The sequence below is a fragment of the Cornus florida genome, unplaced genomic scaffold (assembly GCF_030987335.1).
Source record: "Cornus florida cultivar Cherokee Brave unplaced genomic scaffold, ASM3098733v1 CherokeeBrave_3.0.0_Hap2_Chr06, whole genome shotgun sequence".
NCBI lineage: Eukaryota > Viridiplantae > Streptophyta > Magnoliopsida > Cornales > Cornaceae > Cornus > Cornus florida.
The window spans coordinates 39,285,528-39,357,616 of record NW_026775576.1 but is presented as its reverse complement, the minus strand read 5'-3'; the positions used below and the strand labels follow the sequence as shown (position 1 = coordinate 39,357,616).

The 72,089-nt window shown below is 35.1% G+C and overlaps 1 protein-coding gene and 1 long non-coding RNA gene across 2 annotated transcripts; both read left to right on the top strand.

Moving 5' to 3' along the window:
- The first annotated feature begins 36,343 nt into the window (after positions 1-36,343).
- Positions 36,344-38,990, top strand: LOC132311347 (uncharacterized). The gene is made up of 2 exons (XR_009482935.1): positions 36,344-37,290; positions 38,425-38,990. It is a non-coding gene; the product is annotated as an uncharacterized LOC132311347 (long non-coding RNA).
- Positions 38,991-47,003: 8,013 nt separating this feature from the next.
- On the top strand, positions 47,004-47,624 carry LOC132313968 (protein FAR1-RELATED SEQUENCE 5-like). Its single transcript, XM_059812900.1, has one exon. It carries the CDS (start codon positions 47,004-47,006, stop codon positions 47,622-47,624), a length of 621 nt encoding a protein of 206 aa, XP_059668883.1.
- Positions 47,625-72,089: the final 24,465 nt, after the last annotated feature.

Genomic DNA, 72,089 nt, shown 5'->3' with positions numbered 1-72,089 from the left:
CACCTTAATTGAAGATCTCTACACCTTGAATAAGCACTATGCTGAAATTGAGAAACACTCTAAAAATCTCCACATTTTCTCAAATTTCATCATACTTCTTCTTCTTCTATCTTCTCTATCCATCTCATTGGTATTCAATTGCGTACACATGACAACACACCAATTTTCAAACTCATCTTTATTAATTGCTTTTCTGGCTCAAAGCAACAAAAATCTCTTCTTCACTCTTCATTGCTCTTTATCGGGCTTATAGCAAATCCCTTCATTCTTCACACCCTTTCCCCATCTTGCCACGTCTCATTGGTGTTCAATTCTGTTTTTGGGCTCATTGAGGTTCTCTACCATCAACTCATGTTCACGAGGTTCTTGTGTTTGTGTCCTATTTTGCAAGAATGAGTTGAATACTATATGTTCATGGATGATGTTGGGTTCATGCTTTCTTGTAGATTTCTAAAAATTTTGATTTGAGTTTCAAGAATTTTGAAAAGGGTAGAAATGATTAGAAATCTCAGATAAATTTTTGTTCTTCATAATAATTTAAAGCCTTTGATTTTATTTATTTATTTTTGCGGAGTTCTATGGTACTCTTGTTGTACCGTATGGTTGATTTTCTCCCTTGTTTCTGTGGTTGATTTTCAATCTTTTACTAAATTATTGTAATGACCCAGTCATTTCCTTCCTTTCCTTTTTCCTCAAAATTTTACGGATAAATTTTTTTCGTTGAAATTTCTTTTCTGAGTTTAGTTTCTCGTCGCTAAGTGTCGTCTCGAATGCTCGGAAATGATTTCTGAGACTTTTCCTTTGGATTGACAACTTCCTTTGAGGACCGAGTCATTTCCACATTTTTTGTTTTTCGACACTATTCACTTTTCGTCCTTTTCCCTGTTTTGTCCTTTTCCCTATTTTGTCTTTTCCCCATTTGTCACTTCATTGGCATAACCTCACTCTTTGTGTTCAGAATTGGTTTTTGACTTCACGTATCTTCATTCTAAGTGATTTTCACGAAATACGTATCTTTACTTTTGCAGTAAAGTACTCTGGTTGCTCCCAATGTCCATAGGGACATGGATGCATAATTTTTCAAAATCTTTTTCTTTTCTTGGGATGTTTTTCGTAAATATTTTTTGAAGATATTTTATTTCAGGGGTATCTAAGAAAATATCTTTTGGAAAATATAGGGGTCATTGTGCAATTAATGAAAGTTATTACAAAATGCGTTGTTTTGAGCCTGGATCCTCGTACGGGATTCATTTTCACATTCCGTCGAATCACATACTCTTAGAATTTATTTCTGGTCATTTTTCTCCAGTTTCAGCGTTTTTGGCCCCGGTTGCTTCCAAACTTGTTCGGAGCATATCTCTCTGTTCGGGACTCGATTTTTGATACCGTTTTTTCCGTTATTCATATTTTTTCATTTTGACTCTTTTTCATTCACGGAGCTTCACCGTTTGAGCGCGTCTGCTCAAATTCCATTTTTTCGGACCCGGCGGGGCCCTTTCGGGGCACTTTTAGGGTTTTTCTATAAATAAGGGACTTAAAGAGAAAAAAAATCAGATTTTCTTCTGTCTTTCCTCTCTCTTGGCCGGCAGCCATGGCTACCAAGGGGCTGCCACCCTTCTTCTTTTTTCCGGCCACTTCCCTCGAGTGAAATGTTGTCGTGCCTTAGTATTTTATGTTCTCCTTGGCGAAGCCTTCGATTCCACTGATTGGAATCTTGTTTTGGCCATTTCTTAAGTTCGAGTTTGAAGTCAAGTTGTGATTTTGATGGGGCATCTTGGGGGTTCATGTAGATCGTGTTGTCCCCGACAAAACCTAGGAGTTTCGTCGGATTCAGAGCGGTTTCATTTTGGTGGCTTTTGAGATTTTCATCTCAAATTGAGGTAGGGGATGTCTTATGTTTATATTATTGTTGCATTGATTGTTTTATAAGCATATACAACTTGTGAGCATGCCTTGTTCAAGTTTTTAGAATTTAATTTATTTATTTTCTTTGTTTAGGATTTAATTCTAATGATAGTATATGGTTTAGAATTAAATTGTGGCATGCTAGTAAATTAGGCCTTGGTGAGTTGTGTAACATATATTAAATTTGGGGCATTTGAATAAGAATTGCAAAATTTATTTAATATTTATCTTTTGTGAAAGATTAAATTACATAGTTGAAACAAGCATGAAATCAACTTGTATTGTAATATTAAAGTAGGCATTGGTGAGTTCCTTAACATATGTTAAATTGAGGGCATTTGGATACGTCTGAAAATCCAGAGAAAAATTAATTAATTAGCTTAATTAATTTTATTTTAAGTGTGTTAGTCACTTAAATTGATATTGGATGTAATAGGTTGATAATTCCTTCAAATGTAGTCCGTTTAATTACCTTGTGAGCATGCTACTAACTTGTTGTAGAATTAGTACTTGTGGGCTCTAAAGATGGTGATTTGACTTATCATGATATGTGATATCATTGTCTTGAATAGCTTTTTTAAATATATCTTGTGTAGGTATATAGCTTGTTAGAATATTACAATTGTTTGCCTTGAAAGCTTGTTGCTAAATTGAAGCCTATTTAGTACTTGTGGCTTAGAATGGTAATGTGGATCAATTGTTGTAAGATATTCTTGCTTTATATATAAATTACATATTGAGGACATTGATGAGTGCTAAAAAGTACGCATTTAAACCCCCTAAGCGAGGGTATTTTAGTCCATTCATCTATCTTTATTTACCCGTTTTAGTACTTATTTGTGTTTTTGTCTATTTCAGGTTAATAATGTTAAAATGGGCTAAAAATAGTTTCTTAAGGCCTTTTTGGAGTCAAACTAAGTCTTAGTGAGGATCCGAAGCAACAGGAAGCTGATTTGGAGCAAAAGGAAGCTAATGCTGAAAAACTGCCAAGTTGGATCGATCCAACTTTTTCTGAGATCGATCATTTTTTCTGAGATCAATCGAAGTTGGATCAATCGAAAATAAAAGTTGGATTGATCGAAATTGTCGTGTGTAATCTAAACCCTTGTATTTCTATTTTTGAGGATTTATATATATATTGTTGTGATTAGTGTTCTAGCCTTGTGAATTTAATGAATCTTGGTATATTTCTATGATTTCTATGGTTTAATTCTTCCTATTGATTCTCTAGTTTATTTACATGTCTACGTGTGATTAAATTAGAAATTATTTCTTACATGATTCATATGGATTAATTCTTTCTATTGATTCTCTATTTGATTACATGTTGTCTTATGTGTGATTATTTTGGAATTGATCTCTACACTAGATTCTCTATGTTGGTTGCATGTTTATGTGTGATTAATTAAGGATCTAGTGATGGCTAGACATGGGCTTTCATTGAATGGGTTTGTCAATTAATTTGATGGATTATTCTTACACTTGATGGGTTGTTCTACAATTTAATTCATGCTTGTAGGTAGGTAGACAATCTATACTTGATTTGATATTTCATGACTTATTATTGCAAATTCCATGATTCTCTAGATTGATGTGTGCTACAATTGTGATTAGTTTGATGGGTCATGCTTAGATTTGATGGGTTGTTCTACACTTAGTTTATTTGTTAGTTAAGTAGAAAATTCATACAATGAATTTGATGGTCCATGCTTAATATTGCAATTGGTAGTCGCATTTTGTTCACAACAATGTATTCCCCATTAATGGAAAGCAGGTGATTAATTACATGAGCTTAGTGGTGATTCCAACACCCTAAGACCTCTCTTCATATCTCTTAAATCCCTATCTCTTACTAGTTTATTTTACTTGCATTTTAATTTCATTGCACCTTAGTTTAATCAATCCAAACCCTCTCTTTGCAATCTTGTGATCCATTAGAGTCGAAGTTAAATTCTAACACGTATAATCCCTTGGGACGATCCCTACTCACTATTGCTACGTTAGTAGTAGTGTTGGTAGTGGTTTTTATAAATTTAAATTCGACATAAAAGGTTTTTCTTGAACCACACATTCACTACATTGTTTTGGCGTATAGGAACGGCTAGTCGTCAAATTTTGGCATCATTGTCAGGGATTAACAGTTTTGTTGGAATTGGACTAGACAATAGTGTTCATTTGATTGCTTCTATTTTTATTTTATTTTTTTTCATTGTATATTTTTTTTCTCTTGTTCTCATTATTATTTGTTCAATTAGGTACTTGACTACAAGGAAGGCAAACCTTGGAACTTGAAGCAATCATTGGACCTTAAAGCCAACATTAAAATTTGAAGTTGCTTAAGGACCGTTGTGGGCAATTCTTTGAGCTCTTGTATTTTAATTGTTTCACTTCTTTGAATGCCTGTGATAGCCCTTGTTGAGGCTCATTATATTGCTTTATCTTTGTCCAAGCATAGGCCCTTATTGAGTCCAATATTTTCTTGCATTTGGATTTTAATTGTGAATGGATGAATTGTTTGATCCAAGTTCGGGGGGAAATTACTTCCCCTCACCTTATGTCCCTCTACCATATTTTGATCTTTATGAGGTTGAGTCCAATTCATTTCAACATGAATCATCTTATTATGGACTTGACTATTCTCATTATCCTCCTTATGATTATTACTCTCCCCTACCATTTTATGATGAACCAACTCCACCACCTTCTAGGTACTCACCCGGATTTGAAGAAAAAGTGTTAACTTTACTTGATGTGCATATTTCACAAACTCCACTTATTAATTCTCATTGTCAAACTTTAACCAATCTTGAAGCTCAAGTTAAGCAAATTGCAAGTACTCTTTCTCGTCAAGAGGAGGAGGAAGAGGTAAATGAAAAAATGGCAAGAACTTTAATGTATATAGATGAGGATGATGAAAGTGAAGAGGAAAATGAAACAAGTGAGCTAATACCTAGCACTCTATCTTGTATAGAGGAGGAAGTGGCAAGTGAGTTAGTGGCTAATCCAATAGAGCATAACATGATTAATGAGGATTTTCTTTGTTTTGATTACGATTTTATCTCGAACATTGCTACTTTAAAGAGTGAAGAGATGTTGACCACTATAGAGGTAGGAGAGGAGGAGGAAAAACTTGTTGAAGAGGGCCTTCCTTCTATTATCTCCAATGACCCTCTTGAGGAATGCCTTTTTGAAAAGTATAAAAATTGTGGTTTTGACTTTAAAAGCTCCAAAAATGAAATAAACTCTCTAATGGACTCCTTAGCTAATTTGGAAGGTGAAGAGATGGTGATTTTTGAAGAGGAGAAAAAAGATGAAGAGAAGGTGTTCCTTAATATTCCAAATGAGTCTTTGAAAGACATTGACTTGCCAATTCACAAAGGAAGTGATTCTTTAAATACACTTCATGAGAACAAAATTGAGGCAAGGCTAACCATGATTGATTTTGTTTTCAAGACCGTGGATGAAAGGAACAATATCATCTCTTTTATTTCTTTTCAAGTCATTCTTTTGGAGGATGATTTCATTGTTGTAAGTGGGACATTAAATGAGAAAAGTGAAAAGAGGGTTAATAAGGATGTTTCATATCCGGTTTTTGATTCTTTTGATTAGTGAGTTGGCCCAACGTCTTGCTAGAGACGTTAAACACTAGTATTCGTAGAGTTTCACAACTCTATTCCTCCCTTATTTCTTTTTGTTTTTCATTTCTTGCGAAGCCTAGATATTTGTTTTGGGTTCATATACATTGCTAGGAACTGTGATAAGGATTGCATGCACTTTCATGTCATAATTGAGCATTTTGCATAAGTTCGATCGATCTTAAAATGAGGTTCGATCGATCGAACTTCATTCCTGCAGCAAACCTGCATCCAAATCACTCTCTGTCCCATCGATCTAAGAAAATCTGCATAGTTTTGTTCTCTATTAGATCGATCAGAAGACCTTCGATCGATCCAAACTCCAAGTTCAATCGATCTTCAGTTCCCACACTTAGAAAAATTTTGAGCCTGCATCAACCTGCATATTTCAGCTCTCTATCAAATCGATCGAGAACATTCCTAAATCGATCTGAAGTTCTTCGATCGATCCAACTTCATCATTGGATCGATCTGCAGTGTTCCAAAACTAAGAAAAATTTTGAACTTAGAAAACCTGCATATTTCACCTCTCTGTCAGATCGATTAAGCATTTTGTCAGATCGATTAAATATGTCTGCAGGTTTTGAAAATTTATTTTTATTTTAACTTTTATTTTTATTTTTGTTTATATTTCAAAAATCCCAAAAATATTTCTTTTATTTTATTTAGTTTATTTTAGTTATTTTATTTTATTTTTCAAAAAAAAAATTAAAAAAATAATAATAATAGTAATAAATTTATATATATATATATATAAATAAAAATAAAAACTCCAAAAATATTTTCTTTTCTTTATTTTGTTTTATCTTTCAAAAATTTAAAAATATTTTCAATTTTTCATTTTTAATTTTCAAAAAAAAAAAATATATATATATATATATATAGTTTTTCAAAGTAGCATTCCGTCTTACTAGAGACGTTAAACTTTGCACCCACATGACACATTGTGTCATTTATCTCTTGTTTCATACATGTTCATTTTTATTTTTATTTCTTTATTTTTCTTACATTTTGTTTCATTGAACCTACTTTCCTAAAAAAATAAAACATAAATAAACAAATAAAAAAGTTTTGCATCTCTTATTTTCTTGCATTGTCATTTCTTGCATGTCTATTTGTTTTATTTTTGTGTGTGTGTACATACTTGTTATGTCATAAAAAAAATAAAAATAAAAATAAAAAATGAAAAACAAAAAGTAGGAAAATTTTGTATATACTTACATTATACATATTGTTTTTCATTTCTTGCATTGTATATTGATGAGCACTGAAAAGTGCGCATTTAAACCCGTTAAGCTTAAGCATTCTAGTACCTTTATCTATCTTATTTTGCCGTTTTAGACTTATTACGTGTTATTTATATTTTCAGGCACTAATCCCAAAATTGAGCTAACTCAGCCAAATAAGAGCTTAATTGAAGCAATCCTGAGATAAACCAAAGGAGGAAGCAAAGTGGAGAAAGCAAGGAGCAAAAAGGAATCAAAGTTGTGCAGCTGAAAAGTTCGATCGATCCAACTTAGAGTTCGATCGATCGAACATCTATGATCGATCACAGTACTTCTCGATAGATCCAACCTTGGCCTTTGCTGAAATTCCAAGTTCGATCGATCCAACATCACCTTCGATCGATCGAACCCTACTTTGTCCTATTCAAATGATTGATCTTATCCACAGCTGTACGCCAACCAACCACTTTTGTCCTTTTCCCCATAAATATCTTTGAAATATCTCAGCCTTGTCCTTATCCGGAGGAGTCAGACCACTTCGATCGATCCAAGATGCAGTTTGATCGATCGAACCCATCTTCGATCGATCCAAGTTAAGGTTCGATCGATCGAACTTCCTCCAGCGAGAAAAAGTTAAAGTCCAGCTCATTTATTCCGTCCTTCACCCAATCATTGGAGAATATGCCTTGCACGACCACAGCTCATCATAGGGTGTATTTGACCTACCTATATAAGGAATATGATACACTTTTTGGGGGGGAGACTAGAGTCTCTTGTCACACATTGAAAATCATCTTGGAGGCTCTTCTTGGAGAGGAGGAAGGAGGGAAGCTAGAGCACCATTGGAGGAGATCTTCACCAACAAGGAGCAGCCATGGAGTTAGCCCTTCAGGGTTGGATCATCACTACCATGAGTGTCTAGACATCCTCTTGGGGCTAGAGTTAGCCCCAAGCATGCTTTCTATACTCTAATCTTGTGTATTATTGAGGGATTAGTGTTGTATGATACATCTTGATATTCATGTATATATAAATCTTGATTATTTCATGGTTTGCATGGTTTAATGCTTCCAATTGACTATTCTATTCTACCCATATGTCTATGTATGCTAGAGTAGGATATTCATGTGCTTATCTCTAGATTTAGTGTTTTTGATGCATGTCTATGTGTATTAATGCTATAGATCTAGAGATTATCAAGATGATATGCTTAATGAATGCTATTTTGGTTCATTTGATGGTTTATGCCTATTCTTGATGGCTTGTGCCTCTCCCCTAGTCTAGATAGCTTTATTTTCATGCTAGTAGTGTAGATTTAGTGTAGTGGTAGTATAATGTTAGATGGGAGGACAATCTACTCTTGATGTTTGATGTTCCATGCTTGTGAGTCCAAATGGCATATTCCTCTAATATTGTGTTGTATGTGGATTGTGAGCTTAATGAAGGATTAATGACTAGTTATGATATGTTGTATCTTTCACATGTGTTTAGACAATTTATTCCTCTCCCAATAGATAAATTGTGGCCTCTCACATGATGTTTAGATAATGCATGTTTAACTAAGTCATCCTTATGGATTGCTTGGACTATGAACTTAATGAAAGGTTCAATGACTTGATTTGATATTTTGTTCTCTTCACATGATGTCTAGACAATATATTCCTCTACCAATAGATGTATTGTGGCCTCACACATGTTGATTGAGACAATTTGCACTTGTTGAGTCACCCTTACCAATTGAATGTCTTTTACACACACAACATTGTTGCAACACATTCATTTCCCTCATTAGTCACTTGATTATGGTTTGGAATAGTATTGTTTGGTGGTGATCTCTACACCCCAAGACCTTTCCTTCTTACTTACTCTTTATCTTATTGCATTTTAATTAATTCTTTTCTAGAAGTAATCAACCAACCCAACTCTCTTTTGCAATCATTTGGTACGCTAGAGTCGAAGTTGAAATTCCAACACGTATAATCCCTTGGGATGATCCCTACTCACTCTTGCTACGTTAGTAGTAGTGTTGGTAGTGGTTTTTATAAATTTAAATTTGACATAAAAGGCTTTTCTTGAACCACACATTCACTACATTCAGTTTGGCGTATTGGAACGGCCGTCGTCAGATTTTGGCGCCGTTGCCGGGGATTAACGGTTTTGTTGGAATTAAACTAGACAATAGTGTTCATTAGATTGCTTCTATTTTTATTTTATTTTCCATTGTATATTTTTTTCTCTTGATTCTCATTATTATTTGTTCAATTAGGTACTTGACTACAAGGAAGGCGAACTTTAGAACTTAAAGCAATCATTGGAGCTTAAAAGCTAAATTTGGAGTTGAAGTGCTAAAGGACCATTGTGAGCAATTCTTGGCACTCTTGTATTTTAATTGTTTCACTTCTTTGTATGCTTGTGATAGCCCTTGTTGAGGCTCATTTTATTGCTAAATTTTTGTCCAAGCATAGGCCCTTGTTGAGGCCAATTTTTTCTTGCATTTGGGTTTTAATTGTGAATGGAGGAATTGTTTGATCCAAGTTTGGGGGGGAATTACATCCCTTCACCTTATGCTCCTCCATCACATTTTAATCCTTATGAGATTAGTCCAATTCATTTCATGCATCATCTTATTATGGACTTGATCACTCATTTAATCCTTCTTGTGACTATTACCCTCCCCCACCATTTTATGATGAATCAATTCCACCACCTTCTAAGTACTCACCCGGATTTAAAGAAAAAGTGTTAGCTTTACTTGATGTGCATATTTCACACTTCACTTATTAATTCTCATTCTCAAACTTTAGCCAACTTAGAAGCTCAAGTTGAGCAAATTGCAAATACTCTTTCTCATCAAGAGGAGGAGGAAGAGGCAAATGAAAAAATGGCAAGAACTTCAATGTATATAGATGAGGATGATGAGAGTGAGGAGAATGAAACAAGTGAGCTAATGCCTAGCACTCTATCTTGTATAGAGGAAGAAGTGGCAAGTGAGTTAGGGGCTAATCCAATAGACCATAATATGATTAATGAGGACTTTCCTTGTTTTGATTATGATTTTATCTATGATATGGCTACTCTAGAGAGTGAGGAGATGTTGACCACACTTGAGGTTGGAGAGAAGGAGGAGGAACTTGTTAAATAGGGCCTTCCTTCTATTATCTCTAATGACCCTCTTGAGGAATGTCTTTTGGAAATGTATAAAAATTGTGGTTTTGACTTTAAAAGCTCTAAAAATGAAATAAACTCTCTAATGGACTCCTTAGCTTACTTCGAAGGTGAGGAAATGGTAATTTATGAGGAGGAGAAGAGGGATGAAGAGAGGGTGTTTCTTATTAATCCAAATGAGTCTTTGAAAGACAATGCCTCACCAATTATCAATATGGATAATCATTTGAATGTGTTTCAAGAACACAACAAAGAGGCAAGCCTAACCATGATTGATTTTGTTTTCAAGACCGTGGATGAAAGGAACAATATCATCTCTTTTATTTCTTTTCAAGTCGTTCTTTTGGAGGATGATTTCATTGTCATAAGTGGGACATTAAATGAGAAAAGTGAAAAGAGGGTCAATAAGGATGTTTCATATCCAGTTTTTGATTCATTTGATTAGTGAGTTGACCTAACGTCTTGCTAGAGACGTTAAACACTAGTATTCGTAGAGTTTCACAACTCTATTCCTCCCTCATTTCTTTTTATTTTTCATTCTTGTGTACATTCTTCCATCTATTTTTCAAATTTTCATTCTTGTTACCATCATTGGGGCTTAGCATAGGATTTTCTGCACTTTCAGTTCAAAATTAGGCATTTGGTGCCAGTTCGATCGATCACAAGAGCACCTTCGATCGATCGAATTGTTCTTCGATCGATCCAACTATGGATTCGATCGATCGAACTCCACTTGAGTCCCAACACTTAGAAAAATTTTGGACCTGCAACCAAATTCCAAAATGCATGCTCTCGGGATTTCCAAATTTTTGAATGTTCGATCGATCGTAAACCATTTCGATTGATCAAACTATCTTTCGATCGATCCAACATGTGGTTCGATCGATCATGAGTCCCAACACTTAGAAAAATTTTGGACCTACATCCAAATTCCAAAATGCTTGCTCTCGGGATCTCCAAAATTTTACATGTTCGATCGATCGAATTTCATCTCGAATCGATCACAGCTATGTTCGATCGATCGAACTTCATCTTCGATCGATCACAACTTTGTCCCTTTGACCCTTTCACTTTTTGACTTTTTCCTATTTCTATTTTCATTTTATTTTATTTTTTTTGTTTTATTTTATTTCATTTAGTTATCTCTCTCTCTTGACTAAAAAAAAAGAAGTTTTTGGAAATTTGTTAAAAACACAAAAATATTTTTGTTAATTTTATTTTATTTTCAAAATTTCCAAAAAGATTTTTATTTTATTTTCATTTTTACTTTTATTTACAAGCTTTATTTTTATTTTTATTTCAAATATTTAAAATTAAAAAAAAAATCAAATCCCAAAAACATTTTTCTTTTATTTTATTTTATTTCCTTTTATCTTATTTCCAAAAATCCAAAAATATTTTATTTAACTTTAATTTTTAATTCTTCTAACTTGTGAAAAAAAAAAAAAAAAAAAAAAAAAAAAAAAAAATGAAAAACAAAAAGTAAGAAAATTTTGTATATACTTGCATTGTACATATTCTTTCCATTTTTTTTTTACATTGTACATGTTCCTTTTCATTTCTTGCATTGCACATATTGTTTTTCATTTCTTACATTGAACATATTCTTTTATTACATTTTGCCTTATTTAATTTTCTTTTTATATTTTGTTCATGCATTTTATTCTTTGTTTTTCTTGCATTTTGTATATACTTGCTTTCATTAAATGAAAAATATAATAAGATTCATCATTGTGCCCTTATGTGTAGTCATGCATACTTTATGCTTTAGTTAGGGCTTGATCTTATATCTCTCTTGCATCATGTGTTACATTGCCTTAGAATGCTTGATTTGATTATTCTTATCCCATTTGATATTTGATGTGAGTTTGCTAGCGTGGTTATTCAAGTAGGTTGTTGATTCCAAGGTTGGGGGAGACGTCTTTCGAATTGGATCATGACCGGGCTTCATGTCTACACCACCATGGTATACTCTTTCCATTTTTTTTTTCCACTGTTCTCATTACACATTGAGGACAATGTGCGGTTTAAGTTTGGGGGTAAGGTGTCTTGTTGCATTCTACTTAAGATTTTAGCTTTAAACGCATGATTGAGATTTGAGATTGATGTTAGCTATGATTTTGATCTTTTGAGGACTATATTGCTTAAAATTTAAAAATTGCTTGACTTGAGAGTCCAATACTCCTTGTATGCCTTGAGGATGCCATTTAGGAGTAAATTTTTCAAAAGATTGATATCTTGCTTGCATTTGTGGTCCACATCATCCTGAATTTGTGATTGTTTTGAGATTCATTCTAGGATTCTACACTAGCACCGGCGCACGCTAGCATTCAATTGTGGGGTACATGCTTTGTTTATTATTGAATTGGTTATATCCCAATTGGGCTAGTAGTGTATTGAAAGCTTTCATTCTTGATAAAGGTGGATAACAACCCCTTTTCATTGAGTAGCCAGGATTCTTGCCTCATTAAGCAGTAAACTTCTCGCGTCGAAAGGTGGAGGGCCCAAACTCTAGGTTAATAATTGAAAAAAAAAAAAAAAAAAAAAAAAAAAAAAAAAAAAGAAAGTTGCAAAAAGCAATAAAAGTGAGAACTTCTCCCAAAAGGCGAGAAGTGGGAAATGATTAGATGGTTGTTGTCTTGATTTGTAGCCTAGTTGATTTGAGTTTGTAAGTCCGTAGGGGTGTCTTAACACCTAATGCCCTAAAGCCATCTGGTTTGGGAGTCATTGACCTAAAGCTCGCTACATGAATCTTCTAGAAAGCTTAAGAGATCAACACATTGCATAATATTTCCATCTTTGATCCTCAATAAAAAAAAATAAAAAAAATAAAATAAAAAAAAAAGAAGAAAAAGAGTGAAAAGAATAAGCGCACCTAAAACAATAAAACTTTAATAAAAGGTCCACTCTCTTATCTTGATGATCGGTACTAGATTTGTGTGCTAGTTTGAGGGTAAGGATGTGATTACTTCTCTAGTTGGCTAAGATAGCAACGCACTTGATGCCGGACCTCTCACATTGATTCTAGACTTGTTTCAATTTTCATGATCATTTTCTTGATATGTGGAGGACCATACTTGCTTGTTTGATGTTGAGATTTTGGGAGATTGCTTGGAAATGTTTGAAAAATTGCATACTTGAGGTAGTTTTCTCTCAATGCTTGTTTGTAATATTGGTGCCTCTTTTTAAAGAATAAGCTTAATGTTTGTGGGTATCATTTCTGGAAACCCTCACGAGACTTTACTCGTCCACTAGGGGTAACCTAGGGGTTTAAAAGGCTTGTTGCATATGCTAAATGCAATCGTGTTCCCTACGAAAATGGTGTTATCATTTTACTTGCTTTCCAGTTTATACTTGTTTAGTTGTTCATTTCATTCCTTTACTTCTTAGTTCATTTCTAGGAACTAACAATATTTAAGTTTGGGGGTGTGATGAGCACTGAAAAGTGCGCATTTAAACCCGTTAAGCTTAAGCATTCTAGTACCTTTATCTATCTTATTTTGCCGTTTTAGACTTATTACGTGTTATTTATATTTTCAGGTACTAATCCCAAAATTGAGCTAACTCAGCCAAATAAGAGCTTAATTGAAGCAATCTTGAGATAAACCAAAGTGGAGAAAGCAAGGAGCAAAAAGGAATCAAAGTTGTGTAGCTGAAAAGTTCGATCGATCCAACTTAGAGTTCGATCGATCGAACATCTATGATCGATCACAGTACTTCTCGATAGATCCAACCTTGGCATTTGCTGAAATTCCAAGTTCGATCGATCCAACATCACCTTCGATCGATCGAATCCTATTTTGTCCTATTCAAATGATTGATTTTATCCACAGCTGTACGCCTACCAACCACTTTTGTCCTTTTCCCCATAAATATCTTCGAAATATCTCAGCCTTGTCCTTATCCGGAGGAGTCAGACCACTTCGATCGATCCAAGATGCAGTTCGATCGATCGAACCCATCTTCGATCGATCCAAGTTAAAGTTCGATCGATCGAACTTCCTCCAGCGAGAAAAAGTTAAAGTCCAGCTCATTTATTCCGTCCTTCACCCAATCATTGGAGAATATGCCTTGCACGACCACAGCTCATCATAGGGTGTATTTGACCTACCTATATAAGGAATATGATACACTTTGTGGGGGGGGAGACTAGAGTCTTTTGTCACACATTGAAAATCATCTTGGAGGCTCTTCTTGGAGAGGAGGAAGGAGGGAAGCTAGAGCACCATTGGAGGAGATCTTCACCAACAAGGAGCAGCCATGGAGTTAGCCCTTGAGGGTTGGATCATCACTACCATGAGTGTCTAGACATCCTCTTGGGGCTAGAGTTATCCCCAAGCATGCTTTCTATACTCTAATCTTGTGTATTATTGAGGGATTAGTGTTGTATGATACATCTTGATATTCATGTATATATAAATCTTGATTATTTCATGGTTTGTATGGTTTAATGCTTCCAATTGACTATTCTATTCTACCCATATGTCTATGTATGCTAGAGTAGGATATTCATGTGCTTATCTCTAGATTTAGTATTTTTGATGCATGTCTATGTGTATTGATGCTATAGATCTAGAGATTATCAAGATGATATGCTTAATGAATGCTATTTTGGTTCATTTGATGGTTTATGCCTATTCTTGATGGCTTGTGCCTCTCCCCTAGTCTAGATAGCTTTATTTTCATGCTAGTAGTGTAGATTTAGTGTAGTGGTAGTATAATGTTAGATGGGAGGACAATCTACTCTTGATGTTTGATGTTCCATGCTTGTGAGTCCAAATGGCATATTCCTCTAATATTGTGTTGTATGTGGATTGTGAGCTTAATGAAGGATTAATGACTAGTTATGATATGTTGTATCTTTCACATGTGTTTAGACAATTTATTCCTCTCCCAATAGATAAATTGTGGCCTCTCACATGATGTTTAGATAATGCATGTTTAACTAAGTCATCCTTATGGATTGCTTGGACTATGAACTTAATGAAAGGTTCAATGACTTGATTTGATATTTTGTTCTCTTCACATGATGTCTAGACAATATATTCCTCTACCAATAGATGTATTGTGGCCTCACACATGTTGATTGAGACAATTTGCACTTGTTGAGTCACCCTTACCAATTGAATGTCTTTTACACACACAACATTGTTGCAACACATTCATTTCCCTCATTAGTCACTTGATTATGGTTTGGAATAGTATTGTTTGGTGGTGATCTCTACACCCCAAGACCTTTCCTTCTTACTTACTCTTTATCTTATTGCATTTTAATTAATTCTTTTCTAGAAGTAATCAACCAACCCAACTCTCTTTTGCAATCATTTGGTACGCTAGAGTCGAAGTTGAAATTCCAACACGTATAATCCCTTGGGATGATCCCTACTCACTCTTGCTACGTTAGTAGTAGTGTTGGTAGTGGTTTTTATAAATTTAAATTTGACATAAAAGGCTTTTCTTGAACCACACATTCACTACATTCAGTTTGGCGTATTGGAACGGCCGTCGTCAGATTTTGGCGCCGTTGCCGGGGATTAACGGTTTTGTTGGAATTAAACTAGACAATAGTGTTCATTAGATTGCTTCTATTTTTATTTTATTTTCCATTGTATATTTTTTTCTCTTGATTCTCATTATTATTTGTTCAATTAGGTACTTGACTACAAGGAAGGCGAACTTTAGAACTTAAAGCAATCATTGGAGCTTAAAAGCTAAATTTGGAGTTGAAGTGCTAAAGGACCATTGTGAGCAATTCTTGGCACTCTTGTATTTTAATTGTTTCACTTCTTTGTATGCTTGTGATAGCCCTTGTTGAGGCTCATTTTATTGCTAAATTTTTGTCCAAGCATAGGCCCTTGTTGAGGCCAATTTTTTCTTGCATTTGGGTTTTAATTGTGAATGGAGGAATTGTTTGATCCAAGTTTGGGGGGGAATTACATCCCTTCACCTTATGCTCCTCCATCACATTTTAATCCTTATGAGATTAGTCCAATTCATTTCATGCATCATCTTATTATGGACTTGATCACTCATTTAATCCTTCTTGTGACTATTACCCTCCCCCACCATTTTATGATGAATCAATTCCACCACCTTCTAAGTACTCACCCGGATTTAAAGAAAAAGTGTTAGCTTTACTTGATGTGCATATTTCACACTTCACTTATTAATTCTCATTCTCAAACTTTAGCCAACTTAGAAGCTCAAGTTGAGCAAATTGCAAATACTCTTTCTCATCAAGAGGAGGAGGAAGAGGCAAATGAAAAAATGGCAAGAACTTCAATGTATATAGATGAGGATGATGAGAGTGAGGAGAATGAAACAAGTGAGCTAATGCCTAGCACTCTATCTTGTATAGAGGAAGAAGTGGCAAGTGAGTTAGGGGCTAATCCAATAGACCATAATATGATTAATGAGGACTTTCCTTGTTTTGATTATGATTTTATCTATGATATGGCTACTCTAGAGAGTGAGGAGATGTTGACCACACTTGAGGTTGGAGAGAAGGAGGAGGAACTTGTTAAATAGGGCCTTCCTTCTATTATCTCTAATGACCCTCTTGAGGAATGTCTTTTGGAAATGTATAAAAATTGTGGTTTTGACTTTAAAAGCTCTAAAAATGAAATAAACTCTCTAATGGACTCCTTAGCTTACTTCGAAGGTGAGGAAATGGTAATTTATGAGGAGGAGAAGAGGGATGAAGAGAGGGTGTTTCTTATTAATCCAAATGAGTCTTTGAAAGACAATGCCTCACCAATTATCAATATGGATAATCATTTGAATGTGTTTCAAGAACACAACAAAGAGGCAAGCCTAACCATGATTGATTTTGTTTTCAAGACCGTGGATGAAAGGAACAATATCATCTCTTTTATTTCTTTTCAAGTCGTTCTTTTGGAGGATGATTTCATTGTCATAAGTGGGACATTAAATGAGAAAAGTGAAAAGAGGGTCAATAAGGATGTTTCATATCCAGTTTTTGATTCATTTGATTAGTGAGTTGACCTAACGTCTTGCTAGAGACGTTAAACACTAGTATTCGTAGAGTTTCACAACTCTATTCCTCCCTCATTTCTTTTTATTTTTCATTCTTGTGTACATTCTTCCATCTATTTTTCAAATTTTCATTCTTGTTACCATCATTGGGGCTTAGCATAGGATTTTCTGCACTTTCAGTTCAAAATTAGGCATTTGGTGCCAGTTCGATCGATCACAAGAGCACCTTCGATCGATCGAATTGTTCTTCGATCGATCCAACTATGGATTCGATCGATCGAACTCCACTTGAGTCCCAACACTTAGAAAAATTTTGGACCTGCAACCAAATTCCAAAATGCATGCTCTCGGGATTTCCAAATTTTTGAATGTTCGATCGATCGTAAACCATTTCGATTGATCAAACTATCTTTCGATCGATCCAACATGTGGTTCGATCGATCATGAGTCCCAACACTTAGAAAAATTTTGGACCTACATCCAAATTCCAAAATGCTTGCTCTCGGGATCTCCAAAATTTTACATGTTCGATCGATCGAATTTCATCTCGAATCGATCACAGCTATGTTCGATCGATCGAACTTCATCTTCGATCGATCACAACTTTGTCCCTTTGACCCTTTCACTTTTTGACTTTTTCCTATTTCTATTTTCATTTTATTTTATTTTTTTTGTTTTATTTTATTTCATTTAGTTATCTCTCTCTCTTGACTAAAAAAAAAGAAGTTTTTGGAAATTTGTTAAAAACACAAAAATATTTTTGTTAATTTTATTTTATTTTCAAAATTTCCAAAAAGATTTTTATTTTATTTTCATTTTTACTTTTATTTACAAGCTTTATTTTTATTTTTATTTCAAATATTTAAAATTAAAAAAAAAATCAAATCCCAAAAACATTTTTCTTTTATTTTATTTTATTTCCTTTTATCTTATTTCCAAAAATCCAAAAATATTTTATTTAACTTTAATTTTTAATTCTTCTAACTTGTGAAAAAAAAAAAAAAAAAAAAAAAAAAAAAAAAAAAAATGAAAAACAAAAAGTAAGAAAATTTTGTATATACTTGCATTGTACATATTCTTTCCATTTTTTTTTTACATTGTACATGTTCCTTTTCATTTCTTGCATTGCACATATTGTTTTTCATTTCTTACATTGAACATATTCTTTTATTACATTTTGCCTTATTTAATTTTCTTTTTATATTTTGTTCATGCATTTTATTCTTTGTTTTTCTTGCATTTTGTATATACTTGCTTTCATTAAATGAAAAATATAATAAGATTCATCATTGTGCCCTTATGTGTAGTCATGCATACTTTATGCTTTAGTTAGGGCTTGATCTTATATCTCTCTTGCATCATGTGTTACATTGCCTTAGAATGCTTGATTTGATTATTCTTATCCCATTTGATATTTGATGTGAGTTTGCTAGCGTGGTTATTCAAGTAGGTTGTTGATTCCAAGGTTGGGGGAGACGTCTTTCGAATTGGATCATGACCGGGCTTCATGTCTACACCACCATGGTATACTCTTTCCATTTTTTTTTTCCACTGTTCTCATTACACATTGAGGACAATGTGCGGTTTAAGTTTGGGGGTAAGGTGTCTTGTTGCATTCTACTTAAGATTTTAGCTTTAAACGCATGATTGAGATTTGAGATTGATGTTAGCTATGATTTTGATCTTTTGAGGACTATATTGCTTAAAATTTAAAAATTGCTTGACTTGAGAGTCCAATACTCCTTGTATGCCTTGAGGATGCCATTTAGGAGTAAATTTTTCAAAAGATTGATATCTTGCTTGCATTTGTGGTCCACATCATCCTGAATTTGTGATTGTTTTGAGATTCATTCTAGGATTCTACACTAGCACCGGCGCACGCTAGCATTCAATTGTGGGGTACATGCTTTGTTTATTATTGAATTGGTTATATCCCAATTGGGCTAGTAGTGTATTGAAAGCTTTCATTCTTGATAAAGGTGGATAACAACCCCTTTTCATTGAGTAGCCAGGATTCTTGCCTCATTAAGCAGTAAACTTCTCGCGTCGAAAGGTGGAGGGCCCAAACTCTAGGTTAATAATTGAAAAAAAAAAAAAAAAAAAAAAAAAAAAAAAAAAAGAAAGTTGCAAAAAGCAATAAAAGTGAGAACTTCTCCCAAAAGGCGAGAAGTGGGAAATGATTAGATGGTTGTTGTCTTGATTTGTAGCCTAGTTGATTTGAGTTTGTAAGTCCGTAGGGGTGTCTTAACACCTAATGCCCTAAAGCCATCTGGTTTGGGAGTCATTGACCTAAAGCTCGCTACATGAATCTTCTAGAAAGCTTAAGAGATCAACACATTGCATAATATTTCCATCTTTGATCCTCAATAAAAAAAAATAAAAAAAATAAAATAAAAAAAAAAGAAGAAAAAGAGTGAAAAGAATAAGCGCACCTAAAACAATAAAACTTTAATAAAAGGTCCACTCTCTTATCTTGATGATCGGTACTAGATTTGTGTGCTAGTTTGAGGGTAAGGATGTGATTACTTCTCTAGTTGGCTAAGATAGCAACGCACTTGATGCCGGACCTCTCACATTGATTCTAGACTTGTTTCAATTTTCATGATCATTTTCTTGATATGTGGAGGACCATACTTGCTTGTTTGATGTTGAGATTTTGGGAGATTGCTTGGAAATGTTTGAAAAATTGCATACTTGAGGTAGTTTTCTCTCAATGCTTGTTTGTAATATTGGTGCCTCTTTTTAAAGAATAAGCTTAATGTTTGTGGGTATCATTTCTGGAAACCCTCACGAGACTTTACTCGTCCACTAGGGGTAACCTAGGGGTTTAAAAGGCTTGTTGCATATGCTAAATGCAATCGTGTTCCCTACGAAAATGGTGTTATCATTTTACTTGCTTTCCAGTTTATACTTGTTTAGTTGTTCATTTCATTCCTTTACTTCTTAGTTCATTTCTAGGAACTAACAATATTTAAGTTTGGGGGTGTGATGAGCACTGAAAAGTGCGCATTTAAACCCGTTAAGCTTAAGCATTCTAGTACCTTTATCTATCTTATTTTGCCGTTTTAGACTTATTACGTGTTATTTATATTTTCAGGTACTAATCCCAAAATTGAGCTAACTCAGCCAAATAAGAGCTTAATTGAAGCAATCTTGAGATAAACCAAAGTGGAGAAAGCAAGGAGCAAAAAGGAATCAAAGTTGTGTAGCTGAAAAGTTCGATCGATCCAACTTAGAGTTCGATCGATCGAACATCTATGATCGATCACAGTACTTCTCGATAGATCCAACCTTGGCATTTGCTGAAATTCCAAGTTCGATCGATCCAACATCACCTTCGATCGATCGAATCCTATTTTGTCCTATTCAAATGATTGATTTTATCCACAGCTGTACGCCTACCAACCACTTTTGTCCTTTTCCCCATAAATATCTTCGAAATATCTCAGCCTTGTCCTTATCCGGAGGAGTCAGACCACTTCGATCGATCCAAGATGCAGTTCGATCGATCGAACCCATCTTCGATCGATCCAAGTTAAAGTTCGATCGATCGAACTTCCTCCAGCGAGAAAAAGTTAAAGTCCAGCTCATTTATTCCGTCCTTCACCCAATCATTGGAGAATATGCCTTGCACGACCACAGCTCATCATAGGGTGTATTTGACCTACCTATATAAGGAATATGATACACTTTGTGGGGGGGGAGACTAGAGTCTTTTGTCACACATTGAAAATCATCTTGGAGGCTCTTCTTGGAGAGGAGGAAGGAGGGAAGCTAGAGCACCATTGGAGGAGATCTTCACCAACAAGGAGCAGCCATGGAGTTAGCCCTTGAGGGTTGGATCATCACTACCATGAGTGTCTAGACATCCTCTTGGGGCTAGAGTTATCCCCAAGCATGCTTTCTATACTCTAATCTTGTGTATTATTGAGGGATTAGTGTTGTATGATACATCTTGATATTCATGTATATATAAATCTTGATTATTTCATGGTTTGTATGGTTTAATGCTTCCAATTGACTATTCTATTCTACCCATATGTCTATGTATGCTAGAGTAGGATATTCATGTGCTTATCTCTAGATTTAGTATTTTTGATGCATGTCTATGTGTATTGATGCTATAGATCTAGAGATTATCAAGATGATATGCTTAATGAATGCTATTTTGGTTCATTTGATGGTTTATGCCTATTCTTGATGGCTTGTGCCTCTCCCCTAGTCTAGATAGCTTTATTTTCATGCTAGTAGTGTAGATTTAGTGTAGTGGTAGTATAATGTTAGATGGGAGGACAATCTACTCTTGATGTTTGATGTTCCATGCTTGTGAGTCCAAATGGCATATTCCTCTAATATTGTGTTGTATGTGGATTGTGAGCTTAATGAAGGATTAATGACTAGTTATGATATGTTGTATCTTTCACATGTGTTTAGACAATTTATTCCTCTCCCAATAGATAAATTGTGGCCTCTCACATGATGTTTAGATAATGCATGTTTAACTAAGTCATCCTTATGGATTGCTTGGACTATGAACTTAATGAAAGGTTCAATGACTTGATTTGATATTTTGTTCTCTTCACATGATGTCTAGACAATATATTCCTCTACCAATAGATGTATTGTGGCCTCACACATGTTGATTGAGACAATTTGCACTTGTTGAGTCACCCTTACCAATTGAATGTCTTTTACACACACAACATTGTTGCAACACATTCATTTCCCTCATTAGTCACTTGATTATGGTTTGGAATAGTATTGTTTGGTGGTGATCTCTACACCCCAAGACCTTTCCTTCTTACTTACTCTTTATCTTATTGCATTTTAATTAATTCTTTTCTAGAAGTAATCAACCAACCCAACTCTCTTTTGCAATCATTTGGTACGCTAGAGTCGAAGTTGAAATTCCAACACGTATAATCCCTTGGGATGATCCCTACTCACTCTTGCTACGTTAGTAGTAGTGTTGGTAGTGGTTTTTATAAATTTAAATTTGACATAAAAGGCTTTTCTTGAACCACACATTCACTACATTCAGTTTGGCGTATTGGAACGGCCGTCTTCATATATATTCTTTCATTACATTTTACCTTCTTTATTTTTCTTTTTATATTTTGTTCATGCATTTTATTCTTTGTTTTTCTTGTATTTAGTATATACTTGTTTTCATTAAATGAAAATACTAAAAAAAAAAAAAGTTTCACCACTGTGCCCTTGTATGTATTCATGCTTTCATGCTTTAATTAGGGCTTGATCTCATATCTCTCTTTCATCTTGTGCTATATTGTCTTAGATTGCATGATTTGATTATTCTTATCACATTTGATATTTGATGTGAGTTTGCTAGTGTGGTTATTCAAATAAGTTGTTAATTCCAAGTTTGAGGGAGACGTCTTTCGAATTGGATCGCTACCGGGCTTCATGTCTACATCACCACGGTATACTCTTTCCATCTTTTCCATTGTTCTCATTGCACATTGAAGATAATGTGCAATTTAAGTTTTGGGGTAAGGTGTCTTTGTTGCATTCTACTTCAATTTGAGACTTAAATACATGATTGAGATTTAAGATTGATGTTAGCAATGATTTTGATCTTTTGAGGACTATATTGCTTAAAATTTAAAAATTGTTTGACTTGAGAGTCCAATACTCCTTGTATACTTTATAGATGCCATTTAGGAGTAAATTTTTCGAAAGATTGATATCTTGCTTACACTTGTGGTCCACATCATCTTGATTTTGTGATTGTTTTGAGATTCATTCTAGGATTCTATACTAGCACAGGTGCACACTAACATTCATTTGTGGGGTACATGTTTCGTTGATTATTGAATTGGTTATATCTCAATTGGGCTAGTAGTGCATTGAAAGCTTTCATTCTTGATAAAGGTGGATAGCAACCCCTTCTCACTAAGTAACCGGGATTCTAGCCTCATCAAGCACTGAATTTCTCGCGCCAAAAGGTGGAGGGCCCAAACTCTAGGTTAATAATTGAACTTGCTTACAACAAAAAAAAAAAAAAAAAAAGCAATAAAAAGTGAGGACTTCTCTCAAATGGTGAGAAGTGGGAAATGATTAGATAGAGATTATTTTGATTTGAAGCCTAATTGATTTGTGTTGTAAGTCCTTAGGGGTGTTTGAACACCTGGTGCACTAAAGCCATCTGGTTTGGGAGTCATTGACTTAACGCTCGACCTCATGAATTGCTAGAAAGCTTAATAGATCAACACATTGCACCATGCTTCCATCTTTGATCCTAAAAATAAAAAAAATAAATAAAAAATCGAGTGAAAAGAATAAGCGCACCTAGATGAATGAAGCTTTAATAAAAGGTCCACTTTTTGTCTTGATGATCGGTACTAGATTTGTGTGCTAGTTTGAGGGTAAGGATGTGATTAATTCTTCAGTTGGCTTAGATAGCAACATATTTGATGCCGCTCCACTCAAAAGGACTCGAGAGTTGTTTTGATTTACATGATCATTTTCTTGATGTGTGGAGAATCATACTTGCTTGCTTAATGTTAAGATTTTGGGAGATTGCTTGGAATTGTTTGAAAAATTGCATACTTGAGGTAGTTTTCTCCCAATGCTTGTTTGCAATATTGGTGCCTCTTTAGAAAGATTGAGCTTAATGTTTGTAGGTGTCATTTCTAGAAACCATCACGAGACTTCACTCGTCCACTAGGGGTTTAAAAGGCTTGTTGCATATGCTAAATGCAATCGTGTTCCCTATGAAAGTGGCGCTATCATTTTATTGCTTTCTAGTTCATACTTGTATAGTTGTTCATTTAATTTCTTTACTTTGTAGTTCATTGCTAGGGACTAGCAATATTTAAGTTTGGGGGTATGATGAGCGCTGAAAAGTGCGCATTTAAACCCCCTAAACGAGGGTATTTTAGTCCATTCATCTATCTTTATTTAACCGTTTTGGTACTTATTTGTGTTTTTGTCTATTTCAGGTCAGTAATGTTAAAATGGGCTAAAAATGGTTTCTTAAGGCCTTTTTGGAGTCAAACTAAGTCTTAGTGAGGATCCGAAGCAAAAGGAAGCTGATTTGGAGCAAAAGGAGGCTAATGCTGAAAAAGTGCCAAGTTGGATCGATCCAACTTTTTCTGAGATCAATCACTTTTTCTGAGATCGATCGGAGTTAGATCGATCGAAAATAAAAGTTGGATCGATCGAACTTTTCTCTGATCGATCGAACTTTTACTGGCAGCGAGCTGTCTTATTCCCGCGCACGCCCAAAACTCCCACCTATCATATAGTACGGGATTAGATATTTTTGGAGCTAAAGTCCTGACTTAGTGACTAAGAAAAGGACCTTCTATATAAAGGGAAGTGACCCATTTTGTAAAAGAGCTTTTTATCATTTTATTTCTACATTGTAATTTTACTTTATCTCTCTAGAAAGTTAGAAATTAGGGTTAGAAGAAAAGGGGGAAGTGGAGGCTCATCTCAAGAACCCATTTCTAGATTCACTCTCTGTCTCTCTCTAGAGCTTCAAAGAAGAAGAAGAAGAAGAGGAAGAAGAAGATGGAGCCATGTTTGGAGCTTACCCTTGAGGGTTTCATAACCACATCTACCTCCTCCATGATTGGCTAGATCTACACTTAGGGCTTGGATGAGCCCTAACTCTTGTGTAATCTAAACCCTTGTATTTCTATTTTTGGGGATTTATATATATATTGTTGTGATTAGTGTTCTAACCTTGTGAATTTAATGAATCTTGGTATATTTCTATGATTTCTATTGTTTAATTCTTCCTATTGATTCTCTAGTTTATTTACATATCTATGTGTGATTAAATTAGGAATCATTTCTTACATGATTCATATGGATTAATTCTTTCTATAGATTCTCTATTTGATTACATGTTGTCTTATGTGTGATTATTTGGGAATTGATCTCTACACTAGATTCTCTATGTTGGTTGCATGTCTATGTTTGATTAATTAAGGATCTAGTGATGGCTAGACATGGATTTTCATTAAATGGGTTTGTCAATTAATTTGATGGATTATTCTTACACTTGATGGGTTATTATACAATTTAATTCATGCTTGTAGGTAGATAGACAATCTATACTTGATTTGATATTTCATGGCTTATTATTGCAAATTCCATGATTCTCTAGATTGATGTGTGCTACAATTATGATTAGTTTGATGGGTTATGCTTAGATTTGATGGGTTGTTTTACACTTAGTTTATTTGTTAGTTAAATAGACAATTCATACAATGAATTTGATGGTCCATGCTTAATATTGCAATTGGTAGTCGCATTTTGTTCACAATAATGTATTTCCCATTAATGAAAAGCAAGTAATTAATTACATGAGCTTAGTGGTGATTCCAACACCCTAAGACCTCTCTTCATATCTCTCAAATCCCTATCTCTTACTAGTTTATTTTACTTGCATTTTAATTTCATTACACCTTAGTTTAATCAATCAAAACCCTCTCTTTGCAATCTTATGATCCACTAGAGTCGAAGTTAAATTCCAACACGTATAATCCCTTGGGACGATCCCTACTCACTCTTGCTACGTTAGTAGTAGTGGTTTTTATAAATTTAAATTTAACATAAAAGACTTTTCTTGAACCACACATTCACTACATTATTTTGGCATATAGGAACGGCTAGTCGTCAGACATGACATGTCATATGCTATTTAGACTTGAATTCTAGGACATAGTTTGTGTGGATTCAACCTTATTTGTGCATGGAATGTGGTAACTTGCATTTGATTTTGTATAAGTTTTGGACTTATTGATTTTGGAAAGCTTGTGAAGACATAATTTATGTGATGGCTAGGGTTTGGCTCTAATACGTGGACAAGTGCCCTCTAAGTCATAAGTGCGCACTAGATGGTACCTTGTGGGTCGTAATTACCTAAAAATACTTGCTTGGTCTAACGACCGCATATCTTAATCTTTCCACTCTTTGATTTCGCATTTAATTTCAAGTTGTTAATCATGGATTACTTGTAACTTGAGAATTGATGCTTACTTTGGGTATTTGAATCCTATTTTGTATACTTGAAACTGTATACTTGCTCCTTGTATTTAGATCTTATTTAATACACTTGAAACTGTATACTGTCTTGTGTATTTAGATCTTATGTATCATACTTGAACTTATATCTTTGGTTGTGTATCTAAACCCTAGTTAGTATACTTACGCATTGTATGTTTGATTTATGCAATTGGACTTCATTATGTATACTTGTGTCATATATGCTTGTCTTATGCGTAATTCATTTAGCTTAGTATACTTGTACCTGTATACTTGATTTATGAGTTTTTCATGTTAATTGTATGTTTGTATATGCATGCTTAGACAATACATAACTTGTTTAACATGATTTAGGGTACTTGAGCATGTATGCTTGTATGTCGTGTATCATGTTTTAATACGGTTTAGTGTACTTGAACCTGTATACTTGTATGTTGTTGTTCATTTCAATTACATGAGTAGCTTAGGATGATCCCTGAGTCTCACTTTGAAATAGACGTTAGGTGGCATGAGCCCTGTTAATATGTTTCACCTTAAAGTGATATAATTATAAAATGTTAGGTCGATGCATGCTCATCTCCTACAAGTAACTTTATATTACTCACCCATGTAGTAGGGACATTTTTTTCAAGTACAGGAATCAAGGTTCGAGATTCTCATATTGCTCGGATGATTTGTAGCCTTGAAGATTTCAATTCTTGTAAAAGTATGAAATGCCATTTTGTAGCCGTATTTGTCTAAATTTGTATTCTTTGATTCGTATATGTAAAGTGTACATAAATATACTTGTTTTAATGTATTTGACATGGATAAGATGAGGCCAAAGGCCAATGACATGTATCTTGTATACCATGCACTTTTGTTTTCAAGGTTTATTATGAAAATATTGAGAAATGCGAAGTCATTGCTTCATAACTTTTGTATAGGGTGTGAGAATTTTATTTCGTTTCTTTCATAGGGTTTCTGTGATCATGTATGAGCTGTGGCCAAGGGCCAAACACCATTTCGTTCTAGGTTTTGCATTTTAGTTCCATTTATTGTATTTTTAGGCATTTTTGGCCGTTAAGAGGTCATATTTTGCATTGGGGTCATTTTGAGGCCGCAGACCATTGGGACGCGTCCTAAATGTCTTTTTATGTTTACGTGCATATCCACATTGCATAAAACTCAATAGTTTCAACTTTGGAACTATTTTTGGGCGATTTTATAAGATTTTATGCAAAAAAAACCTTGCATGGGGGTGTCATTTGAGTTCCTCTTTGTTTTAACATGTTTTAGATGCTTAAACGGGGCTAGGAAATGTTTTCAATCATGTTCGGATCATGTAGGATGTGTGTAGAACCATAGAGATGAACCTAGCACCATTTTCACCATTGCAGCAACTTTCCATAGCAGCAGCAAAGGCGTCGGTCGGCTGATGGAACTCCATCGGTCGGCTGACACATGCTCGAGGGTCCATTCCAGTAGGCTTTTTAGGAAAAACCTTGTTTCGGCTGACCAATGATTGGGGTTTGGCCGACCGACGGTTGAGTTTCGGCCGGCTGATGGCTGCATTTCGGTCGACCGATCCTCCCTGGGACCTTCTCCTTCTAGTTTTCTTGGTCAGCTTTGTTATTTTGACTTCAGAAGGTCATAACTCCTTCATTTCTGATCCAAATCAGCTCATTCTTGAGCCTAACTTCAACGGCATGAAGTTAAATTTCCAATGGTACCAACCAATCATCTAAACTCCAACTGTAGTGGGAGTTATTCCTGTTTTAGTGAGATAGGTTCGTGGTAACTCTTAGACGGAGAAGGCCACTTCGTTTTTATTTTATATCTTTTCCGTTCAGACTCAGAATCAGGCAATTCTTGAATCTAACTTTGTTCATTTTTCGTTGTCTTTCCAATGGTGTGCACAATGGCACCCATTTCAGTGTGAAATGACCATTTTGCCCTTGGTTCATTTCTTTTCGGGTTAGGCATTCTTGCTTCATTTCTTGGCTCATTAGAGTTCCATGGCTTCATAAGGAGTCATTTTGGTGCCTTAGGGATGACGTACATCTCTAGTGGCCATTTTGTTTCTTTTGCTTCTGCATTATGGATCCGTTTTGGGTCATCACAGGACACACTAGGTTTAAAAATCCATGGTCGTCACAATTATGTTCTCCAATATGATGGATTATCAATATTTGATTTGGATGCTTGGTTTTTTGCAATATTGTTTTTTGTATAAAGAAAATAATTTAGCTGGCACACTACATATTAGGTTTTTGATGAAAAGGGTCTGAGGGTTAATGGGTTATTTAATTAGAATTTCAGTTGTTATGAAAGTTAATGCTAATGTAATCTTTGTTTTTCTTTTTTAGCATTTCACAAAGGCCCTCTTGTTCCATTGAGGATAGGGTGACATATGCATATAACCTTATTATGTATTATGAATACCTACGGATAAGGAGTTTATTGTTAAAATGTTTTTTAGGCTGGCATCCACATCTTGAAACTGGGGAATGTTGTTGATTTAGCTAGGTCCATATGGTGGGAGGCTATGCACCTATCTAATGATTGTCTTGCTAAGTTTGAGTCCTTAGACCTTGTTTCAGTGTGTCATTTTTTTTCTATTTTTAGTTTGGAGCTTAACAGATTTTGTGTCTTTATTTTTTTTATTATTTTTTTTTTTTTGCAAGGGTGTGTGCCATTATTTTGTATTGTTCAATATTATTCATAACCTAATAAAAAATTTACAAAGATAGCATCTTTGTACTTTTTATTGCTTGAGACTTGGTATCTATTTTGTGTTTCGTGTACTTTTTTTATTGCTTGAGACTTGGTACGTTTTTCTTTTGTGTTTTATGTCCTTTTTTATTAATCATGTTGTTTATTAAATATTATTATTTTATATGATATATTATGTATAAAGAATTATGTTTGGATTTGTTTCAAAACTTTCTTGTATCGGTGTACTATTTAAAATTAGGGATGGAAAGTGGACCTAGTAAAAATAAAAGAAAGTGGACTGGCGAAGAAGATATGAATCTTATTGGGGCTCTTCTTGATTTACATAACACTAGGAAGTACAATGCTGGTTTTGTTGGAAAATATATGCTTTAAATAATATTTAAGATATAACTAACCTTATACGAATATGCCATGGGATATTTAATAATATGCTAAAAATAATTAATTAAATATTCAACTCGATATTTAATTAAACATGTACATTAAAACAATAAAATAATAATAATAAATAAAGAACCTGGACCAAGGCTAGTATTGGATACTATATATGTCTTTAAGATAATTTACGCCCCGTATAGTGCTGACGGACTCTGTGGCACTTGTCTCCCAAGATACAACAGTCTATATGCACCAGTAGCAGCACTACAAACTCGTGGATACGGCAAACCTCCTCCATATAATACTCTCTTTAACTAAAGAAATACATTTATCTATAATATATAAATGCTGAATTGGATACAATCCGAACCAAATGGCTCAAACCAATCTTAATATGGCTTGATGAAATTGGATTAGGGTCTAAGAGGCTCAGACCACTTGACGTATGGTTTGAACCACTTTTAGGTTGGGTTTAAGTTTGAGAGGGAGAGAGAAGAAAATTAATTGAATGAATTGCAAATGGAAGTCCAAGGGGGTATTTATAGAAATAGAAGTATTTTTTCAGATTGGGTGTGTGTCTTCATCATTTGACACAACCATTTATATATGTTTCTTCATCATTGTACACAACTATTTATATGTGTCTCTTCATTACTGGACACAACTATTTATACATGTTTCTTCATCACTAGATATAACCATTTATATGTGTCTCTTTATCACCAGACACAACCACTCCAATTGGTTGCAATGGTTCATATGGTGTCTGTTCACCACTAGACACATCTACTCTAATAGGTTATGTCTATTCGATTATACCTTTTCAACCAACACACCCATTCACGTATGTATTCTAAACCAATGCATCCTTACAATTTATTAACCATTTCTAAAAAATCCTTAACCACATTAAACATTAAGAATATGGTAAAGAATCGGTATAGGTTACGTTAAATAACCTGAATTTTGGACTTTGCATGCAACCTTTACACTAAGATATTCACGTAGTAGTCTAACGTGATATACATATACACCTAACTATAAATTAGTTACAGACAAGTTTCATTCACACTTGTAATACTAGTTTTCATAATTAGTTTCCAAGAGGTTTAAAACCCGGTCATTTTCAAGCTGTGGAAAAAATACTTGTAAACAATTTACCAAGTTCAGGCTTAAAGGCAAACCCACATATTAAATCAAGAATGATAACTTTGAAAACTCATTTTGACGTTGTCCATGATATGTTAAATGCGAGTGGATTTGGTTATAACGAAATGAAACAGTGTGTGGTAATTGAAAAAGTAGTATGGGATGCCTACTTACAGGTACTTTATTATACATTACGTTATTTAGATAAATCCTTTTACATTATGATGTGCTCAACAATTATTTTTCTATGTTAATTTGCAGAGTCATAAGAATGCTGTAGAATTCAAAGATAAGTCTTTTTCACACTACAAGGAGTTGTGCAAAATATTTGGAAAGGATTGTGCTAACGGTAAGGAAAGTGCAACACTATATGATGTTTTAGAAGCACTGGAAGATGACGAACTTCATAAAGAGAAAGAGGTTGATAATGGTGATGTTGAAAACCCTTTAGATGATATACTTATACCACCAACAGTTGGTAATACTAGTGAAACAAGTTTTAAAAAGAAAAGAAAGAAGAGAAGCCAAAATGGTGAAGAAATAATATTAGAAGTGGTAAAGAGTTCATTAAGTTTTATTGTGTGATACCCCTCGATTCTAGAGCCACGGGTGATCAAGTCCGAGCACAGATCTAAGGGATACCAAACAATTAATATATAAACAAGCAGAAAATAAAAAATAAAAAAACTGAATTAAGAATAAACTAATAATACGCTGAATGAAATCTAAAATAAGAAACCTCAAACTTGTAATAATAAATTAAGTATAATTTAAAACTGTACAACTCGGGAATCCACCTAGTGGACCCCTAATTCCAAATCCTTGAATAAATTTACAAAATCTAAATCCAAAATTAAAATAGAAAGGAAGTCCTATGTAACCGGAAGAGTGAGTGTCTATATCTGCATCAACACGATCAAGCTCTCAGCCTGGTACTATCGAACACCTGAAAAATAAAGGAGTGGGTCAGGCCCACATGCAAGTCCTGATCTACTACGATCCAAACAGGAATTCGATACGCAGATACATCTTAGATAGACTCAACAATATCTAGAGTAGTCCATATATGTATATATTACACACTATAGGACGCTCACTAGTCCAATAGGTATGTCTTAGCCTGAGTAGAGATACCATGCAAATCGCACGTAATGTGGTCATGTGTATCTAGACCTACCAGGGAATAAAACCACTGTCCAGTTATCCATCCTAGGTGATATACGCACCCTAACCATGGTCTTGAGACTCAAGCTCATACCATGGCACCATAACATAAATATATAAAGTCCGTTCAAAGTGTGTCATTCAAAAAGCTTATTGACCTGACACAAAGTTATCAGTAGGACTTAACTTTTGTAGTTAATCCATCTTATTTCAGAATAGGTAGGTCTTAGTATTTTTTTTTTAAACTAAGCCATCCCTAATATGCCACCGTCCCATACCGGTGCATATACATCCATATAAGTAGAGCTTAACGTTTATAGTTAATTCAACTTATTCCAAAATAGGTAGGAGTTAGTATTTTAACTAATCCGTCCTTAGTATGCCACTATCCCATATCGGTGCATACAGCCCTCCAAATAGCATAGTTTACAAATAACACTATGTATTCAACAACCATTCTCCAATATATACATCATTATAATCTAATACATCTATATCAATATTAGGCATTCATTATAAGGCCTAACTATAACATTCCAATAATGTAAACTGCCAAAATAATCTAAGCATTTACATTCTTCAACTTGTCTATAAATCGATGCAGTTCCGTAGCAAGGTGTATATAAATTTGGTCCAACATAAATATAATTAAACATGGGTGTAACTAAGTCATGCCTCCACTGAAAGACTTAGAACCCAAGCTTCAGTCCATTAGATTGACATAACAGGTTCATGTAACTTCCTTCTCCAAACAGTACTATAATTGTGCATTTATGTACTGAATTAAGCATCAGACTATTCCAAACACACATACACATAATTGAATAACAACCTGCTTATAACAGAGCTGCCAAACATGCTTCAAAACCTAAGAACATGTAAAGAAATCAAATCTCTTCCAGACAGTGTTGTAGCAAATGAGATATATAATAGATTTAAGCTATCAGTCAATCCCAACCAAGCATACATGTATATAAATAACATAATGTTCTTAACTCAACTACAGATCATGATTCAAAACTTAAGATCATGCAAAGAAAACAAATTGCACATCAGTCTGCAACACAAGCCAGTTGCTCCCTTAACCACATATAGACCTTTGATCAAACTGATGTTAATTCTGTCCTAGATTCTGAATGTAAGCTTGGTTCTTAATTATTTCATACATCATAAGCAGTGTATTACCTCACTCAACAGCCTTTAAACCATTCCAGAAACCCAGACTCAGCCAAACAGAACATAAAATTTCAGTTTTACGCACCATTAAGAGAAAGAGATGGCTCTAAGTTTCACAGAGCCTTCTCCACTTTAGGAGAGCCGGCTCCCCTTCCTTGGGAGCCCGCTCTCACCCCCAGAGAGCCGGCTTTAGTGTTTTGGTAGCAGGCTCCCTCTATTTTTGGAGCCTGCTTTCACCCCTAAGAGCCCTGGCTTGTTCTGCATCTGTCATCTTCGACTCCGGCGGTTACAGTCTTTAAAAATAGTTTTATTACAGATTTTAAAGTCCTATCCTCATCCCAGATAAATCACCAGATAGAGTTATACCCCTTTTAGTTGAATAACAGATCAAAGTTTGAAACAACGGCAACCATACAAAAGACTGAACTTGTAGTCGACTGAGAAACAGATTCAATTCCATCATGCTAGAAACTTATTTAACATGTTTAATTTCAGTTTTTAAGATCCCACTCACATCCTAGAGTAACCACAAGACAGAGTTATACAAACAAGAACGGAACTAAACATCAATTTGTAAAGCATCGACAATAAGATTTTAAGCTGAACGTGTAAAACTATGAAAACAACTTATATTCAATGATGTTTAATACTGTTACAACATGTATAAATGATGTCATTAAGTCTTACTTTAATTCCTGGAGTGTAACTAAGCATGCATAGAACACAAATTCTTGGGAAAGAGAAGATCAGAAACTTGCCTTTGAATTTCAGATTTGAAATTCTAATTCACCGTCTCTGTAATATGTTTGGTTCCTAAACTGCAAGTCTGCTCCTCCAGTACCTTGGTTCAACCCAAAAGCATCTCTCCTTCCTCCTTCTTGGTCCAAACTTAATCCAGACCAAAACCCATACCTCCTCTCTTTATCTTTCTCTGTGTCTCTCAATAACTCACTGTATCTTTGTTCTACAGAAAACCTACGTTTTGTTTTGTATTGTTTTAAACCCTAATCCACTGTAATATACATATATATAGGTTTAGACATTAAACCCTAATCCATATATAACCCGGCCCATATGTAAACCTAGGTTACAAAACAATGACGGCTGCCTATGAAAATTATAAACCCAATGAAAAGCTATATAACAGTCACGTTGAGAACAAACTAAATCAACTATCACAAAATTAATCCAATTAAAATAATTAAATAAAACAATCAAATCCATAATTACAACAATTAATTAATTAACTTAAACAATGAATGCAATTAAAAACAATTACACAAATAATCAAGTAAACTAACACATAACTAAATCAATTACTCAATGAAAAAATAAAAATTAAATTTCCAATTCTATCCTTTTGAAAACTAGGAGTATTACACATTGGCTCTAAGATGGATTCATGTAATGAATGTGTTAGTAGAGCAATTGAAGACGCATCAGTCAAAGATATGAAACTCGACCTAGATGAAGAACTGAAAATATTATCCAATTTTGGCATGGTAGAGCGATATAGAGTAACTGCTAAACTTGCTTGATTTTTTTTTTTTTTACAACTAAAGATGAGGAGTAGGAAGCATGGGTTAAGGAAGTAATTCTTTAAATGCTACTTAAACTTTTGGATATGATTTTTGGATGAACAAGTGGTTCAATGATGCTACTTAAACTTTTGGATATGGTTTTGGATGAACAAGTCGTTCTATGATGCTACTTAAACTTTTGAATATGATTTTTGGATATTTATATAACTCTTATTAAGTTTGGACTTTTGAATATGATTTGGATGACCCATGTAGTTCTTTTTGGATATTTATGTAGCTCTTATAATTTGGTTTGTGAATGATTAATTTGTTTTTGCAATTAAAATCACAAATTTTATGCTTTCAGCTTGTTCTACTTTATTGGGTCCTTTTAATGCTTCTTTTATTGTAGGCCAAATATGGTGTTTTGGTTTGACTATTTTTATTGTCTTGGCAAGCAAGTGATGCAAATATGTAAATTCAAGTAATAGAATTCTTTTAAACCTATATCAGATCATTTTTAATAAATATTTGTTACATCTTCGATACTGTGGCAAGCAGGTGATACATTTGTATTGCATTTTATAAGATATTTAAAATTAAAAAAAAAAAATACATTACACATTATAAGATAATTGTATTTTTTTGCATTTTATAAAAATATATGAATTGGTATAAGCTTATTTTATTTTATAATATTAAGAATATGTTATTATGTTTTAATATAACTCATATAGTACAAGTAAGGGTATTTTAAAAAAATTAATTTATAAATCTTCCATTCTAGCCTTTTATTTTGTCAAACCAAACACAAAAATGAGAATCTCATTCCATTCTTAATGAAATCAGAAGAATGATCATACCATTCCTACATTATTTAGAATAAGAAGAATGCATGTTCCATTCCTACATTATTTGCATTCTATTCTCACTTGCATTATATTTATGTGTACCAAACATGCACCCTTACTATTTTGATGAGCCAGCTCCCCCAATATCTCGGTATGCACAAAAGAACCATGGAACTAGGACCGGAACAGGAACTGAACTGAACCGGGGCTTCGGTTCCGGTTCTTACGGTTCCAGTTCCGGTCCCGGTTCCTAAAATGAGGAGCCGTTGAGATTCGGTTCGATTTCGGTTCCGATCTCACGGAACTGAACCGAACCGTAATATATATATGTGTGTGTGTGTGTGTGTATGTGTGTGTGTATTATATATATTTGATTATATTATTAGTAATTCTAAACCAAAAAAACAAAATATTTTTAGGGCAAATCATTTCAGGTCTCAAGGTTCAGTTCCGGAACCGAACTGAACTGTAATATATATATATATATATATATATATATATATATATATATATATGATTATATTATTAGTAATCCTAAACCAAAAAAAAAAATTAGGGCAAATCATTTCAGCCTTCCCAATCGCCTCCATCTCTATTCTCGTTCTTGACTTTGAACTTCTTTCTTTCTCTCTCTCTCCAACTGCAAACTACAAAATCTATCAGAAATTCAAAACCCATATTTTTCACTTTATCTATCTGTCTGCAAGAATCAAATGTTCAAAACCCATATTGGCATATTGGGTTTTGTTTTAAATTTTTTTTTTTTTTCTAAATCAATTAATCAAGGTCTATAAGACTATAATTCTTGTTTTGCAAACTAAATCCTATTCTCTTTTTTTTTTTTTTTTTGGAAGGAAAAGGGGTGGCCGAAGATTTGCAAAGGTCCTAGAAAATTTTGTTTTCCATTGTAGCAGTCAACGATAGTCAACGATTCCTTAGAACTGAATCGGAATTGAACCGTGAATTCTGGTTCGGTTCGGTTTCAGATCTCAACAATTCCGGTTCCATTTTTAAGGAATAGTTGAGATCGATTTCGATTCCGATTTCGATTCTGATTCCATTTCGATTTTAATTCCTAACCGTATCGTGTGCACCTCTCAGTAGAAGGAATGGGAAAGTCACCCATTCACTCATGTATTTATTTATTGTTGGCATCATTCACTCCTTTCATTTTTGTAGATAAAAAGGAAAGGCAAAGGAGTGGAGAAGGAGCAAGAACCTATTTTCCCAAACCTAGGGTTTCACCAGCAGCCCTCAAAGCAAGAAAAAGTCGCCTCACCGGCGGCAGAGCCAGGGGTAGGCGATGGGGGGCCTGGCCCCTGCAAGAAATTCAGTATCTTTTATTAGTATAGGTTGAAAAACAGTTTAGTAGAACTTGTGTAAGGTAATGAGTACCTTTGGCCCCGCAAAAATTTTTTTAGTTTATTATATATATATATATATATATATATATATATAATTTATTATATCATCTTTACTTCTTTTAACATATTTTAAAATAAAAAATCTTGTTTTTCAGTTTTTCTAAATCTCTTGTTCCCTGGCATGTTTTTTGTTTAGTTATAATATATATTATTTTATAATGCTTTGACCCATTTTTTTTTTTTGTTTGTTTCCTTCGTGTCCCTCCACCCTACCTCTTCTTTTCCTTGAAATTTTGGGGTTTTTTTTTTTTCGCTGCATAATGCGTATCTCACTCAGTCCATCAGATTCTCTCTTCTCAGTTCTCTCACTCAGTCCCTCACTTTGGCCCCCCCAGTCACACGATCCTGGCTCCGCCCCTGCGCCTCACCTTTTCTTCCTCTCACCTCCCCTACCCTCATGTCTGTTCTTCTTCGGATCTGGCTTTCTTATTCAAACAAATTATCTCTTCTTTCTTTTTAGTCACTGTCTTCTTTGTTTGGATCACATAGAGAGAGATTTATTCACTTCGATCCACAAGCATAGCAAGACAAGTCATCCTCCTTATTTTTCTTTCTTTCTTTCTTTCTATCACAGATAATCAAGGGATGCGATCAAGAGGAGTTAGCAACATCTAACTCACCCGCATCCCTGATTATCTATGGTTGGAAGAATAAGGAGGTTGAGTTTTCATGCTCTGTCTGTACATAGATTTATCACCATCATGCCCCTTGTGGCTGCTGGCCACATGATTTATCCAGGATAGCCCTGCAATCTAATCAAGCCACGGTTTGGTTTTTACTACAAACAAAAATTTGGATCTTCGATTATTGAAATGAGACCATAAGTCTTTGTTTCATACTGTTACATGATCTATGTTTGTTTATTTTGCGAAGCTATCCTCTATAAATCATGTGGCCAACTGTCACAGTAGATTCACTTTCACCCTCATCAATCTCCGATAATCTGTTGATTATGATTTGCAAAGGTACGCTTCTCTAATGCCCAAATCCACAATAAACTCTGATAAAAGTTTAGAAGACCACCTGTAGTAGCAGGTTGTTCATGTTCGAAGTTTGAGAACTTGATTTATTGCATATGTTTTCTATTGGATATATATATATATATATATGTCAGTGGCCTATTTATCTTGAATTTATTGATCCCAATTATTCTATTTAATTTGACTATTTATGGTAGAAGCCTTCTTTGGGAATTTTAAGGTTCTACTAGTGTGTTTCTTTCACTTTTACTTCTCTTTTGTTCTTTCATTACTTTACATTTTACATTTTACTTGTTTGGTGATGAGATATATCTTACACTTTGTTTGGAACCATTTTCATTATTATTTTTTTTTTTTTGGATTTGGAATTAGAATTTGAAAAGTAATTGGATTGTAATTTAAAATAGGATTCTATTTGCAGTTCAGAATAAATTGGAATTTGTAAAAGAGAATTTGAAAAAAAAAAAAAAAAAAATTTTGGGTCAAATATGTGAAAAAGATGTAGTTTGTAGTAGAGAAGATGTTAAAGCAGGTTGTAGCTGTTGTTGGATGATAATTTTGGTAAGTTAATTGTTATTTACCAAGGATTTTCTTACATTACAATATTTATCTTGAAATTTGATCTTTTCTTATTCTGTCATAACATATAAAGGATTCAAATATTAGATTTTGAGTTTGTACACATGTAATATATTTTCGTGCAGACAAAAGGGTAAATTTAGGGAAATAGGATAGTCCATGGAACACAATGCGGTTCAAGACTCTTCTAATGAGGATAAGGACTTGCATTGTTATTGTCATGCTTAACAGGAGAGAGGAAAAAAATTGAAACCTCCAATGTCCAACTTGTTTGCTCATGTTCATTGCATCATCTCTGATTACAATTAATCATTTTAAAAATGAAACACGAAGTACTGCAGTATTAAATTAATTGCTATGTAAAACCATATATGTAATGCAAAATTATGTCTTTACTCTATTGATGTTTCTTATAAGTTATACCTTCACTAGGCACAAAGTCATCTTTGGCTATTCTTGAGTGCCTTCACTAGACACAAAGTCATCTTTCTTCTTGAGTGCCTTCAGCTTTACTGTTACTGCATCTTTTTCTTTATCTAGCTCAGCAAGGGTGGTGAATTTACTTTGATGTGGTGGTTGAAGAAGACTGCAATGTAGAAAGCACAGAAAAGGAAGAAGAAAATCAGGGGACTCAAGATTGATAGTACATTTGCCACTCTTGCTGTGCTAGATAAGGAAATAGAGGCACTCAAGAAGAAACGTGCACGCCATGTCTCATTTCTCGAGCTCAAATGTGGAGTCTTTGACTGGTGTTTCAGCATCGATTCACCGTGCTGGGGTTCTCTGCTGTGATGTTAGATATGGGAGATTTTGGTAGTTATGTTCAGAAGTTGGGTAGTTAGCTTATTTGCATCTTCTTGGCTACTTCAACAAATCAAACAAGTTGGTATTCGGCATATTACCATAATAATAACCATATCAGAAGTAAGGCCTTGTGGACCTGGAGGCTGTAGCACAGCAATTCTCACTTTGTGTTTAGATTGAAATTTATGATTGAAAAGTTGTATGTACGTATCAACTGTATCTCTTTTTATTTGGTGTGTTTATGCTATTGATATGAAGATGATGCAGCTATTGAAGTCTTCGCTAAAAATTTGTTCTGATAATCATAAGTGTGATTGTCTACGTGTCTTTTTTTTTTTTTTTTTTTTTTTTCTCTCCTTGTTTTGTCTTTTCAATTAAGGGCTTTTGGTTCACAATGGCAATAAAGCTTTTAACAAGAGTAAACTGCAAAGAAAGTAATGCAGTTTGCAATGCAATCAATATAGAGGTTCTTATTGTTACTCATTTGGCTATGCAGTTTTCCCATTCTATTGCTCATATTCTGGATATAAGGTATGTATATGCTCAATTGGGGTTGCCTATATATGAACACACTGTTTAATATCTATTCTGAATTTTTTTTTTCCTTTTTCCTAATCACAGATTATTAAGTTAGAATTAGAAAGCAATTCTGTTCCACTTAATTCTTTAAAAAATAAAAATTAAAAATTAAAGGATGATTGATTTGTTGTGGGTTGTTGTGGGGAGCTGCATGGCTTTGTAGTAGAGTGACAGTCGATGTTGACAGTCGATGTTTCTTACTCCAATTTCATAAAATCTTTAGGAGCTAATGGTGCAACAGACATTCCTAGCTATGGGATAATTTGGTTCCATCGCGCATATAGAATTGTTTAGATGGTTATCAAATCCAATTTCATTCGCAAATTTGTTCTCCTATCTAGGGTAAAAACTTGCCAATTAAAGAAACTACTTGGTTTTGATTTTATATTTGTGTATGTTTATATATATATATGTATATATATATATATATAGTAGGAGAGAATTTCGTGTCTGCTCCTCGAAAATTTGGTTTTTTTCAATTTTTGTTATTGTCATCTTATTAACAACTCCCTTAATGGCAATGACTGCGATGGGCCTTCGCCCACCATTTGATGATTTGAATACACCTATGGAGAAAAATGTGGCACCATTTTTTTTGTCTTGTGTGTTTTCCTCCCTAATATGATATGAGTAATTAATAGACAAATGAGCAGTGATAAAACCATGTTCACACGAGTGTGAGAGGGTCGGTTTTAACTGACTCGGTTGAGATTGAATGAAAATGATTGTTAGGCGGATTTCTCTAAAGCTATTTGTAGGAAAATGATTGTTAGGCTGATTTCTCTAAGCTATTGTATAGTTGAAGAGTTTTCATTCTTTTGATGTGGTGATATGACCCACACTTGAAATTATCTTACGTCAAATGAATAAAAATTCTATTGGTTTAGATTATTTGGCCAAACAAATAGGCCTAAATATTATTACTCAACAATTAGAGGAACATGAAAAGCTATCTTAACTTGCTTTGTCCAAGTATTATGCTTTCTAAGCATTTACAAGCATAGTTGTCAAAGGCGCCGGAGGCGCAAGGCGCCTCCAGGCGCCATGTTTGCGCCTTGGGTACACTTAAGGCGTTTGTGTTAAGAGAGGCGTGCGCTTTTCCGACCAAGGCACCAGGCTACGGGTGCTATAAAGGCGCGCCTGCATGAAACTGTGATTTTTTTACTTTTTTTCGCTATTTTTTTATTGTTTGTTTATTGTCTGTGACTCTGTGTAAGTATGTATTGTTATATTATTGTATTCTATTATTTTATTACTTAATATAGTAGAAAGCTCAAAGCCGAAAGCCTTGCAAAATAAAAAACAAAAAAAAAAAAAAAAAGAGAAGCAAAGGAAAGAAGAAGACAGAGACAGCGAAGGCAATACAGTGCTCACTCGGACTCTCGGATCTGCGTCGCGCCGTCGGCAAACACTGAGCAAGTAAGTTCTCCTTCTTCTCTTCTTCTTCTCTCCTTCTCTTCTTGAATCTGCCGGATCTGTCAGATTTTTTTTTTTCTTCTTTTCTTCTTCTTCTTTTCTTCTCTCAACTCTTTCTTGCCAGATTTATATCATTTATTTTTATTTTTCTTCTTCTTTTTATTTTTTTTATTTATTTATTTTTTCCTTCAGTTTTATTCTTCTTTTTCTTTTTCTTTTTCTTTTTCTTCTTTTCTTCTTCTTCTCTCGAGTCTCAGCTCTCTCCTGAGTCCTGGCAGATTTGTTGTTTTTTTTTTTTTTTTTTTTTTTTTTTTTTTTTTTTTTGTCTTCTTTTTACTTTTTATTTTTATATTTTTATAATCTGTGCTACTAGAATAAATTGTAGTATACAATTCTGTTGGTATATGGTATCATGCAGTCCATATATGCATATATATTACATCTCATATAGTAGATAAATCTCATATAGTATGTGCAAGTAATAAGTGAATGCATATAAATGTATGAACATGTTATGCCGTCCATATATGATGTTTATGTTTGTTTGTTTTAGTTTTAATATGTATGATTATTCACTGTTGAACTCAAGTACTTGATTTACTTGGTTTTGCAATCTTTATGTTGAATATTTAACTTAAGTAATTCATTTAGTTGACTTTTACATCTTTATATATACTATTGCATCTTTAATATTTTATTGGGTGGGTTTTATTTATTTATTTTTTCAACGTGTGCCTTACTTCAGTCGGGCGCGCACCTCGCCTTGCACCTTGCACCTCAGGCTCCAGGAGGCATTTGCGCTTTTGTGCGCCTTGAGCCTTTAACAACTATGTTTACAAGCCTAATTCTAAGGGTCGCAAAATTGGTAACAAACCATCAATCCGTTCATATCCGTTCGTTTTTTAAATATTATAGGTGAATCATATTTAAGATGAGTTAAAAATGGATTGGGTAATTTTTAATCACTTAATTTGATGGTCAAGATAGGTTGAATATGGTTATTCATATTTCACCCATAACATAATAGATACATAACACACATTTATTCTATATTGCACTCAAATTATTTATCTCTCACGAAGGGCTGCAAGTTGGGCTGGCCCAACCCAGTTTATTCTCAACCCATATTTTGGGCGGGTCGTGCAGGTTTCACGAATTATATACATATAAAAATATATTTACACATATACAAATTACATTTACCTTTTCCATATTTGTAAACATTAAAATTTTTAAGAAAATTTTATTTTTTAAACATCAATATTTTTGGTGAGTGGGTCGGATTTCATTGGTCAATTTTTAAGAAAATTTTATTTTTTAAAATCAATATTTTGGACGGGTCAATAATTCATTTATTTATTTATTTTTATTTTTATTTTTACAAATATACAAATTACATTTTCCTTTTTCGTGTTTGTAAACATCAAATTTTTTAAGAAAATTTTATTTTTTAAACATCAAAATTTTGGACCAGTTGGTGGGATTTTACGGGTCAATTTTTTTATTTTATTTTTTTTATTTTTCAAATATGCAAATTACATTTTCTTTTTCTATGTTTGTAAACATTAAAATTTTTAAGAAAATTTTATTTTTAAAACATCAATATTTTGGGCGGGTCGTACGGGTTTCATGGATCAATTTTTTATTTTTTTTTTAAATAAATATACAAATTACATTTTTCTTTTTCATGTTTGTAAACATCAAAATTTTTAAGAAAATTTAATTTTTAAAATATCAATATTTTGGGTCGGTCGGTTGGATTTCACGGGTTAATTTTTTTTATACAAATATACAAATTACATTTTCCTTTTCCATGTTTGTAAACATCAAAATTTTAAAAAAAATTTCATTAATATTTTGGGCGGGTTTCACGATCATTTTTTATTTTATTTTTACAAATATGCAAATTAAATTTTCCTTTTCCATGTTTGTAAATATCAAAATTTTTAAGAAAATTCTATTTTTTTAATTATCAATATAAGTTTTAACGGGTTAACCCTATACATTTTCAATTCGTCCATTTTTAACCCATTTTGAGTGAGTTGAATATGAATCTTGACTCATGTTTAACCCGCTCATTTTCAACCCAACCCAAATCTGGCCCAACCTACCCATTTGTCACCCCTACCTAATTCCAACTATTAGAAATATGTCATTTCATTATTTGGTTAACTATCTAATATTTTATCATTTTATGTTTATTCTAACAAAAATAGCCAGCAAAAATTTTAATTACACTTTGTCTAATAAAATGCCTCTTCTTCTTGTAATATACATCACAATCTAATGATGGAGCTTATGATGGGCTCTAAAGAATGGAACTATTGACATAAATACGGATGGTCATGTTTTTCATGTTGCTCTGTATTTTGTCAGATAGTTCATCTAGTAGCTGAAGCTCTAGTTTTTGGAAAAGCTTCGACTCTTAATGGAGCTTTGTAAATGTTGCACAAGGAGTGACTGTAAGCCAGTAATGCAAGGAGTAATCTTCGAAAAGGGAAAAAATCGTCTTCGAACACCCTCTATATGTACCTATGTATTTGTACCTATATATTTGTACTTGGCGCAAACATACGATCTTAAATTTCCCCCTGAAAGTGATTTCTTATATCCCCCCAAATCTGGTATCTTATTTCCCCCCAAAACAAAAATGTTTATCCTCAACTTTTGTATCATTATTTGCCTCTGAAATTCAGCCCTCTCTCCCTTTGAAATTGAAGTCATGAAGAATCCGGTCATTGACCAAGAATCCAGCCAAAGGCGAAGCTTATCCGATGAATAACCAAGCTTCGTTTAGGTGTTTGTCCCTTTGAAATTGAAATTTGAAGAATCCGGCCAAAGACCAAGCTTCATTCAGGTCTCTCTCCCTCTGAAATTCAACTCTCCCTCTTAAATTGAAACTTCGTTCAGATCTCTATCCCTCTGAAATTTAAGTCTCTCTCTGCTGATCAAGAATCCGCCCACAGACCAAGCTTTGTAAACATTGTTCGTCTTCAAAGAAGCATATATATTTGTACAAGAATTTGGTTTGTTTGTTTTTCTGTATTTTTATATATTTCAGTTAAGCTAAATTTTACTTTGTTTGTTGTTCTGCATATGTATTTTAAATTTGTAGAATCTGTAGTTTTATTTACATGTCATTTATAAGTCTATTTTGCATCTGATTGTAGTCATTGAATTTGTGATATATTAGTAATTTTGTTTTATATTTGGCTTATGAAATATAAAACCCATGAATTATATACGATTCAATAAATTAAGATACAAGAAAACAGTGAGTGTGATAATATTTTTTCCAGTAGACATATGTGTTTACATATAATTTATAAGTTTATTTGCCATCTAATTATAGTAATTGAAATTGTGATATAGTAAGGCAATTTTTTTATATTTGGTTTGTAAAATAACTCCTGAATTAATTCTGATTCAATAAATTAAGACACAACAAAACAGTGTGAGTGTGATAATATTTTTTCTACTGGAGATATGTGTTTACATCTAATTTAGAAGTCTATTTTACATGTGATTATAGTAATTGAATTTGTGATATATTAAGCCAATTGTTTTATATTTGGTTTGTGAAACAATCCCTTAATTAATTTTGATTCAATAAATTAAGAGCCAACAAAACAATATGAGTGTCATAATATTTTTCGATCAGAAATTGAGAGGGAGAAACACCTGAACGAAGTGTACTGTTGCATTGAAATTTATTTACTTATAGTTATGTTTTGATCAGAAATTGAGAGACAATCTTAATATATTTTCTACTGTATTAAAATTAAGTTCATTGTACTGTGTCATTGAAATTGGTTTGGAATGTCAAATTTAGTTATACTAATAAGTGGTGCCAATGTTGGAAAATGTAATGAATGTTTACATATCCATGATATTACTGAATTTATTAAAATGTGATGGTTTATTTATTGAACTGTTGAGAGTTTTTTGTAAAATGTTATGTTGCTCAGTTGAAGTATGTTAGGATTTCTTTTGAATGATATGTTCATATAAGTGGTGTCACAAGTTGGAAAAGTTTATGATATGCATAATATTACTTTATAAGTAAAATTTGTGAGAATGTTAGTAAAAAGATGTAATGGTTTATAAATAAAGATGCTGACACTTGTTTTTGAAAAGCTATGTTTTGTAGTTGAAGTATGTTTAGATATATTTTGTATGACATGTTCATATAAATGTTGCCACATGTTGAAAAACTATATGAATGCGTGGACATGCATTATATTACTCTATCTGTTAAAATCATGTGAAGATGTTAGGTTAAAGATGTGATGGTTTATTTGTTAAACTGTTGACACTTGTTTATAAAAGGTTATATTGTCCAGTTCAAAAGTTCATTTGCTTCCCACTTTAAATGATTTTTCTTTATGAGGTTCAGTTGAAGTATGTTAGGAATAATTTTGTATGACATGTTCATATAAGTGGTGACACATGTTGGAAAAGTATATGAATAGATGTTAGGTAAAAAATGTGATGATTTATTTATTAAACTGTTGACACCTGTTTGTAAAAGGTTATGTTGTTCAGTTCAAAAATTCATTTGGTTCTCACTTTAAATGCCTCTATGAGGTTCAGTCGAAGTATTTTAAGAATAATTTTGTATGATATGTTCATATAAGTGGTGCCACATGTTAGAAAAGTGTATGAATAGATGTTAGGTAAAATATGTGATGGTTTATTTAGTAAACTGTTGACACCTGTTTGTAAAAGGTTATATTGCTCAGTTCAAAAATTCATTTACTTCTCACTTTAAATGCATTTATGAGGTTCAGTTAAAATATGTTAGGAATAATTTTGTATGACATGTCCATATAAGTGGTGCCACATGTTGGAAAAGTATATGAATGTGTGGACATGTATTATGTTACTCAATCTATTAAAATCAGGTCAACATGTTAGGTACAATATGTGGTGGTTTATTTATTACACTGTTGACACCTGTTTGTAAAAGATTATGTTGTTGAGTTCAAAAGTACATTTGCTTCCCACTTCAAATAATTTGCCTTTATGAGGTGCAGTTGAAGTATGTTAGAAATAATTTTGTATGACATGGTCATATAAGTTCTGCCATATGTTGGAAAAGTGTATGAATGTGTGGACATACATTATATTACTCAATCTGTTAAAATCAGGTGAAGATGTTAGGTTAAAAAATGTGATGGTGTATTTATTAAACTGTTGACACCTATCTGTAAAAGGTTATGCTGTCCAGTTCAAAAGTTTTTTTGGTTCCCACTTTAAATGATTTTCATTTATGAGGTTGGTTGAAGTATGTTAGGAATAATTTTATTTGACATGTTCATATAAATCATGTCACATATTGGAAAAGTGTATGAATAGATGTTAGATAAAAGATGTGATGGTTTATTCAATAAACTGTTAACACATGTTTGTAAAAAGTTATGTTGTTCAGTTCAAAAGTTCATTTGCTTCCCACTTTCAATGATTTGCCTTTATAAGTTCAGTCGAAGTATGTAAGGATATATTTTGTATGACATGTTCATATAAGTGGTGACACATGTTGGAAAACTGTATGAATGTGTGGACATGCATTATATTACTCTATGATTTAAATTCATGTGAAGATGTTAGGTAAAAGATGTGATGTTGTATTTAGTATACTGTTGACAGCTGTTTGTTAAACGTTATACTGTTTAGTTCAAAAATTAATTTGCTTCCCACTTTAAATGTCTTTATGAGGTTCAGTTGAAGTATGTTATGATATATTTTGTATGACATGTTCATATAAGTAGTGCCACATGTTGCAAAAATATATAAAAGTGTGGATATTTATTATATTACTCAATCACTTAAATTCATGTAAAAAAGTTAGTTAAAAGATGTGATGATTTATTTATTAAAGTGTTGATATGTGTTTGTAAAAAGTTATGTTGTTCAGTAAAAAAGTTCATTTGATTCCCACTTTAAATGATTTGCCTTTATGAAGTTCTCTTGAAGTATGTTAAGTTATTTTTATATGTTATGTTCATATAAGTACTGCCACATGTTGAAAAAGTGTATGCATATGTGAATATGCATTATATTATTCTATCAGTTTCATGTGAAGATGTTAGGTAAAATATTTGATGGAATATTTATTAAACTGTTGATACATGCTAGTGAAAGGTGGTGTTAGTTGAACTATGTTAATACTTACGTCTTATGCTTACTTTTGTAATTTTTGAATTTGTAAGTTTTATATTTAAGTTATGGCCATGGAAGATGGAACTATTAATATTGAAGAAACAGATAGCGAATCAGACTGCGAGGTACATGAAGTACAATAGAAACCATGTATTGAAATGGAGTTTGATTCTAAAGATGTGGCGTATGATTTTTACAACAATTGTGGTGGCAGAGTTGGTTTTACTATTCGGAAGGAGTACAAAAATAAAAATCGGAAGGATGGAAAAATAACATCTAGGTTGTTTGTATGTAGTAAGGAAGGTTTAAGAGGTAAGGACAAGAGAGACGGAAAAACAAAAAAACTAAGGGCTGAAACACGCACAAATCGTGGTGCACGCATGTTAGTAAGGTATGATGTGGGTTTGCAAAAGTTCGTTGTAAGACAGTTTGAAGAAAGTCACAACCATCCCCTCATCATGCAGCAGTGCACCCACATGATGCAATCGCAGCGAAAAATTAGCTTAGTGCAAGGTATTGATGTGGAGCTGGCATGTGATTCTGGAATAATAGTTCGTGAAGCCTTCGAATTAAGCTCCAGGCAAGTTGGAAGTAGAGAAGCAATTGGCTATACCAAGGTTAATGTACAAAATTATATTAGGATAAGAAGACAGAATGAGTTAGAATGTGGAGCGGCAGTTTGGCTCATGAATTATTTCCAAACTCAGTCATTGGAAGATTCATCATTTTTTCATGATGTCCAACTGGACACAGATACAATGATAACTAATATATTTTAGGCCGATTCGAAAATGATATCAGATTATAGCCATTTTGGAGATGTGGTTACCTTTGATACAATGTACAAACTTGTTTAAGGTAATAGGCCTTTGGGTGTTTTTCTCGGTTTGAACCATCATCGGTAAACAGTTGTGTTTGGTGCCGTTTTCATGTATGATGAGACGGCAGATTCATTTACTTTGTTGTTTAATACATTCTTGAACGTAATGCCCAGTAAAGTGCCCAGGACAATATTGACTGACCAAGATGGAGCAATGACAAAGGCATTAGTACAGGTAATGCTCGACACAAATCATCAACTGTGTACGCGACACCTTATGCTTAATGCGCAAAAGCATATCGACAACTTGTCTATTGGTGGGAAAAGCATGAAAAGTGTGATCTCCAAATGAATGTTTGACATTGACGAGCATGATGAGTTTTTACAGGAATGGGCTTTGATGGAAAAGAAATTTGGTGTGGAGAATAATACATGGTTGGCTAACTTGTTTCGTTTGAAACATGTATGTGCCAAGGCATACGTAAAAAATGTATGGTCTTTTGGTATGCGTACCACACAACTAAGTGAAAGCTTCAACAGTGGCTTGAAACAGTACTTATCTAGACAATATGCACTTCTAAATTTCTTCAAGCATTTCAACACCTTGTTGTATGACAAGAGGTACAAGGAATATCAAGCTGAATATGGTTTGGTGCAGAAGATGCCTAAGATGAAAGCAAGGTCTCCCATATTAGATCACGCTGGACATGTGTACACTGCTAACATATTTGAACTTTTTCAGGTTCAATTATTAATAGCTTATATGAGTCATTATATCCTGAACTGCAATGACAATGGTAACGGGGAATTTGTGTATGAAGTTGCGCTGTATAATGACAAGGTGATACGACGAGTGATACGGACACGTACGTGACGACCATTTGTCTTGTTCTTGTGGAAAGTTTGAAATGGAGGGTGTCATGTGCAGCCATACTCTGTAAGTCTTTAGAGATAAGAAGTCTGCAAACAAAATACCAAGCCGATATGTTTTGAAAAAGTGGATAAGAAATGCCAAGGACCACAGATTGGAAGATTTAATTGGCATACATATGCTGACGGATCCTAAACTTGAGAAGAGACAACGGCATAGAATACTTTGTCGTCATCTCACAGAAATATCTTCCATTGCATCCCTTAGCCACGACGGATTCAATAATGTTTTGATGCAGCTTAGTAGTTTGAAGCAAAATGCCCAAGGATCAGTACATAATCCTAGGGCTGCCATCAAAGACATTGTGCAAAGCATTCGAAGAATTAATCTGAAGGGGAATGCCACCAAAGATACATCAAAAGGAAGAAGGCGTAAGTTCATATCTGTGTTGGAAAAAGGCACTACAAAGAAGAAAAAGACTGACAACCGTAATTTAGAGGTACATACCCTTAGCCTTAGTATGTATGTATTTACCTTTATGTGCGTGGTTTTGCTCTGTTATGTTTATCGTTTTATCTCTATTCTTATTATAACAATTTTGAAACAACAATTTGCTCAATTTGTGTTATATAGAATTCCATTGGTGGCGTTGTTGCCGGAGTGGCAGGTTACAGTGGTGCTATTACCACCCCTTTATATATTTTACACAATGTGAGTCTTCTTTTAAGATTGACATATCCGAAACTATGTGTATATCTTAGCATGTATGTATTTACCTTTATATGCGTGGTTTGACTCTGTTATGTTATCGTTTTATCTCTGTTCTTATTATATAATTTTTAAACAATAATTTTCTCAATTTATGTTATATAGAATTCCAATGGTGGCATTGTTATCGGAGTGGCAGGTTACAGTGGTGGTATTACCACCCCTTCATATATTTTACACAATGTGAGTGTTCTTCTAAGATTGACATATCCGAAACTATATGTATATCATAACACTTGAGTTGATGTTTGATTGTTTCAAGGGTGCTAAAATTCCATCACACATATTCATGTCTGAAGAATTTAATAGGCCAGGACCTTCAACACAACCCCAGGAATCGGATAATAGCCCTCGTACATCTTATTTTGGTGAACCCATGACTCCATTAAGTAACCTATTTTTAAGTGAACCAGTAATGACCCCATATGCATATGAGGAACCATTCACGTTGAATCTGGTAAGTGTATATTATATTCATAAGGCTCAAATTTTAAATAAATTTGCTGTTGAAATTGCTAACAACTTATGTACTGTTTTGTGTGAATCATGATACTAAAAAGGAGTTGATGTAGAAGATGTATGTCAATCGAATGTCGCGCCAATGTCCCCTGTGCCAATAGCAAACACGAATCAGACATTTCACCAACAAGTCTGTCGAAAATAAGCAGAACAGAACATTCTCAAGGACATAAAAATTGGTGCATTTATCTCTTTTGGTACAAATATGTTATTGAAAACATATATAAACTTAAATCTTTTGCTTCCTATGTGATCTTAGAAAGACTTTTTACAGTTTATTTATGTAGATTGCATTTATTATTGCACATTAAATATTTCGGTTTGGTGAAGTTGTTGGTAAGAACTGTAAAGAGGCTATGGTTTGTTTGGACAATTACTTTCCACCTACACTTGTAGTTGTTTGGACAATTCATTATGGTTTGGTAAGAACATTAAAGAGGCGAGTTATGTTTTCCCATTGCTGAACTTGAAGTTTAAATATTCAGGGAGTCTTCATCTCCATATCATTCGTCTCATATTCACATCACATATTCTGTATAAGCAATGGGTGCACATCGGTTTTATGTTGTTTTCAAGGTCCAGAATGTGGGTATATACAGGAAGTTGGCAGACACGAAGGCATAGACACGAGGGTATCTTGATATGAAGTATTATACTTATACTACTCATGCAGATGTTGTCAAGGCCTTCAGCAGATGGAATGCCCACTACTATGCTGAAGTGGTAAAAAGTGAAAATGAGGTACTACAAGATATTCAACTTGATGCAATCCGTCTACCTCCACAGGTGTCTCAAGCTGAATGGTAACCGGAACAACTTATTAAGTATGGGGAGTTAACAAAGGCGAGGAGTGTAATTGTTGCAGAGTGTAGACGAGCAGGTCTATCCATTCCATGACCACGTTCACTTGAAATGAAAATGGCAGATACATCAGATATGTATTCCATCATTGCTCAGATTAACCGTGAAATCCGTCAACTTTATGTGAGATGGCGTAAGGTGGAGAAAGTCAGTGAAGCTAAAGAAACATATGAGGATCGCAAAACAAATTGCCTCCATTTTGAATGACCCAGATCTGAAATCAGATTCTGATTTGTCGAATTTTTCTGACCCGGGAGATGATGACTTCGTAATTTCACCTCCAAGATATGCAAGAAAGAATAATTCCAATTGATGTACTTCCACCTTAATTTATTGTAATGAAAATTAGCAGTCACTTATTACCAATGTTTGAATTATTTTTTTGACTTACTTGTATAACCCCTGCTAGTGCCGTTTCAAGTTACACAATGTTTGTAAGAGACGTCATATTCAGAAACACCAAGTATGAGACAGTTTTATTGTCAGCCGCTCTTGCAATTTGCGTCTATTTATATCGTTGTCGTCTAATAAATTACATTAAAGTCCATGGATATATTTCTCGAACATACGATTGAAGATGTTGTCTATCGAATTAATCGTATAGCTTTTACGAGCAATCATGACAAACATACTTGGTCAGTTCTGTGCATGTATTCTATTTATTTAATTATGCACAATTGTTGTCATCAGTATGATTTTTGTTTAACATAAAATTCATGGCTCTGTTTTTCTCTTACCATTAAGGGAAACCGATGCAGTGGGCATTGCATCGTGGACCAGAAATATACATTGTTACGAAGAAAAAATTCAATTACTTGCACTTAATGGACCAGAAAATGCTATCACAGCAAGAACTATGTACCTTCAACAATGTCTTTAGTCTAGGAATAATGTGGCAAGATTTATTAGGGGAGTGGTAAGTGTACGAACATAATATGTTTTTTGAAGACTATATAATTTCTTTCTTTTATAAGTTGATATGATACGTTTTTTTTAACAAGGTTGATTGGATTGGTTACAATGAAAAAAAAAAAGGGTTGGCTTTCTTCCGCACAAATGGTTACGAGTCGATATATCCTATGTGCATTGCATTATTATTATCCAATGAAGAGGACAAGGAGGCAGGGATTAATTTATTAACATTATTGAGGACAAATGATATATTTACCACATTTATGAAGTATGCGCCGAGAAAGATGTTAATAATTATTAAATTGAGATCTTCTTCGAATCACAATTTCTTTATGCATGTTCCTTATTGTTGTCCTGAAGGCAACCACATTGACTGGAATTGCTGGATCCTTAACGAGGATATCATCAAATGCAACCAGTGTTGGTGTGATTTAAATCTTATGCTTTTGCAAGGGCGGTTTCCGCTAGATTGCCTAGAGGGTTTGTTTGGGTAATACTGGTATTTATTTATGTTATATTTGTAATGTGATATATGTTATTTTAATGTACTGCCTTAAATTCAACCTGAAATTCTATGAATAAAACGTATTTGATGTTGAAGTATGTTATATTTGTTATTTGATGTATGTTAGTTTAGTTTTCTACTTTTAATGTTACTTACTTTTAACTTCGTTAATAAAAGTTGTGATGCATGTTAACAAAAGTTGTGATGCATGTTAAGAAGAAATGCATATATTATATACAATTATGTTGTAACACATATTAGTCAAACATTCTGATATATGTTACTTTAATGTTCTACCTTAAATTGACAAACACCAAATTCTATTAATGCATGTCATACATGCTACACAGAAGGGACATTAGCAATTCATGTGATAAATGTAAAGTGATTGGAAAAGGTGGCAATTTCAATGCAGCATATCAGCTTTGATTAATGGACAATTTCCTATGAATGAAAGAACCATAGCCTCTATAAAACCTTAGTATGAACACACAAGATAAGTACGACATAGCAATGTCTAGTTCAATAAGTGGAAATGGTAACAGAAGAGGAAAAAGAGGTAGAGTAGGAAGGAGAAGAGTACTAAGGAACAGGAACTTAAGTCTTCCTCCTCCACCACTCCCCCATCCTCCACCAACCACTACTTTGTTGGAAAGTAGCTATGAAAACCTTCGCCAATCGGTAATGGAAAAATTGGCCCGCCTCATAGAGATGGTGAACTGGATGGAGGATGGAATAATACTGATGGAATATGGTCTAGACCTGCTGGAAAATGATGACGACGAAGCCCCCAGCGGGTCTGGCAGCACCTCCTTTTAAATATGAAGGGAAGGAAGTACGATGTGAATGTAAGTAAATATAAAGAAGGGATGATGCGAATATAACAACCATTTTTTTGTTCTCAACTCTTTTGTACTTCTTCTATAGTTCCGGCAGCCCCATTTAATTTCACTTTAACTAAAACCCTCTGTTTTTTCTTCTTTCTCTTCATTGATTTCCTAGAATACAAACCCACTTTGACAAGATATATTACATTGGATATAAACATTATTTTATTGTAATTAAAACTAATTATTTAAACCACTTTCAAACTGATGACTGACCCTTCAATTTGAATCGTTAAAAATGAACCGTTAGAGAGCCGTTATAAACACATAGACACACACACAGCTACATGTGTATATATATATACACACACAAAGAACCAGAAACAGAGATACAATCCAAAATACATACCTTTAAAACCTTCCAATCATCAGTCTTATTCCACTTTTCTCTAACAAAGGAGCTGTGTAGTCTCTCTCTTTGGTCTAAGGTGTGTACTTTGTTTACTGCGTACTTATATTGTCTTTAATGGCGTCATCAAGCAGCAGTGGAGTACGTCGTAAAGGTGATGTTGACCATCCAATTTGTTTATACGGAGAAAGGACTCATTTGCATGTTTCAAAGACCAAAGAGAATCCTAGAAGGCGATTCTTCAATTGTGCAGAAAGGCGTTATTCTTTTTTTGTGTGGATCGATTCACCATCCACGGTTGAAAACATTGTTGCTTGCAGATACCAATCTTCTAAATATACATTTGTCAATCGCAAAAGCTTTGTATTTTTTTTTCTTGTAGGCCTGATTTTTTTTGGATTGGCAGTGATTTTACTCATGCAGGTGCTATGTAAATGAAATTTTCAGATTCATGTTAAGAAATAATTCATATGTTATGCCCAATTATTTTGTAACACATATTAGTAAAAAAATCTTATGGATATTTAACAGTTACCTTTAACTTCGTAATTAAAAGTTGTGATGCATGTTAACAAAGAATTCATATATTATATACAATAATATTATAATGCATATTAGTAAAAAATTATGATGTGTATTTAACACCTACCTCCAACTTCGTAATTAAAAGTTCTGATGCTGTTAACAAAGAATTCATATATTATATACAATTATGTTGTAATACATATCAATATAAAATTATGATGCATATTTAATGAGTCCTTCTACACTCCCTTCAACTTTATTTGCTCTACATTGGTCGTAATACATATATTTAGTCAACCCAGTGTCAGTTAAATGGGGTGTTTTGAATTGGTTCCTTCATTACTGGTTCTATCAAGTGTTTACTTGCATTGAACATCTTAAATAAAAATTGTGATGTATGTTAAAATAAATCTTATATTATATACAATTATGTTGTAACACATATTAGAAAAAAATTATAATGCCTATTTAATGATTCCTTCTACGCTCCCTTCAACTTCCTTTACTCTACATTGGTCGTAATACATATATTTAGTCAACCCAGTGTCAGCTAAATGGGGTGTTTTGAATTGGTTCCTTCATTACTGGTTCTATCAAGTGTTTACTTGCATTGAACATCTTAAATAAAAGTTGTGATGTATGTTAAGATAAATCTTATATTATATAGAAATATGTTGTAACACATAGTACTTAAACATTCTGATGTCTAATTAATAAAATTTGTATAAAAGTCCTACAACATTTCAAAAAAATTGACTACCATCAATTGTACCACATTAACATAAATTAATTGTACCACATTAACACAAATTATGTTGTTCTTTTGGGATCATCGAATAGATGACAAGATGTACAAATCAACTTTTTTTTTCATTCCTATCATCATCTAAGAGCTGGAGGAGTATTTTAGAACGCATTGCCTTCACGTCTGTCTGCAACATTATGAAAAGTATAACACTTTTAGTTAATTCATGACAAAGTAAAATTGAAATCTAACCATTAATTTAATTACATGCATTATATTGTATGAATAAGTTATCACATTTTTTACTTACATGTTCCAAATTAGGGGATAAACATTTCCCATTCCACAGCTCCATAAACCTCATCACAAATACTCCACATGATACACTGCAATACAAACATTTTTTAATTCAAAGTAATTACCTATATAAATGTATAAGGTAATTTTGTAATTAAATACATAATAAATTGTTCTTACCTATCTTGTTGTCTGGGTATTGCCCTTGGTGTGTCGGGCATAAATTCTATAAAATCTTCCTCAAACACAATCCCAATAAACTCTTTCTGTTGTACATACCAATATTTTGTAAATGATAAATGTTCACTCATAATCAATTACATCAACACAAACTAAATATACGTACCAACACTTTAACATAATCCATATATTTATGGGGCCTTCCCAATGAACAACGGTAATCAACCGTCTTCTTCGGACGGTTGATAACAAACAATAACCAATGTCGTTCTATGCATGCAGGAAAAAATAACTGCAGCAAGGTAAGTATACAGAGTTAACGAATAGTAAAAGTAAGGTTTACAAGATTATGGAGTAAACAATACAAAAACACACTAACCAGTTTTGTTGTGTCCGCATCAAGTAGAAAATAATACTCACCATGCTTCTTGAATTTTTCCCACACTTCTTTAAGGCGACTGATGCGTTCAGATTTTTTCTCTAATTCCCTTACCTTGAATTCACTGATTAACTGGATGACTCTACTACTAAAGTAGTACCTGTCCCCCTTGGATCCTTGGTTGTTATTGAACATATTCCCAAAGTAATTTATTACATATAAAAATTACAGATTTTTTTACATACATATGAAAGTAATTCAATTAACATTAATACATATGTATAAACAATCTAAAAAGTTAATTTAACTCACATCATCGGACACCCAGTTATCAGTGAAGACTCTATAAATCTCGTGGCGAGATACAATAATACCGTACGTGGAAAGAATTCTTTCACTGACACAATGAACAACAAAGCTTAAGAATTCAGTTTCATTTTGAACAAATATTCTGCTATATATATGAACCAGAAATCTAAATATATTAAGCCAGTATTAGCTCAATTCACTTGATGAAGAAGCATAAAAGTAAACCATTGGAATTAAAACACAATTGGTATAATACAACCAAACACTAAATGGGAAAATCATTCTATAGAGATTGCTGTCATTCCTGTCCAAAGTGCAATCATCAATTCAGTTTATGATGATGAAAATATGTTACTAACCTGATTAATCTCCTTAGACACCAGTCTCGAAATCTTCACTTAAGAGTTAAAGACCGCGAAAACAAAGGGTGACTAGCTATATGTATGACACAACTCACACACACATTTAAGGCAACTTCAACAAATAACTTTTGCTCTGAAATATTTTTTGTACAATAAGCAATACATCACATAGATATATATAGTTTATTCATATATAGTGTTAATGTTTTGTTGCATAAAAAATTAAGCACTCCACAAACAGTATCACGTGTGATAAAATACATGCCAGAGCTACAAAAGGAGTGGAGAGACTGCTTCACAAGAAGGAAGAGCTTTTGTCAATGGTGTCTAGGCAAGAAGATACAAATAGTATTGAAAATGAAGGACAAGTGATAAGCGCCGAATATTGCATATTCAAGCGCCCCTTCTTGCATTAATTAAGTCCATTATTAGAGGATAATGTAAAGTTTTAATTCAATTGTGTATTTCTTTTGGATTTCAGGTTTTGTGCCCGAGAGTGATAAAAAAAACGGTTTTGACATCATTTGTGTTGAATTGCATGCGCCGTGTCGAGAAATCATCTTTTTGATCAAGCCTCTTCTATTACCGTTTTTGTGGCGACATGACTTAGTGTTTCATAAGGAACGTGTGTCATCGCTCCAGCCTGAAGAAGATTGCAGAAAATTAAGAGTTGAAGTGCAGCTGTAGCCTCCGCGGGTGCCCGCGGAGCTCCCGCAATGCGCCCACCAACCCCAAACTCTCTGGCCTCTTTCGCGGCACCTTGCATTGCAGCCGCAGGAGCCCCCGCGGGTGCCCGCCGCGCCACCGCGGCTGCCCGCCAAACACTCCAGAGACATCCTCATGAGCCGCAGCTTCCGTGGGCGCCCGTCGACCCTCTACAAGCAGTTCACCTGCCCCTCTTTTTCAACATTTTTGTCCCCTTATCTTCATTTTATATGGTGGAGAATGAACCAGAGGGGGAAGGTCGAGATTTTCAGCATGGGGAGTAGGTTTTGAGTGTATATAGGAGGATATCTCATCATAGATGGAGGAGATCATATTTTTTTGAAGGTGTTAGGGAGCAAATGAGGGAGTTCTTGAGTTCTTGGCTTGTGGGTATCCTATAGGTGCGAAAATGGAGGGGTTCTTCATCCTTTCTCCTTCTTCTCTTGCATCCATGAGCAACTAACTCCCTATCTAGGGAGGTGATGAAGCTCCATTTTGTAAGCATTGCTTTGTTTTGATTTATTTTTGGGGAGTAATATATGTATGTAACTTTTCCATGAACTAGAGCACTTCATTTGATGTAATGAACATCAATATCTATACATGATCATTTTGAGTTAAATCTCTTATCTTAGATTGTTTTTCTCTTATGATTATATTGCTACATTTTCATAGTGACAATGGAGATGAGTTCATGGAAGTGTTGTTATTGGCATGATAATTAGGAGAATTGATAATCTATTGCTTAGGATCTCCCTTTGATAGATTATTCTTGGATTCTATTTCATATGCTTACATTATGAGGTTAAGGGCTTGATAATCTTTGGCTTAGTAAGCATGTCCAAGGTTGCATTCTAGTTTAGATAACCTAAGCATGTAATGCTTTGATAGGTTATTCTTGCCTATTGACTTCATATATTTCTTGAGGAGAATGTAATAATTTTGTGTTGTTACATCCCATGTTTGTATATATAAGTTATTCCCCTAAGTAAATCATGTCCTAGCATGCTTATTGATGGTTGTGGAGTCACTTCCCTAGTCTCTTCTTTATTATCCCTATCTCTTTACTTTATTGTTTTATGCAATTTAAATTCATAACTTAAATGACAACCAACAAATCCTCTATGAACACCCCGTATCATTCTAAAAAGACTCTAGACACTTAGGTTGCTATAGGTTAGCGCAGTCCTAGTGGTTCGACTTTCCCGATCAATAGCCCTATTTTACAATGATTCGTGCTATTGCGAAGGTTGATTTATTATAGATTGAATTCTCAACCAATCAATTTTTGGCGCCGTTGCCAGGGACTGTAAATGGTTTAGCAACCGAAGTGCTAGGGTTAATTTTGGTTTAATTGTCAATATTGTGAATTGTGAATATTTCTTGTGTAGTTTGACCATCTTGTGTTGTAAGTGAGATTCTAGGGACTCGAAACTCGCCAAGGGAAAGCTAGCTAATTTGTAAGTCTAGAGGACCCAGGTAAGTCTCTTGACCTTCTAGTTTCGACATTGTGAATATTGTGCATGTGTTAAACTTAGTGATAATTTAGTTTTGAAGCCCTTGTTGAGGCTATTATCTTGTTTAAATTTCGTGTACAAGCATCGGTCCTTGTCGTGGCCATTAAAATTCTGTCTTGATAATTGAGGAGAATGGGAACATCATATGTGGAGTTGTGAATGATGAATAGTTACGTTGATAACATTATGTATTATTGATGTTTGGCCATAGATCACTCTCCCTACCAACTCTTGACTCGCCAGTTGACATAAATTCACTTGAAAGAACTCTTAGACGAAACCTTAGGGAATCTTCTAGCATAAGAGAACTTGAAACTGAATTTAACACAATGGCTGAAAATGTAGGAGATGTCAAAAATGAGGGAATTAATAATGACAGGGCCGAAATTCCAAATGTAGAGCCAATGACTCTCAGGGACCATTTCATCCCTACTACCTATGCTTCACCTTCATGCATAGTGATGCCAAAATCGATGCGGCTCAATATGAGATCAAATCAAGTACCATTCAAATGCTTCCATCTTTCCATGGCCTTGATAATGAAGATCCGTATAAGCATCTTGATGAATTCCTTGAAATCTGTTTGACCATCCGGTTAAGAGGTTTCCCTGAGAATGCACTCCATCTACATCTTTTCCCATTTTCTTTAAAAGATAGGGCAAAGTATTGGTTGAACTCACTCACTCCAAATTCCATCACTTCTTAGGCTCAATTACAGCAAGAATTCCTTAAGAAGTATTATCCGGTGAGTAAAACCAACCAAATGAGGCATTCCATTCTTAATTTTTCTCAAACGGATGGAGAACAACTCTACGAGACTTGGGAAAGGCTACAAGATCTTCTTAGAAAATGTCCGCATCATTTGATTCCAAAATGGCAATTAGTGCAAGCTTTCTATGCTGGCTTGACCGAACCCCATAGATTCATGGTTGACTCTTCTTGTGGTGGGATGTTCATGTCCAAGAATGCGGATGAGGCTTGGACCCTACTAGAGAATTTAAATGAAAATTCACTTCAACATAATTCTCGTAGGGCTCCGACCTCAACCAATGCAAAGAACACCAACCCTTGTCAACCAAAATCAATAAGGGAGGAATCATCTCAAGTGGATGCCATAGCTCATAAATTCTATCAATTGATGGCACCACATCTCTCTCCGTCATTATCTCAAAATTCAGCAAGTTCGGTATGCTCATCATGTATTAGTCCATTCCATCTCACGGAAGATTGCCCCACACCGGAGCAATTTTCCAATCCAAATCAAGAGCAAGCTAATGCCATGTTCTTAAGATCCGGGAATAATCCCTATTCCAATACCTACAATCCGAGATGGCGAGATCACCCGAATTTCTTGCGGAGGCAACAAGCCCCACAGAATTCGCAATCCCAAAATCCAGGGCATCAAAATCAGCCCCCTCCTCAATTTCAAAATAGGCAATTTCCAGCCTCTTCAAGCTACCGTCTTCCGTACAATCCAAATGTCTCCAATCAACCTCCGGTGTACCCAACCGATGAAATTATGGCTGCAAACAACTAAATGATGGAATCATTGAACAAGCAAATTATGGATTCCAACAAGCAACTCTTGACATCTTTGCAGCCTACTCTTCAAATGGTTCACTCTCATACTCAATCCATAGCTAAGCTCGAAAATCAAGTGGGCCAAATAGCTAACTCTGTGAACCAATTGTTTCAAAAGGACAAAGGTAAGCTTCCCGCTTAACCATTTAAAAATCCTAGAGGGATGCATGCAATTGATGAAACCCCTCCATCGAGTGGGCTGAGTCATGAGCATGTTCAAGCAATCACCACCCTTAAGAGTGATAGAGTGGTTGACAACAAGGTTGATGGAGACAAAAATGAAAAAGAACCTCATTTGCAACATCCAAATTCAAGCTCTTCCAATCAAATTCCAAGCTCTTCTCGTCCAAATACCATTCACAGAAATCCCAAGCTTGTCACCCCAAATATGGAAACCACTTATGAGCCAAAAGCTCTATTTCCTCAACGTCTTCAAGAGTCAACACATATTGGGAACAAGAATTGTAAAATTCAAGACATGTGAGAAGTTTTCAAACAAGTGAAGATCAACTTGCCCCTCTTGGATGCTATCAAACAAATCCCTCCCTATGCAAAATTTCTCAAAGACTTGTGCACTCAAAAGCGCACTTATAAAAATCATTTGCTAAAGAAAGTGAGGTTAACTGAAAATGTTAGTGCTATCATTCAGCACAGCACTCCTCCAAAGTATAAGGATCCGGGTGCCCCCACAATCTCTTGTGTCATTGGTGACAACAAAATCGAGAGTGCCCTCCTTGACTTAGGAGCTAGTGTGAATTTAATTCCATACTCAGTTTACTTACAGCTTGGCTTGGGAGATTTAAAGCCGACTTCTGTGGTTTTGCAACTTGCCGATAGATCGGTCAAGTATCCACGAGGCATTCTTGAGGATGTTATCATCCAAGTGGACAAATTCTACTTCCCGGTAGACTTTGTGGTTCTTGACACGGAACCGGTCCACTATCCAAAAAAGCACATTCCCGTGATCCTTGGTAGGCCATTCTTAGCTACGGCTAATGCATCAATTAATTGCCGAACCGGGGTGATAAACATTGCTTTTGGAAACATGCAAGTTAAACTCTATATCTTTCATGCAACTCAACATCCTTCCAATGAGGATGATTGTTTCCTTGTTGATGTCATTGATGAAGTGGTCGAAGAATCTCTCCCCTTCATTCTAAGTAAGGACCCTCTTGAAACTTGCATGTCTCATTTCGACTTCTCAAACTTTGACATTGATCAATCTATCCAAGAAGTTAATTCTCTGCTTGATGTTGCTGCTATCATGGACATTCCCCCATGGAAAATTCCAAAAGAGCCGCTTCCTTAGCTCTCCACCACTCCTCCGGTTCCATCTCTGAAATCTCCACCACAACTTGAGCTTAAGCCGCTCCCGGCCCATCTCAAGTATGTATTCCTTGGTTCAAATCAAACTCTCCCGGTCATCATTGCATCCGACCTTCTAAAGGACCAAGAAACTAACCTCTTAGCGGTGCTACAAGAGCACAAAGAAGTTATTGGTTGGGCAGTGGCTGACTTGAAAGGAATTGACCCCTCCATTTGTATGTACCGCATTCATATGGAGGAGGACGCAAAGCCTACTAGAGAGGTTCAATGCCGGTTAAATCCTAACATGAAGGAAGTGGTAATGAAGGAAGTGATAAAATTGCTAGATGCGGGAATCATCTACCCCATTTCTGATAGCAAGTGGGTAAGCCCCACATAAGTTGTTCCTAAGAAATCCGGTCTCACCGTTGTTGCAAATTCAGCGGGTGAGCTCATGCCGCAACGAACCACCACCGGGTGGCGTGTGTGCATTGACTACCGGAAGCTCAATTCGTCAACTAGGAAAGATCATTTTCCACTCCCATTTATTGATCAAATCCTAGAAAAGCTAGCCGGCCAAAGCTACTATTATTTTCTTGACGGTTATTCCGGCTATAACCAAGTGGTAATCGCCCCCCAAGATTCAGAGAAAACAACATTCACGTGTCCCTTTGGAACCTTTGCATATCGTCGCATGCCTTTTGGGCTATGCAATGCTCCGGCAACGTTTCAAATGTGCATGATGTCCATATTTTCCGATATGGTTGAAAATCCTTGGAAGTTTTCACGGACGATTTTTCCGTCTTTGGCTCCTACTCTGATTCTTGTCTCAATAATTTATCTCTCGTGCTCCAAAGGTGTAAGGAGACAAATCTCATTCTAAGTTGGGAGAAAAACCACTTCATGGTCCAAGAAGGCATTGTTCTAGGACATGTCATTTTGAAACGGGGAATTGAGGTGGACAACGCAAAAGTTGAGTTAATCTCTAATCTTCCTCCTCCGAATTTCGTCCGTCAAATCCGTTCCTTTCTTGGCCATGCCGGATTTTATCATCGCTTCATCAAGGACTTTAGTAAAATTTCTCGGCCCTTGTGTAATCTCTTAGCCAAGGATGTTCTATTCAATTTTGATGAAACGTGCATGGAAGCTTTCATTAAACTTCGCACTCTCCTCTCATCTGCCCCAATAATGAAACCGCCCAATTGGTCTCTCCCTTTTGAGATCATGTGTGATGCATCCGACTATGCATTAGGCGCGGTTTTGGGCCAACGTGTGGACAAGCTCCCATACGTCATTTATTATGCTAGTTGAACTCTTTCTGATGCTCAATTAAATTACACCACTACTGAAAAAGAGTTGCTAGCTGTAGTTTATGCCTTAGATAAATTTTGCTCCTATCTTCTAGGTTCCAAGGTCATAGTCTTCTCGGATCATGCCGCCCTTCGACACTTGTTAGCAAAGAAGGAGACCAAACCCCGCTTGATTCAATGGATACTCTTACTTCAAGAGTTTGACATTAAAATCCGGGACAAAAAAGGGGCAGACAATGTTGTCGCTGATCATCTCTCTCGCTTACTCATTGAAAAATCTTCAGATTTCGCCGTCATCCGTGATTCCTTTCCGGATGAGCAGCTCTTCCAGATTTCTCATGCAAATCTTCCATGGTTTTGCGGATATTATCAACTACCTTGCGGTAGATAAAATTCCAACTCATTAGTCCAAACAAGAAAAGGACCGGTTCTTCTCCCAAGTCAAGCATTTCTTTTGGGAAGATCCGAAACTATTCAAGTATTGCCAAGACCAAATCATCCGGCGATACATTCCTGAAACTGAGACCTCAAGCATCCTCAATTTCTGTCATACTCTTGCTTGTGGCGGCCATTTTAGTGCCAAAAAAACAACCGACAAAGTCCTTCAAAGTGGATTTTATTGGCCATCCTTGTTTCGGGATACTTACAACTTCTGCAAATCTTGTGAGCGTTGCCAAAAGCTCAGGTCCATGTCTAGGAGAGATATGATGCCCCTCACTCCCATCTTAATAATTAAAATTTTTGATTTGTGGGGAATCAACTTCATGGGACCATTTCCACCTTCTTACATCCTTGTAGCGGTGGATTATGTTTCCAAATGGGTGGAAGCCACAGCTACCAGAACCAATGATCATAAAGTCGTGATCGAGTTCATTCAATCTAACGTCTTTAGTCGTTTTGGTACACCCCGAGCAATCATCAGCGACGGCAGATCACATTTCAGAAATCGTTATCTTAAATCCGTCTTTTCTAAGTATTCCGTCATTCATAAGGTTGCTACACCCTACCATCCTCAAACGAGTGGTCAAGTGGAAGTATCTAATCGGGAGATTAAGCATATCTTGGATAAAACGGTTCGACCGGACTGCAAAGATTGGTCGTTGAGACTAAACGATGCGCTTCGGGCTTACCGGATAGCTTATAAGATGCCCATTGGTATGTCGCCATATCGGCTTGTCTTTGGAAAAGCTTGTCATCTCCCGGTAGAATCAGAGCACCGTGCTTTTTGGGCCATAAAAAGGCTCAACTTTGATCTCAAACAGGCCGGCTCTAATCGTGCTTTGTAATTAAATAAACTCGAGGAAATGCGTAGTGATGCGTATGAAAGTGCCAAAATCTATAAGGCAAAGGCCAAAGCATTCCATGACAAGCACATTGTCAATAATTCTTTTGCCCCGGGACAAAAAGTTTGGCTTTTCAATTCCTGCTTGAAACTCTTTCCCGGTAAACTCCGGTCAAGGTGGGATGGTCCATACCTCATCAATTATGTCTTTCCTCATGGAGCGGTTGAGCTTCAAGATCCTACTAATGGATCTCTCTTCAAGGTTAACGGCCAACGCCTTAAGCCTTATGTTGATGGCATAGTCCCTATTCGAAAAGTTGAGAAAGTCCTATTGACGGACCCAATTTATGAGGACTAGTGCACCATGCTAAGCCTGGTTCGTCTAGCTATCGACATTAAATTTAGCATTCATGAGAAACAATTCTTCTGAATTCTTAGCTTCCATCTTCTTCATGCCCCGTGACTAGACTTCCCCGGGAAGTGGCGAAGTCGACCAAGAATGTGCATGTTTCCTGAATTGGTTCATCGGGCATTCCGGCAATTCCATTTGGTTTTATTCATTATATCCAAATCTTCGTTCCACTTCAGGAAATATTCAAAGTCATTGAGCATGTTCTCCGTTTCATTCAGAGCTTTTATTGTCTCTGCATCTCTTGGCCATAGCTTGTGAATTCATTCGCTCCATGTCGTTTTATGCGGTGATCCAGATCTCCGTCATACCCCAATTCATGTTAAGAGCTCACCTGATTCATTCACGGCCTTGAGAAGTTTGTGTTTGATGCCCAAGGCATCAATTCAAAAGCTCCCGCGGGCGCCCGCGAATCAGGCCAGTACACTCAGCACAACCACGGGGCCTCGCCGAGCCTCCGCGGGCCCCCGTAAAACATTACAGGCACATTCGTCGCACCGTGGGCGCCCGCCATCGCGCCACGAGCACCCGCGGTTTCCCTCCGCTGCCAAGTAAATAGGTTTTCAAGCTCATTTGGTTTCTTTTAAACTCTTCCCCCTTTCTCTACTCTAGCCCTACACCCTTCAAACCCTGCAACCATACGCCTATTTCTCCCAATATTCATCTTCCCATCTCCAATCTCCATCATCATCATCTAATATCAAAAAAAAAAATCCATCCTCCTCATCCATCATTCAAGCTTGCAAAGCCTTGGTTCCTCCACATTGGGTAAGTCCTCTTCTTCTTCTTTTACTTCTTTCATTTTATGATCAATGGAGGATGGGATTGATGTGGTGAAGGTTGGTGAATTTGTTAGAGTTGTCCATGGTTGATTCTAGGTACAAAATTTTTGGGTTTTTCAGTCTCTAACCAACATTTTGCTCTCTTCCCAATTGTGCTGCACACCAGGTGTTCGCTAAAAGTCCTGAACCAAATTTCTTCATTCCCATGGCTCCTAAGGTTATTTCAAAGCGTGCTAGGTCATCAAGGGCCCTTCTAATGCTCCTCCGCCCCCAAATTGGGCTGAATAGCCAATTGAAACCGAAGTTTGTTTTGACATTACACCTACTTTCGAGAGCAATGTGGAGACCGCATGGTCCGTCCATGAATTGAGGGCTCGTGGCCTATCCTCTATTTTCAAACCGCGCGCTCATCCGTACTTCCCGCGTGTGGTCCGGCTGTTCTATGCCAACATGGTCCACTTATGTGAGGAACCGGACAAAATCAAAACCACCATTGATGACTATGATTATGAATTTGACCTCGATGACCTTGTTATGGCTATGGATTGCCCCTTGATTTCGCCAGTGGATGAGGCGGACCTCCCTCTTTATGTTGAAGGTCCCGATCAGCCTACCTTAGCGGACATTGTGGGAGAAATTTGTCATAGTCAATTCATCGGAAACAGAACCACAAGCACCAATAAATCTTTCTTACCTTGCCGGCTATGGTTTCTCAATTCGATCCTGGCCAAGAACGTCCTACCCATGCCAGGCCATTCCGAGCGAAAGGGGGAATTTTTAAAAACCCTCTACTATGCTGAAAAAGAGTGTTGGTTTTGTGTCCCACAACTTGTCTGGGACCAATTGCTTAAAATCTATAAGGAATTAATCTTGGTTCGGTCGCGTACCACCACAACCTGGGCATTCCCATTTCCATACCTTATTACAAGGTTACTCAAAAATATGGGGTTCCGAGCTCCCCGTGGTGAACAGAAAAAGAAAAATGTGTTGCACTTCAACCTTGGGGTCTGGAAGTCCAGCACAGCTCAACTTCAGACGTCCCGTCAGGCCCGCATTGGTGATGCACTGGATTGGGGTGCTCCGGCCCCCCCCTGTGGCTCCTGCTCCTTCTCCTCCTAATGCCCCTGCTTCTCCAGCTGCCACTTTTGTCCAGCCGCCGGATGTCATGACTCGAGCTGACTATCTCGCCATGAATGCTCGATTTGATACATTTAATTTACACTTTGACGCCATTGAGGGCGCTGTCCAGAAGACCTAGGATAATCAAGAGATTTTGCAGGCTATGCTCCAATCATTGATTGACTAGGCGCCGGGCGCACCTGGTGCTTCTTCCTCCGCGCCAATAGAGGTTTGATTTCATGTTTCTCATTTTATTTTCCTTTTTGCAGTAGTACTACTTTTAGACTTCTTTTGGGCCGCATTTGGCATTTCTTTTCCAGTTCTTTTAAACTTTTAACTGCATCTCTTTTGTTCGTTTGCATGGATTTTAGCTTTGAAATAAGTTGCAGTTATCGTTAGTAATTTTTGGATTCATTTGATTCTTGCTCTGTATAGATGCTTTTGACAGGTTTTTGATTTCAAGTTTGGGGGTATGCTCTTGGAATTCACAAAGTGGCTTATTTTTGCACCGCCACTCTATTCCTCCTCAACTTGGTACTATTGTTCTTTGCACTCTCCAGTTTTCTTTCTAATTCTCTTATCCTTTGTCTTCTCACATTGAGGACAATGTGACATTCAAGTTTGGGGGTGCATGTGCTTTCATTCGTATGATTTTTGCTCATTATTTTTTATGCTCATAAGTTAATAAAATCATGTTGTTAAAAGTAATGATAGTGTAACCATGGAACTTGTTGAAGGTTGAAGCATGTACTTAATACTTTGTGTATAGAAGCCAAGATAATTTTTGAAAATAAGGAAACTTTTGAAATAAGCATGTTGATTCATAGTTGGTTTGTATAAAGACTTCAATTAAATTCTTGTCAGATTTCATACTCTTTTATGCTTCACATTGCACATTTGCACACCGGAAACCTAATCGTGAGGCATGCAACCCAAATTGACTTTGATCGGGACTTAGTGATCTGAATTAATAACCCTAATGAATAGATACCCTTGGCATTTAAAAAAATATATATTTATCAAAAAAAAAAAAAAAAAAAAAAAGAAAAAGAAAAAGCAATCAATGACTAGTCGAAGTTCGTAGCCTTTCCAGCTCGAGTTATTAAGCCCTGCGAGTGTTTCTACACTTAGCACCCTAAAACCATCTAGTTTGGGAGTTGTTAGCCTAACGCTTGCTACATGGGTTGGTTAAAAAGCTTAAATAACCTAGACATTGCACGGTTATTCAAAAATAAATAAATTTGGTTCGTCAAAGTTCGTAACCTTTCCTGCCCGAGTTATTAAGCCTTAGGAGTGTTTCTACACTTAGCACCCTAAAGCTATCTAGTTTTGGAGTTGTTAGCCTAACGCTTGCTACATGGGTTGGTTAGAAAGCTTAAGGGATTTTGGCATTGCACAACCAATAGTATGCTTTCTTTTGTGTTGAACAATAGAGTTCTCAATAAGCAACAAAAGTTGCATTATGAATAAACTATGCCATGGGGACCTCATTTTGAAGGAGATTTAAGGATGTGAAAATGTATTCTTGGGATTGAAAAAAGAGGGTTAAAGCCGCATATTGGGAATTTGGCCCACCATCATTAAAGTTAGAGTCCATGTTATTTAAGAAATGATAATTGAAGTTTTTATATAGAGCTTAATGATTGATGCATTTAAGATTGAACTCATTTTTACCATTTTGATTATTAAGGCTTCATATATGCAAGGTAGTTTGTTTAATGGAACTTCCTCCAATTTCTTTTTTTTTTTGTCATTCCATGTTACATTTGAGCTTCATAGATAAATTTCGTGCTTAATGATTGATGCATGTTGTCATTTTTTTTGCTAGATTCTATATTTTGTTTTGCTAAGGGACTAGCAAAATGTAAGTTTGGGGGTGTAATACGCGCCGAATATTGCATATTCAAGTGCCCCTTCTTGCATTAATTAAGTCCATTATTAGAGGATAATGTAAAGTTTTAATTCAATTGTGTATTTCTTTCAGATTTCAGGTTTTGTGCCCGAGAGTGATAAAAAAAAAAAAAAAGCGATTTTGACATCATTTGTGTTGAATTGCATGCGCCATGTCGGGAAATCATCTTTTTGATCAAGCCTCTTCTATTACCGTTTTTGTGGCGACATGACTTAGTGTTTCATAAGGGACGTGTGTCATCGCTCTAGCCTGAAGAAGATTGCAGAAAATTAAGAGTTGAACTGCAGCTGCAGCCTCCGCGGGCGCTCGTGAAGCTCCCGCGATGCGCCCGCCAACCCCAAACTTTTTGGCCTCTTTCGCGGCACCTTGCATTGCAGTAGCAGGAGCCCCTGCGCCCTCCCGTGGGCTCCCGCCAAACACTCCAGAGACATCCTCGCGAGCCGCAGCTTCCGCGGGCGCCTGCCGGCATCTGTAGGTAGTTCACCTGCCCCTCTTTTTCAGCATTTTTGTCCCCTTATCTTCATTTTATGTGGTGGAGAATGAAGCAGAGGGGGAAGGTCGAGATTTTCAGCATAGGGAGTAGGTTTTGAGTGTATATAGGAGGATATCTCATCATAGATGGAAGAGATCATATTTTTTTGAAGGTGTTAGGGAGCAAATGAGGGAATTCTTGAGTTCTTGGCTTGTGGGTATCCTATAGGTGAGAAAATGGAAGGGTTCTTCATCCTTTCTCCTTCTTCTCTTGCATCCATGAGCAACTAACTCCCTATCTAGGGAGGTGATGAAGCTCCATTTTGTAAGCATTGCTTTGTTTTGATTTATTTTTGGGGAGTAATATATGTATGTAACTTTTCCATGAACTAGAGCACTTCATTTGATGTAATGAACATCAATATCTATACATGATCATTTTGAGTTAAATCTCTTGTCTTAGATTGCTTTTCTCTTATGATTATATTGCTACATTTTCATAGTGACAATGGAGATGAGTTCATGGAAGTGTTGTTATTGGCATGATAATTAGGAGAATTGATAATCTATTGCTTAGGATCTCCCTTTGATAGATTATTCTTGGATTCTATTTCATGTGTTTACATTATAAGGTTAAGGGCTTGATAATCTTTGGCTTAGTAAGCATGTCCAAGGTTGCATTCTAGTTTAGGTAACCTAAGCATGTAATGTTTTGATAGGTTATTCTTGCCTATTGACTTCATATATTTCTTGAGGGGAATGTAATAATTTTGTGTTGTTACATCCCATGGTTGTATATATAAGTTATTCCCCTAAGTAAATCATGTCCTAGCATGCTTATTGATGGTTGTGGAGTCACTTCCCTAGTCTCTTCTTTATTATCCCTATCTCTTTACTTTAATGTTTTATGCAATTTAAATTCATAGCTTAAGTGACAACCAACAAATTCTCTATGAACACCCCGTATCATTCTAAAAAGACTCTAGACACTTAGGTTGCTATAGGTTAGCGCAATCCCAATGGTTCGACTTTCCCGACCAATAGCCCTATTTTACAATGATTCGTGCTATTGCGAAGGTTGATTTATTATAGATCGAATTCTCAACCGATCAACAAGTAGTGGAGAATATTCAAAACTCTCTATCTGTTGTCTCAGCAAGTCAACTAGGTGATAAAGAAGTGGTGGTTCAAATATCCACAGTGAAGCATAATAAGAGTCTATTATCTCAAGTTTTGCTAAATCTAGAAGAGAATGGAATTCTTTTAATGCATGCCTTTTAATTTTTATTGCTAAATGCATCCTTTTCACTGATTTTGCATCTCATTAATGGGAAACTCATTCTATACAGATTGTTGTCATTCCTGTCATTTTGGGGGTATGGCTATAAAGCAGCCAACAAGACAAATGGATTCATCTATCTTGAGGTTTATTCTTCCTGGATACAAATACAAGTCCTAAAGACTAATGGCTTTGAAGCATGATATCTCTTATACCAAGAGTATTTAGTCTTTCTACATATAGGAGCAATCTTGTTACACTTGTCTTTGATACTATAATGCATTATAAAGATTATACAAGGGCTGAACTATATTTATAAGAGGTTGCTGCAACCTGTTTTGATCTAAGGAATATGTTGTCTTAACAAGGGTATTTCAATCATTTTGCCTACAACCTCAAGGGTATTAAAGGTATTTCAGTTGGCAGAGCTAATTTAAATCACTTCTATGAAGGTGCATTGTGTCCATTATGCTGAAAATTCGTATTTCTCCTGTATGCACAACAAGTGACAATTGAAGCTGGAAGTTCATGAACAATTCTGTTCACAAGACTATACAATGACAATTTTAGAAGTTCATAAACAATCCTGTTTTTTATCTGTTAAATTACCATGAAGAGTGCACTGATCCACTGAAGTCTAAAATGAACCTATTAAGTTAATTTTCTAGTATAAATATGAGGCTGCTGAAGGTGAAATCAAGTTGTGGCTACCTCTGGTGTTAAAACAAAGTTCAAGCATGTGTGGTTGTGGTTTTTACATCTGCAGAAAGTGCCCTCTTGTATCAAAGTGAGCTGAAGTAAAATTTTACATCTCACACCTTCATTAGAGCTATTTTCTGGTTTTCTCACTTAATCTGAGCTTATATTGTTTGTATCTTGCTATGAGCTGCATGTTATTCATCATAGCAAGTTTCCATTACTGATTAAAGGCTATTGAAATTCAAGAATTACCAGAAAACTGATTATTTTTTTGGTTGACCTATTAAACCTCACTTGCTAGGGTCTTAGGCCTGTTTATTGTGATTTGAACTGAGAAGACATTACACCTTGTTATCATTGATGAGATTTATGTTTGAGCATGTGTATTAACATGAAATATGACTGAGGGTCTCGAGTACAAGACAGTGCACTGTGAATTTACATTTCAGTCCCTAGTTGCAGAGTTTCTATAGAAACTAGTTTAGAATAGATTTTGGTCATGAAATTTAATTCATAAGGAAGTGCTCGACCTCTAAGTTTTGTTTGAGAAAATAAACCAAGTATAGGAGAATATTTTCCAAGCCTGAGACCTTGCAGAATACCTTTTCTACCCTCGGTTCACAAGGATCACAGTAGCTACAAAACTGACCTGAGCCTAGTTCTTTTGTTACTGATTTTGTGCTGAAGTGTGATTATCTTGCTATGCTTATTGAGAACATTGTTGGTGCAAGTTTATAATGATTATTTGAAGCTATGAGAACCTATAGTTGGTCAAGGTTCATGTGTTTTGACATAATTGTCCTTAAGAGTTTACAAGCTAGGGTAAATTGAATTCCATGCCTTTTGTGATCTGAAGTTGTTATATCCTACTCTATTTATTATTTTATTCCTATTAGCATGATTGAATGAAGATATAAAGGCTGTGGAAACAGAAGGAGGTTCAAAATTGAAGGTAATTACTAAAGTGATAAATTTACCCTTGAAGAAGGTTTCAAGCCTTGTTAGCAGCAAACTGTGTAGTGCTTGCTATTCACTGTCCATTACTGTTTTGAGCAAGTGTATTATGCTGGGAGAAGGCTGTGGAAACCTGGTATGTGCTACCATTGAAGCTGCATTGTGAATTGGCAAGTCTAGCCCCATTGGTGCAGTGAAGTAAGAAACTAGAGTTTCTTCTGTTGTAGTACTTAAAGCTATGTGTTTCATTCTCACTTTGTTTTACAGCTTAAGTATATTGAACTTGGTGTTGTGACACCTCATTGTAAATGGCAGTAAGGCTTTGTACATCTTATGTTCATGTGTTTTGCTTAACTTAACTTGCAATATATATCATTCTCACCTCAGTTTCTACTTAAGTGAAAAGAAGAAAAAAGTTGTAAACAGACCAACCCGCCACCAACCACAACAAAGCTTAACAATTTAGTATCATACTCACACAATCCATTTTCAACAAATATTCTCCTATCTATATGATCCACAAATATAAATATATTAAGGCAATATTAGCTCAATTATAACTAAATGTACCTTTAATATATACTAAGCATTCAAATGAAATAACCTGCGTAATAAAAGTCGGTGCATTGG

What these genes read in the sequence shown, in the direction of transcription:
- LOC132313968 (XM_059812900.1), top strand. Translation starts at nt 47,004, where the DNA reads ATGGAGTTTGATTCTAAAGATGTGGCGTATGATTTTTACAACAATTGT.